We start from the raw sequence: 56,976 nt of genomic DNA on the forward strand, positions 1-56,976 counted from the left end.
CATCCAAACCTTAGGCATAAATCCATGTAGAAAGTAATGGTATAATAAATGAGCTGCCACCAATAATTATCCAAATGTTTTCCCACCACTACAAAGTTTAAAATTCAAAATTCAAATTCAAAATTGAAATTTAAATGAAATTCAAAATTTAAAATAAATATTTTCAGAAAATAATGAGTTATTATTAATTTGAAAATTTCAATGTAAAAAGCAGTGGGACATCGAATGAGTTGTCTGCCACCAACAAATGGTTCACTTAAATTTTAATTTATTTTAATTCGATTTTTAGAGTAAATTATATATTTATTTATTTTTATTTTTTTGTAAATAATTATATATTTATTTAATTTAAACTGTTTAGCCTTTATTTTGCAATTTAAGATCCCATTGAATGTGTTGAGCAATTACAGTGTGTCATTTCAGTTCAAGAATCAGAAAAACCATTTATAGTGGCGACGACAATTACGTTTTAGGTGGCAATGATAATAAATGACATTTATAACTATTAAAATTGTTTGATTTATGTCTTTACATATTCATTAGATCTGTACATTAAATTTTCATATATGTTATCTTTACCTACTTAAATGCCATTTAAAATGACGTTTCACTTACCCGTAACTATTAGCATGTAGGTCAACAGATTGGACTTTAGCGTAAAATGTAAAAGTCCTTTTTTAAAATGACGTTTCGTGCAGTTTTTATAACTTCGAACAGATTGTAATTATACCCGATTAGCCCCTTTTTTTTGGGTCTTTTGATTTTTCGAAAAATATAGAAAAAAACTTTAAATATTTTTTAAAATGAGGGTTAACAATTTGCATGTAAAAAATAGAAGAAATTTAATACAGTTGTCTCCCACTAAAAGATGTTAAATTCTTTTCCCACCTATATCAACTTCAAATCTCGAAATTTCAAAAAAAAAAAAAAAGAATATTAATGAACCTGTCTGCCACTAATTAATGCTGAACTCTTTTCTTTGGGTCTTTTGGTTTTCGATAAATATAAAAAAAGCATTAAATGATTTTTAAAATGAGGGTTAACAATTCCCATGTAGAAAATAATAGAAATTTAATACATTTGTCTCTCATTAAAAGATGTTAAATTCTGTTCCCACCTATATCAACTTCAAATTTCGAAATTTCAAAAAAAAGTGGGATATTAATGCATATGTCTGCCACTAATTAATGCTGAACTCTTTTCTTGGGATCTTTTGGTTTTTTTATAAATATGCAAAAAAGCATTAAATATTTTTTAAAATGAGAGTTAATAATTCTCATGTAGAAAATAATAGAAATTTAATACAGCTGTCTCTCACCAAAAGATGTTAAACTCTTTCCCCACCTATACAATTTTGAATTTTGGATTCTAAAAAAGAAGCGGGATATTAATGCACCTGTCTACCACTAATTAATGCTGATTTTTGCACTAACTATTTAGAATTATAAAAACATTATTAATGTTTTTGTTATTAATAATAAAAATGTATTAAATTGAAAAAAGAATACAAACCAAAAGAGCACTAACAGTACTTCTCTGCCTGAATCGCAAAATGACATGCATACTTTAAGACTCTTCGTGAATCGCAATAATAACGCCAAGAATATTATAAGTCAATTTTTTTTTGGTAGGCTATTATAAGTCAAATTAAACTTTTTATTAACGTAGACATTTACTTAGTTTTTATTATACGTCAAATGAAAGCTAGATAAAATCATCGGACATTATAAAGCCAAGAATGATTGCGAAATATGATTTATCATTTACGTAGACATTTAATTTCAATAATTTATTCACATTTAATTTTGCTAGAGAAATAAAAAGAAAATAAGAAGGATATACAAAGGATACATAATAAAAGTCATACATAAAATAAAAAATAAAAAAATAAATAAGAAAAGAAAAGAATATATAATAATATATCTTTTTCGCTATTATGGAGCCATAATTGTGTGATGCATTCAAATAAAAGAAAAAGAAAAAGAAAAAAAGGGAAGCTTCAAAATTGAAAAATCAAAAGAGGGTAACTCATATCTTCTTCAGTCTTTCACAGCTTACAACAGCAAGTTTAGCTCTTCTCTGAAGATCTGCAAACTCCACATGCGCTTTCAAATAGTATGATAGTTGAAAGTGAACCCACCGTAAGGACGACAATTGTTCACTTGTTTCCTTATGCGTCCAAGCTCGTTTGCTGAACAAATGATCATCAAATATACTTCCACGACCAACTCGCTCTAACAAAAGATAAACAAAATACCGATCCATCTCAAGTTCAAGATTGATTGCAAGAGATGAATTGGAAGAATCGAAAGAAAAATGAGAAAATAAAGAAACCATAACAGATGTAGATCAGATCTAAGAAAAATATCCTATGATTTCACCTTTAAACTGCTTTCACTTTAAAGCCATAACAAATGCAGAACTATCCACGCAAATCTTTGAACGCAAAGCTTCGAACATTATTCAATAAAAAAAGTTCAGATTCACAAATCCAAAAGGAACAAAGAACAATGAGAAAATTTTGTTACGATTTAAAAAAAAAAAAAAAATCTTACCGCTGCATTGAGAAAATGAGATGTGGTGGCAGTATTATGAATCCTTCCATCCTGAAAAATGAATAAATCAGTCAGTATAAAATTTATGAAAATGAATTCATAGGGTTTGTTCCTAAAGAAACAGAAAATTATATCAATAGAACAATCCCTACACACATGAATGAAAAGAAAAATGCAAGCAAGACAAAAAAAAAGAAGCAACACTTCCCTATTTATAGGCAAAGTCGTAATTTATTTATTTAAAAAAAAAATTTAGCTTGTAGAATACATTTCACCATTACCAATGCAGAAAATAGTGGAGGGAACTTAATTGTTAGGTGACTGATTTCAATTTCAATTAATACACTTTCCACCCATTTCAAATTTCAATTTTGAATTTTGAATTGAGAACATCATTAATACAGCTGACTACCACCAAGTATTTTATAATGATTTAAAAGAAACTCTCCCTCCTTTGTAGAATTTTTTTATTTACGAAATAAAAAATATTTCTAAAAAAAGTAACTTTTCAAACTATCTCCAGTGTGAACACAAAGCTGAAAATTAAGGAGGAAGTGACACGTAAGCAAAGTTTTCAAAGTTTGGTTCTCCTTTTTATATATTAAGATTGGTAGTGATATTGGTAATAACACTAATTGGTAGTAATCATATTCTATCTTAATTTTTATAGGCATATGTATGTTTTTGGGATTTCATAAACATTAGATTTGGAAAAAATGCAAAATAAGTTGAACTCAACTAGTCAACTTTCCAAAATTGGATGGGTTGGGTTGTGTATATCAATCCATCAACTCAATATAACAAGCTTATATGTGGGTGAAGTTAAAATGGGTTAGGGGCGGGACAGGATTTACTAGTCACTTTTTTATTATATATATATGGTAAAATTATTTCTACAATCGCTTTACGTACAACAACGACAAGTGTATGGTTATGATTTCTCTCATTTAATGCTTTCATCTTTTGTATGGTTATGATTCCCTGCATTTAATGCTTTCACGTATATATATAACAAGTATTTGATTGCTGCACGTACAACAACTGTAGAAATGTAAACCTCTATATATATAATTGCGCAATATAATTGCGCGTATAACTGCGCTTAATGTTATATGTAATGTTAACAAACTAGTTCTAGAACGGGGTGTTACAGTTATTCTGTCTATTCTTATTTTGTCTATCTTTATATATATACAGGGGTTTACATTTCTGCAGCTGTTGTATGTGCAACAATCAAATATTTGTTATATATATACGTGAAAACATGAAATGTAGGGAATCATAATCATACAAAAGATGAAAGCATTAAATGAAGGAAATCATAACCATACACCTGTTGTTGCTGTACGTAAAGCGCTGCAGAAATGATTTTATCATATATATATATATATATATATATATATATATATATATGTATATATATATGAGTCAGGATCATTTTACACTAGTGTAAGTTACACTCTTAATCTTGTTCGTTGATCCCACTTATATCTGAGGGCTCTAATTTTTTAGTAATGTGAGCCATTGGATACAAGTGGTTAAGATTGAGTGTAAGACTTCTAACTCTTACACCGGTGTAAGAATATCCTGCCTATATATATATATATATATATATATATATATATATATATATAATGTTATTTTTTGACTTTGTTGTTGTATGTGAATAATTATGTGAGACAATCTTTCTTTTAGGGTCATAAGATTTGGCAAAAAAAAGAGATTAATATCAAAAATAAAAGAAATTTAAACTTGTTTTTTAATTTAAATATTAATATTTATATAAATCAAATTAGATGTTTATGAAATTCTAGTTATAGGATGCAATGTTGTGTTCATTTGCAAATATTCACATGCTTGATGCATTATTTTATTATATAATAACACTGTAATTATTAATTAATCTTAAGATATGATTTGTATAGCTGTGTTATGGCTTAAATCATTTTTTTATCTTTAACTTATTGTTTGATTTTTTTTTAGGGCAAATTACACATAACCAGCCTCAACTTAAAGGCCTTTTCAAAATACCACCCTACACTTTTGATTCAAACAATTAACCCCTTATAGTATAACATTGAAGCAATTAAATATATTCAACCATTTTAAGACAATTTTATCCCTCACCCCAATTTATTGCCGCTATTATTCCCTATCTGCCTTTGGCCACCACAAATCATCGATATTGTCATGGGGACGCGGTGACCGTTAGATGATAAAAAATGGGGACAAAAAATGTTTGATTAGAGAATAATATTTTTTATTATTTTTTGTTATTCAAAAATATGGGGACAAAAAATGTCACTAGTTCATAGGATTGTAGGGGCTGCCATGACCACAACACCCTTTGCAAATAGACATGGCAAATCGTGAATAATCAATTAATCAAAAGTCGTAAAAGTCATTTCCTTTGTCTAGTCGGCGACATTGGCAAAAGGCCGCGGTGACCGTTAGATGATAAAAACAGGATGTTGGGAATATGTAACTCTTATTGGTGTTGGGTTGAAGAGAAGGATATTTTCAAGTTTAAATTATTAAATATGTTTATTGTTTGAATGTTATGAAAGGAAGTAAATTTTTTCAATTGAAAGTTTAGGGTGGTTTTTTGAAAAACCACACAAATTGAGGGCGATTTTGTGTAATTTGCCCTTTTTTTTAAACTAGAGAAATATTTAAACGTTAAAGATTAAAAATTAAAAAAAATAAAACATTAGCGTGTGTGAGGTCATTCATAAGCCACAGTGCTTAATCGATTAAATAAAGTTAGAAATGTTTTTTAAAAACCTCAATTTGTTGTTGAGGTATATTAAACACAACCCTAATCGATTAGGAATTTCGAAAAGCTCCTCCCTTCAGATTTTTGCCCAAAATCGCTTTGTGGGTTCAAACATAAACATCAAAGGGTATACCCCTATCATATTGGTATGTTTTGTTCAATTTCCTCCAATTTTTTTTTTTTTTTTTTGGATTCACAAAACCTAGATGATTTGGAAGCGGTTTGGTTGGATTGGGTCATTTTTTTGCATTGATTATTCTGTTTGATGCATGTTTAGGTTAGGTTGTGATCAATGTGCATGGTTTAGGGTGTAGGTTTCATTGATTTTGGGAATTTTTTTTTTTCAATGTATATCATTTCTGATTTTTCAATTTTTTTTTATTATATTTTTTTTTGTTTTTGTTGATTTTTGGTTCATGTGTTATTGTAGGTTTCTTTCCGTTATCATGGCTGCCCGCAGATGTCCTGGTAAGAGCACCGATTGCGAAAGACGAAACAAAGCAATGGCAGGATCGTGGTTCTTCTTCAAGGCCTCAAGAGGCTGACACTGAGTCAGTGGACCTCCTGTTTGGCTATTTATTTGAAGATGATCCACAAGAGCAAGCTGCATTTATGTGGGATTTTGTGAGCAGACCCATTTGTCAACCGAAATCACTTGATGCAAATTTCTTTATGGTGGAGGGATTTAACATAGTAGCGGTGTTGGAGGGGCACATCTGAGGGTGTTAGCTGAGATCATGTGTCCCTATTAAGAGGTTATGGCGAGGGCCTTCTACCATAACCTCAGCTACGTACAAGGGTGAGTTGAGGTCCCGCGTATGCGGTGTGGACATAGGCATGGTGAGGGCCTTCTACCATAACAAATATTTTTTACAAATAAACTGATTCATTTGTAAGAAAAAATATTTAGAAAATATTAAAATTAAAAAATATTTAATAAAAAATTCTGAAAAAAATACTGAAAAACAATTTTTAATTTTTGAATCCTTAATAAGTATTTTAAAATTTTTTGTTAGCAACAAAATGGTGGCAATTTAAAATAAAGTATATATACTTTTTTTTTAAAACAAATAAAGGGTCTACTAATAATGGGTTATATCGTTTACCGAAAATAATAATAATGGATTATACTAATTTTATATTTCTGGAGAAGGAGACACTCTCATATAGCAGTGAAGAGGAGAGAGAAATTAAAATGAGAGAAAAAAAAAATAAGTGAATCTTATCTCTTAAGTATGTCTGCAAACTGTAAAGCACGGACACAGATTTTTTAAAAAATTTGCGTGTCGTGTCCCACACGCACACGTTTTGACACGTGGTCAATATTTTGGGACACGCGGTCAACTCTTCGAGACGTTCCGACATATTTTTCTGACACGCAGTCAATTTTTTTCGACACGCGATCAACGTTCTGACACGTTTTTTGTAGTCTTAATTTTATTTTATTAATTAAATATAAAAAATTTAATTTATAAATTAATTTATTTCTGTTAAGAAATTTGACATGAAAAATTAATAAAGTACGAAAAATTATTTATATTTTATTTATGTTATGAAATTTAAATATTTGATTGGTTTTATAACATATTATAGACTCTTATTTGTATTAAATATAAATTATATTATATATATTAAAAATTTTATTTAATATCAAAACGTGTCCTAACGTATCGAAATATGACATTTTTTAAAATTAAAGTGTCGGCGTGTCGTGTTATGTCGTATCCCGTGTCAGTGTCGGTGTATCATAGTCTGCAAAAGAGTGTCTCCTTCTCTTGTAACATGAAATTAATAGAGTAAAGACATTTTTTGATCCCTAACAAAAAACACGGTCTCCACTTTTGTACCTTACAAAAATAAATTAGTTAGTTAGTCCCTAACAAATTCAAGGTGGACCTATTTTAGTTCTTTTGAGGGACTAATATGGGTATTTTTTTGAATTTATGAGTAACCACGATTTCAACTAAATGGGTTCACTTTGAATTTGTTAGAGACTAACTGACTAATTTATTTTTGTAAAGGACTAAAGTGAGGACCGTGTTTTTTGTTAGGGACTAAAAATGATATTTACTCAAATTAATATAACTCATTAATCTTAGTTAAATGGAGCTATTATTTCCGTTTAAGAGATGCAATCACATTGACATTAATTTAATGAGTTTACCTATCTCTTTTCATTTAAAACATTAAAATTTATAATATAGTTTAATCACAGTACAACTTTTTATATCTTTTCCTTTATGTGAAATCTTTTATTATGAAATATATTATAATCTCATTTATTACTAGTTATATTGTGATAAATTAAAAAATATGATAAATTAAATTTTTAAAAAATTATTTTATTTAATATTTTTCATTCAATTTTTGAGTCTTTATAAATATTTTAAAAGTATCCGTTATTAAACTTTAGATATATGGCAAAGGATGTATTTAAATCTTAGTTAAAGTGGAGCTATTACTGCTTACCAAAAACAAAGAGTGGAGCTATTACTTGCATTAAGTACACCAATAAGGGCTCGTTTGGTACGCGGGATTCTTGGGGATTACGGGAAAATTAAATTTTTCTAAATTTTTAATTTTCAGATATTATCGTAAACTGAATGTAAAAATTATATTTCTGAAAATTAAGATTTTCGGACAAATTTTTTTTTCTCCTCTACCAAACGTCCCGAAAGAAAAAAAGTGATTCAATCTCGTGCCACTAAGTTTGTTCATCTGTCTATTTTGATTTAAGCCCTTTTAATATTTATATATTATTATTATTTTGGTAGACATATTTATATATTATTATATTATTGAAATTTTCATACTTGACAGTAACCTTTCAGGTTTTAAAAAAATGCAGTATATTATTTTACCATGAATTATTTTTTGAAATATAACTATGAAATTTCACATTTAGCACTTGTTTTTTATTTATTTATTTTAAAATTGTATATTGTCTTTATTAATTTCAGAACTGAGCAAGTATAAGATATATGAATGAATTATTTTATAACCAAAATGGGAAGGTTTAGAAGAAAAAAATGATCAAATTCGATAACATTAAAAAAATGAATAAAATAGTTGTTAAGAAAAAAAAAATTGTGGTGGAAATTTGAAGAAAGAAAAAAGGAGTGAGGGTGTCTCTTTAAAAAGAAAAATACAAATTGGAAGATAAAATAAGTTGTCCGTTGAACTTTTGAAAAAGATACACGCTACAGTGTAGAACATGAACACCTTTCGTTCCAACGTGTCATCATCGTTACCGTCCATCACGCAAGCTGTTCGATATTTAACATAGGGTTTGAAACTCAGGACACCGCCCCTTTATGTTTGAATAGAACTTAAGAGTTAGGACAGTTTCACTAACTTTATCTCTCTCTCACACTAAAAACTCAAGTTTCTTATCTCTCCCTCTCTCTTCTTCTTCAATTCTGGATTTTGGTGGTTAAATGCGTATTTTCAGATCTTTCTTCGATAGCGATCTCCGTTTGGATCTGCAAATGCTCACCGTTTTGATCGCATAATCCGTTATTTCTCACTATCTACTTCTTAAGCTTTGTCCGGTGAGTAAATCTAGAACGGTTTTATTCGATTTGATTCTCATTTTAATCCTCCGATCTTAAGATCATGTTTCCTTAATGTCGATCCTGTTTGCCGAGGAATTTTAGTAATCTTTATTAGATTTTGAGTTTTTGAACAACTTTTAATTTGAATTGCTTAATGGTTACTTTATTTTATTCACTTTTTTAATTTTAAATTATATTTTGTGATTTTGAAAGCGTCTATTAATCTTCTACGTCGGAGATTTTAGTTGCCGTTTATCATTACTTAATTGAACTATTGTATGAGAGTGAGAATGTAAATGTTGACTTATGGTGTGATCCAAGTAGTACAGCTTCAGAAATAGTGTCGTATGGCGATATCTTGATGATTTGAATATTCTTTTTTATTAAAATTGTGTGGCTTAGGAAAAAATTTGTGATTCCTTTCTTTTTCAACTTTAATTTCTCCTGATTCATTTGTATGTTTGCTGAAGTTTGTTCTTGCGATTTCTTAAGGGAGGGATTATAATGATTTGGAGAACCAATCGTGGAGAGAATTGCAGTCGAGTAGGAATTGGTTTATTCTATTTTACTTAACTGCCGACAAACTATGGAAGGTGACAGGACAATCCCTGCTCCATCAGATGGTGTCGTGGATGTTGTTCAGAAAATTAGAGCACTGCATGGGTAATTCTCGAAGTTCTTCTCTCTAGCTACAAGGCTGCAAAAAGTTCTCTCGAGGACTGGAATCCCTTTTTTTTTTCCTGATTATAGTTTATCTTCAGGCCTAATTCTTGCTCTCTCTGTGGTCTGCCCTCTCTCTTGAACAAATAATGTTCTGTAAACAAAAAAATCTTTTATGGGAATAACCGTAGTATGTCGTTATTTCTTTGAGAAATTGATGAAGACGTGTAGTGAATTTTCTCTTACAATAAAATATGTATTTGTAGGAGGACTACTGGCCCTACAAGGCGCTCTACAAAGGGACAATGGACAGCTGAGGAGGTGATTTTATTAATAATTAAACTTATTTCATCTTTCTGATGTATGGTAATGTTGTTTTGCTTGTTCTACAAAACTTTTGTACTTCATTTATCTTTTTATAGATTGGTAATGTTTTATTTGAACGAAAAAATTCTGGGACGCATGAAACTAAGCATCTTTATAACATTTTCTGTTATTTTTTTCTATATAAAAAATGTTTTTCACTTTCAAATGATTATAGTTATTCTTTTGAATTTTTTATTACCATAAATGATTATACAATACCTTGGCCTTTTTCGTCTTCTTGATATACTTGTGCATGTAGGATTTTTAAGACTTACGGTTTTTCTTTAATTTCTATGATTAAATTTTAATTTTTGATTATATATAAAGATGCATTGTATTATTATGTGATATCATGGATTCTTGTTTTTGCAGGATGAGATTTTGGGGAAGGCTGTTCAGCGTTTTAAAGGAAAGAATTGGAAAAAAATAGGTAATATATATTGTTATCATGGGGTACATATATTGTTCATTATAATTTCATCGTGACCCACTTCCCCTGGCATTCAGTAGGTCTTATTCTTAAGTGCACATTGGCTGTGTTCAATTCTTATTTAAGTTGCATACTTGAAAGCGGAGTTTCTTTAGATGGACCTTAATAGGCATAACATCGCATAGTTAAATTTACAAAGAAAAATATACCTTTCATGGGGGATCCATCTATATCTTTCTTTTTAGGTCCTCTCGGCCAGTTTTGTAGTTCTACTGTATCTCCCATGTGCACATTAACCATCTCAAGCACTTTTTAATTCACGCAACTTCGTTATGCAATATTTTGATTTTGACTTATTCTGATTGACAAATGTGTTTGTAGCTGAGTGTTTCAAGGATAGAACTGATGTACAATGCCTGCATAGGTGGCAGAAAGTCTTAGATCCAGAACTTGTCAAAGGTCCATGGTCTAAAGAGGTAATTTCTACTTTCAATCTCTTGTCTGGGTTCATTTTATTTCTACGTGTTGGTGTTTGTTCTGATGTGATATTGGACTGTATCGATTTTCCGTTTAGATATCTAATATGAACTTGAACTTCCCTACCAAATCTGAATGCAAACAGGAAGATGAAATGATTATTGATTTGGTGAACAAATTTGGGCCTAAAAAGTGGTCTACTATCGCTCAGCATTTACCTGGACGTATTGGTAAGCAATGTCGAGAAAGGTATGGTTGTTGGATATCTACTAGTTTGTGGATGACAAAAGCATCGTTAAAGTATTTTTATTGTCCAAAAACATTAAATTATAGTATAATATTCAGACTATCTTTATCCTTATTGCCTCGTATATAAAACATATTGGAGGATTTGGAAGAATGTAGTTGATTCTCATTAATACAATTTATAAAATCTATTAGGTGGCATAATCATCTTAATCCTTCTATAAACAAGGAAGCATGGACGCAGGAAGAGGAGTTGGCACTAATACGTGCTCATCAGATTTATGGTAACAGATGGGCAGAATTGACGAAGTTCTTGCCTGGAAGGTAAAATACATACTGAATTTTTTATTTTTTTATTTTTGGTAAAGAAAAAAAGAGGGGAGAAGATTGTAAAGGGGCATGCATCCATGCTTTCATTTCATTTTGGATTTACAGTTTCTTATTTATGTTCGGGGACTGTTTTGTCAGGGATCTGGTACTCTAAAGTATGGGGTCTGTTAGGAGAGAGAAAGACAGAACGAAATATCAACATTTATCAATAAAATGCGTATGTCTTTCTCTTTCCTAGAAGAGCCCTGCAGTAACTGCAGGGGATCCAGATTCTGTCATCAGAATATGCCTGGTTTTCCATCTGCATTTTGGCTTCATTTTTCTCCTGTTTATCAATTAGCTGTTAAAGCTGTGATGTACTTGTGCTTCTGTGGCAACAGGACAGACAATGCTATTAAAAACCACTGGAACAGTTCTGTCAAAAAGAAATTGGATTCTTACTTAGCATCGGGCTTGCTTAACCAGTTACAAACAGTACCACTTGATGGAAATCCAAATCAATCCATTGCTTCAACCTCTTCAAGGTTGCAATGTAGTGGAGAAGATAATGGTCCTAGGGGGACTGAAGGAGAGGAAGTTTCACAATGTAGCCAGGAGACAGCTAATGCTGGTCACTTTCTGTCTGCCACAGAGATGAGCCATGTTGTTTTACAAACTATGGAAGAATACACGCCAAATGAAGAATCTAATGTAGGAAAGGATTATAGTCCTAATCAAGCATCCTGTTCAGAGCCATATTACGTGTCTCTGGATGATGTTACTGCATCCTTCCCTGAAATAGCTCGCCAAGAGGTTTGCTCTTCTCATTTCATTGAGCAGAAATACTCACACGAATATAGAAATTCCTTAAATGAGAATTGCCAGCTTTATTTGCATGACTTACCCGATATTTCCTCACTGGACTTTGTGCAGGAATCGTCACAGTTGCAAAATGATTGTATAGCTCCTAATGAAAGTCATGACATGGTGAATGTTCCATTTCAGACTTCAGCAGGGTTTGGTGTTGCGATGTCCATGGGAACTATGGCTATGGACTCTGTTAAACGTGAGGACATGATAATATCTGATGGGGAATTTTGCAGAATCCTATTTTCAGAGGCAATGAGTGATGACTGCTTTTCCTCTGGAGATTATAATATTGGTGTAAATATGGTTAACTTGTCTGGTTGCGCTTCATTTGTTTGTCAATCTTTACCATCTGTCCCATCAGGACCTTCTTCTACTGGTGGTAGGTTGCTGCATACTGCCGAAGCCAATCAGTTAGTTGGGTCTGATGATCAGCAGTTTGTCTGCAGAGCACATGATAACTTAATTTATGCCAATGAATCATCCAGTTCTCCTTGTATTGATAGGATAGATAGTGCAGAAATGCAAGAGCCATCAGGTGTTGTGAAGGATACTTCAAAATTGGTCCCAGTAAACAGTTTTGATGATGGATCAGATAATATGCAAAGTTGCTATCCAATGGATGAAGGGCCGAATGTGCATAGAGAACAGGAGGACACAGGAGGTCTATGTTATGAACCTCCCTGTTTTCCAAGCTTGGATATTCCTTTCTTTAGCTGTGATCTTATACAATCTGGAGGTGATATGCAGCAAGAATTTAGTCCCCTAGGTATCCGGCAGTTTAAGATGTCTTCTATGAACTGCCTAACTCCTTTCAGATTGTGGGACTCACCTTCTCGCAATGATAGTCCAGATGCTTTGTTGAATAGTGCTGCTAAAACTTTCAAGGGTACACCTTTCAGATTGTGGGACTCGCCTCACAATGATAGTCCAGATGCTTTGTTAAGAAGTGCTGCTAAAACTTTCAAGGGTACACCATCCATAGTAAAGAAACGACACCGAGACCTTTTATCTCCGCTATCAGATAGAAGAACTTACAAGAAACTTGAGATTGACATGACATCAACCTTGATAACAAATTTTTCCCGTTTGGATGTCATGTTTGATGAAAATGATACTCAGGGAGCAGATTTGCTTTCTCCATCTTCAATACAAAAAAAAAATTCTGGTACCTCTGTTGAAGATGATAAAGAAAATTGTGTACAAGCTTTTAAAGTGGAACAAGCAGAGGAGAAAAAAAAATCTGCAATTTTGAATGACAAGAAGTCAGAAAATGATACAGGTGACAGTAATTCTCAGGATAAGGTTAAGCAGCAACCTCTTGATGTTGATACTAAGATGAAGAATGATGTTAATGCTGTGGCTGAGATTGTAAGTATTATTCTTTTGTAATCAGCAGCTGTTACCTGAAATTTGTAAATATTTATTTATCTCTAGTCATTTTATTTGTCAGGTGCTGCAACGTTCTGGAGTTTTGGTTGAACATGATATGAATGACCTGTTACTGTATTCTCATGATCAAGTTGGTTTTAAACCGGACAGAACTCTAAGTGCTAGAACTCATAAAAATCCATGCTCAAGGGTCAATTCTCCTTCTGATCGAGTAAAGGAGCAGGAAAGACTTTCAGTTGCTGTTACTTGTGTTCAATCCATCTGTTCATCAGACCCAGGGGAGAAGTCGGGTGATCATCCCAGAAACGATGGTGGATTTGAAACATGTAGCATGTAATATTCTTGAAGTTAATTATATTGTTATTGTATTTGGCAATATTGCGACTGATTCCATTTTACCATATTAATATTTTTTTAATTATTTTTGGTATTTTTTATCAATGAAACTGCCATGCCCAGTTATTTAGCTGACTGCTTAATAACTTTGGTACTGAAACTTCGAATGAGGGGTGTGAGGTTTCCCCCATTTAGCCTTATAGATAGTATTGTAAAGCACTTCTCTCATTGTGTGGCACTTGAAAATTCATTAATCTGGTTTTTGTTATTTGCATGGCTATGAGTCGGGTGACAATTGTTCAACTTGCTTTCTTGCTTGCATTTTCAATTTACGCGTATGGGACTTGGGTCATTGTTAAACTTTTTCTGACTGACTGCTTGTTTGATTTCAGATTTGGCGGAACACCTTTTTGGAAAGGCATTGAATCACCTTCAGCATGGAAATCTCCTTGGTTGATCAACACTTTTTTGTCTAGCCCCAGGATTGATACTGAACTTACAATTGAGGTATTGTAGGTTCTGTTGGATAATTACTTTCTTGAAGTAGATTTTAGTTTCTCCACACTAAAAATGGTGAGCATGTTTACAGGATTTTGGGTATTTCCTGAGCCCAGGTAACAAAAGCTATGATGCAATCGGGTTGATGAAACAGGTAAGCGAACAAACTGCTGCTCAATATGCCAATGCTCAGGAGATTTTGGGTAATGAAGTTCCTAAGGCGTTACCAAAGGATGCATCTGGAAACGATAGAGATGGGAACAAAGAAAATAACGATCCTCATAATCAGCGTGGGAACCATTTTCAGTTGGCTTCAAATGCTTTGGTAAAGCTGGATTTACATAATCTACATTTTGTCCTTTTCCCTTCCCCCTTATCTATGCTTCTTTCCCTTTTTCTTGAAAGTTGAAACATATTTGGATCTCTAATATTGCATGACGAAACTTTGCTGGCAAGAGGAACACAATTTTCTTAATCAAACTTCAAGTGGTTTATTATGTTCTCTCTCCTGAAGAGGAATGAGGTTTCTCCATACCGTGCTACTGAACTGCATCGAAGATGATTTAATAAAAAATATACGTGTTTAAAACAAAGCTGCAGCTCAATTCTCTCTCTCTTCCTCTTTCAGTGGTGAATTTTTGCATTTTCTAGTTTTGTCATTAGCTTATATTAGATTAAAGGAATTTATTTGTTTGCAGGTGGAGCGACGCATACTTGACTTTAGCGAATGCGAAACTCCGGGCAAGGGTGATAACGGCAAATCCTCAACTATGAGCGTATCAAGCCCTCCTTCGAATTTGTTGAAGGGTTGTAGATAGATGCTTGTCAGTTGTTATGGCCAATGCATCCGGTTGTTTTGCCATTCAAGTATATTTTATGGAAAAAAATGTTTCTCCCAAGTTATCTCAACCAACTTCAAAATTATATCATTTTGGGAATTGAAAAAATTAATGAAGGATATTTTCTAAATTTTGTTTGTTTATCTGTTATATGAATTTTATTAAAATGTCCTTCATTAATTTCTCTATCTTTCAAAATGACGTGATTTTAGAATTGCTAGATATTATTTTATCTCGTGTGGTGGGAGAAACGATAAATCCATTTATAATTTGTCATTTTTAAAATTAATTTTTATTTTTTAGCTTATAGTGATAAAACATAAATTTGTTATTTTAACTACAAAAAATTCATTTCAGTTCGTGATGATTGTTAATCTGTCACCTCTACATAGTAGGCAAGCCTTCTTGAATGAGCTGAATCATAACACTAATTTCTCTTGACAAACGTCCACAGCACCTACAAATAACTACGATGGGAGAAAAGAAACAGGTATGAAGGTACGGGTAAGAGGAAGGAAAGTTAGTCTGTTAAAGTTCTTCGCTTCTTCCCATAAATATATTCTATGAAAATTGAATTCAAATTTTTTCCTAATCGTCAACTGAGCTAATTATCTTAGTAACAGTTTAATAAGTGTGGGTAGATGTTTTTACCAAAAAAAAGCAATGGTATGTTTTTCTAAATATATTTTTGTACATACTCGTTTAAAAAGGATACAAAAATATCGGAGCATCCGATGCGACTTTCGTTCACTTCTCAAATTCATTTCGCTTCAAACAACTCACTACTACTTATTTTGCCACATTTTACGGTAAAAAATCATCTAGTTATTATATTTGTTTCTTTCCACTAAGTATAATAAAACATAATATGGCTTTACGACATATCTGCCCCCATCACAAATAACCTAAATAAAAACAAAGAGAACTGAACAAAAATGTCATAATGCAAAGAACTCAGACTGGTGCTCGGTGAGCTAAAAAGTTCTCTAATTCTCACATCGAATTAAAGGTTTCATATGTGACAATTATTACACAAAAAAAAGTCCTCCAACTGGGAGGAAGTTGAAAGCTGCAGTCAGTAACATGTTTTAGACGGCTCGGGTTACAGCCTCATGTATTGCATCCGCCAGATGTGAAACTGTTTTTGAACTCAGACCAGCCATGCTAATCCTCCTGCACAATAAACGGTGCAAGTTGAGTCATCTGGAATTCCGGCATACATGCATTATTACACACACGGGTTTTCTAAAATATTAGCCCATGCTGCACACAGTGGTTAACAGCAATAAATAGCAGAAGCAAATTCTTACTGAGTTTGCATTGCCTCACACAATCCTTAAAGAAATGTGCACCATCATAGGTCAAATACAACTCAACTGAAAGGTGTATGCAAAAGAATAGGTGTATGCAAAAGAATTTCATTCAAAATTAAAAAGTCACTAATCTTATTCCAGCAAATCTTTGAATGTAGCCAAAGAACTTCTGTCAACTAACATTTTGGCAAACAATACATACTATTGAATATCTATGGTACAAGAGTTTATTGATAATAATTTATTTTTGATTTTAAAAACCGGACTCAATTAAAAATAAATTCTACGTACGCATACAGCCCTTAATGAAAAATACCACGAGCATGATAGAAAAACACAAACATATGTGAGACTTAGTTCGGAGAAAAAAGGTTTCTAAAGTTTAACCCAACATGTTACATATTGCAATTTCATATTTACTTTACAGCAAAATTTGACAACTAAAGGATAAACAAGATAATGAGGTAAATTGATGCCATGTTCACACTTGTCTGGAACATAGAGATTGCGTATCATATTCATTTGAACTCATTCAATGAAGTCAGAAGTAGAGCATCTTACCCATCAGATGTCATGTATATATGGTACTCTTTAGTCATGAAGGAAACTTGCTCAGGATTCAATCCCGTGAAAGTAAACATCCCAATCTGCTTGATAATGTGACTCCAATCACCGGGCGTGCCTGCTCAATTGAAGGAGGAATAAGTATTATCGCAATAAATGATTTCATATATACAAAATTCTAGAAAGAGAAGAGCAGGAGAAGACAGAACAAGATAGGAAAGAATGAGCAAACAAGAAATAATTTCTTAAATGCTGATGCAACAATAATGATACAGATAATAACCAGCTGTCCTGGCTTAGTCAAATATAAGATTCTGTTTTTATGTATTTTAATGTTTAGCCTACTGTTAGTATCGTCAGGATATCATGATTTGTATACATATACACACACACACTTGTAATTCTCTGTTCAGTGATAAGAAGAAATTCTTTCAATGCACACTTTTTTTTTTTTTTTTGGAAATACTCAATGCAAACCTTTATATAGTTAAAAGAGCTATATAAGCTTATCAGCCTTTTTTTCCATCCCCACCTTCCTTATCACCATGAGTACTACTTCCTCTGTCTCGGATATCCTCATCTCCAATGACCCACCACCCAGCAACTATCAACTCATTTCTCTTAATGCTTCATCTGAAATTTACATCAAGTTAAATGGATCTAACTACCCTTCCTGGCGAATAATTTAACACCCTTTTGATTGGCTATGATTTATAGGGCTATGTTGATAGCACTACCGTAAGTCCACCTAAACACCTCTATGCCTATACCACCACCACTACCAACATGTCATTCAAGCCATAGTTTCATTAGTGCAAGACACTGATGTCAGTTATCTTGGTAATGTTGCAACCTCGAAAGCAGCTTGGGACATTCTCAAGCAAATGTATGCTGGCCGTTCAAGGACCCCAGTCCATGTCCACATAACTGCAAGGCATCAAAACCATTGCAGATTGGGATGTGCATAATAGTGAACATATAGGCGCTAATTACCTTTATTCCAACCCTGTCTTTCACTCATGCATGAAGCACATTGCTTTAGATTATCACTTGGTTATTCAGCTAGTTCAACAAGGTAACCTCACTATTGCTCATATTTCAACAAAATATCAATTAGCTGATGCATTAACTAAGCCATTGGGGCATGCAAGCCTCTCAGACATTAGAGCCAAACTGGGCGTTACCAATGGTAACTCCATCTTGTGGGGGCATAATAGACAGTGGTCATGACTTCGTCAAATTTCAGATTCCATTTTTATGTATTCAAATGCTTAGCCTAATGTTTGGCCTTCTATTCAGTAATGTCTGGATATTCATCTCCTAGAGTTAAGCCTTTTGTTTAGCATGCTGTTTAGTATCACAGGATATCATCATATGTGTGTGTTTATATATATATAGATAGATAGAAAGAGAGAGACCGAGAGCGAGATTCTCTGTTCATTGTTAAGAGAAATTCTTTCAATTCAAACCTTTATAACAGAACCATCTAGAAATACATACTGAAGGAATTGTAAAAGGCTGACCTCTGGCACGTAAAGCATCAAAAAGTTGATGGCGCATATTGATAATACGTTCAGCCATTGCCTTCAACTCAATAGTCCACTCATTGTACAAATCCCTGAAAGGGAAGCAAGAGAGGTAAGAAATTTTAGCAAGGAGGAAAAAATCACCTAGCAAAAGAATATGTAGTAGGATCTCCTCCTTGGCAGTATTAGCTATTAAATATACTGAAGCCACAGCCATTATATATGCTGAAGCAATCACAACCAGCAAAATCATCTCCTCAGATAAATACAATGTTAACTAGAATATCTCTTCAAGAGGTATTAAAAGTGGCAGAAAATTCATTACCACTTGACTATGCTAATTCAAGACTAGCATTTATCCCAAGAAAAGTGGCAGAAAAGAATAATATGATAGTCAACAACAAATCCTTCTTTGCCTTGTTCTACTTAGGAAAGCAGAAGAATCTTGGCTCATTACCGGTCCTTGAGAATGGCAGCCACAATGGATGCACCATGAATGGGAGGACTTGAATACATGGGCCTAATCACAAGTTTCAACTGGCTCTCGACCCTGCTTGCAACGTCAGCTGACTTACAAACCTAGGTGAGTTTTTTTTTTTTTGAAAAAAGAAAAAGAAAAATCCGGGCAACTTATCAGAACACACAAGAAGCTTTTGGTCAAACTTTTTTGTAAATATATATGAACGTATAAATACAAGTATCTGAACTAAAAGCGTACAAAGATTCAAAAAGTAATCAAGGAAAAAATCAGATTCAATGGGACGCAATGTGCAGGAAACACTAAACCCTACTAATAAAAGACTTCAAGTTGTCTCCATTTAATGTTTTTAAGTTCTTACAATGCTTAAGGCGCCAACACGTTCTCCATAAAGACCCATGTTCTTTGCATAACTCTGGGCTACCAGCAATTCACCCCCATCAGCAACAAACATACGAACAGGCTGTGCATCCGCATCTAGACTTCCACTAGCAAAACCCTATTAAACAAAAATAGATATAGTTTAAAAAAGAGTTTTTAATCAAAGAATAGTCATTTGAGACATCGCAGAGATAAAATTTTGCCTGGAACTATGCCAAGAAATGGGAAGCCAAGCACTATTTTGTATTTTCCCACCCAGGCAAAACTTCAGCATTCAAAGTAATTTCAAGTGGTTGGATTTGTGATCCTAAAGTAAACAGTGGTAGATTATGTCCATACAAAAATTTCACAATGGTAAAAAGCAGGTAGCAAGAAGTTGGTTGCATGCAAACAAGCTTGCCTGATAAGCACTGTCAAAGAAAGGCAACAAAGCTTTTGATCTTATCAGCTGCCTAATCTGCTCCCATTGCTCAAGGGTTGGATCAACACCAGTAGGGTTGTGCGCGCATGCATGTAGCAAAACAACAGATCCAGATGGGGCTGAACCAAGATCTTCTAGAAGTCCTATAGGGAACAAGGGGAAAAAATTGTTGGTGGCAGACGCACACAAATACAAAATGAGGGAAATGTTAGAATTTGGTATCTACACAGATGCAAGAGACAACCATACTTGTGTATCTACAAAAAAAACTTTTATTTTCTATTCTTGCTTTCTTGCTCTTTTTTCTTTTTCTCTTGATCTACATTCATACAAACTATCAAAGACTATTTATAAGCTATAAAACTGACAAACATAACTCCACACATAACACCCTCATTACTTTATAACTGACTCATTAATATTCTAACTGACATAACTGACTCATTAATATCCACTAACACAAACCTAAGGACATGACTCTTCACCAGAAAACTCTTCACATTTCTATTTTCTATTTTCTATTTTTATCTCATTAGAATTTAACCCAACAAAACTCCCCCTTAAATTTTAATTCTTCTTTTTTGAATTTTCCACCGGTTGATTTTTTTCGCGCTGCTTCCATGTTACACTCCTTTCTTCAATTTTTTTTTTTTTTTTTTGTCCGGCGGTTCCTTCATTGGTGGAAGATAGACAATCTTGAATTTTCCTCTGTCGACCTCATCCTCCAATATACTTCCACATCCATTCTTACACGTATGATCTTCACACAAGTCATCATACTGATCAGTATCTGTATCACTATAACGTCCCATTAGTTTTACAACACCTATGCCAATTTTAATACTTTCAGATTAAACATGTGCTACATTAATAGCACGTTGGGCCTCTTCAACCACAGTAACCCCATCACTCATTGAGGACCGTTGATTCCCATCATCAAGCAAATAACTCAACGCATCATTTTCTGATTCCGCCCCACAATCTTCTTCTGGTTTACACTTGAGCCAAAATGATTCTGCCATAAAAGTAACTCTAGGCTCCTCATCGCCGGGTTCCCTATCCACAATCACATCTTCCATTTTTCCGCTCTCAGTTTCTTCATCGCCGGGTTCTTCTTCAACAAGTCCAGCTTCCACGCGCCTCATCGATAGAATCTCAGACAACCGTCCTCCAGGGAAATGGTCTCTTTTCGGTGGAGTCGACATCTTCCACTTCCACCATGAATTCAATGCAGTCTCCGACTTCTGACTTCCAACCCGAACCGCGCCTATGTCGGTCTCCGACATCAACCTCATCACGCTGGGGTCGAGCTCTTCTCCAAAACATGAACTCGGTGATTTAGCCGGGATCTCCCCCATCCCGGTTATCAACATGAGACTCGGATTCGCAGTCTCCTCCAAGCCGGTCTCCATCAAGCATCTCGGATTCCACGCTTCTCGTTCCTTTGCTGACTTCTCAAGCTCCTTCGACATCTCGTCTTCTTCCTTATCCTCTCTATCCGTCTTCTGAATTGACTCGCCGCTCTCAGCGTCTTCGATCACGGCTCCCATAGCCGCAGTCATCGTCTTTTTCTTTGATTCATCTCTCTCACGCTCCAACGCGTTGATCTTCTCCGCGGATACATTGCCGTTGGCAACCTCGGACTCCGCCATCTCGGTCTCTTCTTCATCCGCAAGATTCTCCTCATCTTCATCATCATCATTGATGATTTCATCTTCTTCTTCATCAATCAGATCAAACCGTCCAGATAGATATTTCGCTATAAAGGCTATTTGAAAATTATTCCACATGTTATTAAAATTGCGGCAGTCCCATGTACGGAACCATTTGATTGCGCTTCCTCTGAATCTACGCAAAGCTTCATGCCATTTGTCCTCTTCAAAGGTTTTTTCTCTCCTAAAATATTCTTTTAGACAGAGTAAGAAGACCAATGCTTCATCTTTATCTCCATAAAAGAGTGGCACTTCCATCTCGTTCTTTTCCTCCACAGCCCAAGCTCTGATACCAATTTGTTAGAATTTGGTATCTACACAGATGCAAGAGACAACCATACTTGTGTATCTACAAAAAAAACTTTTCTTTTCTATTCTTGCTTTCTTGCTCTTTTTCTTTTTCTCTTGATCTACATTCATACAAACTATCAAAGGCTATTTATAAGCTATAAAACTGACAAACATAACTCCACACATAACACCCTCATTACTTTATAACTGACTCATTAATATTCTAACTCACATAACTGACTCATTAATATCCACTAACACAAACCTAAGGACATGACTCTTCACCAGAAAACTCTTCACATTTCTATTTTCTATTTTCTATTTTTATCTCATTAAAATTTAACCCAACAGGAAATCTGTGTTTGAAGAATGAATGCAACCAAGTAATCAACAATGAAATTGATGAACAAATAAACGATGCAAACTAATAGTAAATGAAAGAATAAAATCCGAGCCTAGTGTTAGACACTGTGTCCTTAAGACAATTTACCCTCTCTATGGTGCCTAAGAGTGTATGACAATTGTCTTCCCGGATAAAACAGATTACCTCTGTTTATGGCACTTTCAAACAAACAGCACCAGCGGACACAACCTTCGCTTGAACTAACGCACAGAATGAATGCAAAAGATTTCAAAAATCTTTTTGGTAAAGTTTCAGTATAGGAGAAAAATCAGAATAGTGACCAGTTTTTTCTGATTTCCTTCCATATTTATAATATAAACCATAACCGGTCATGATGAATGGTGCCTATTGGCGATAAAGAGTCATGCCTGTTCAGCGGTGAAGAGTCATGTCTGTTCATTGGGGAATAGTTATGTCTGTTCGCCAGTGAATGGACACATCTCTTCATATTCAACTTTTTATTCATAACATTTAAATTCTATAAGAATAACAAAAATGCCATTAAATGAAACCTGATGAAGTAATTGAATATTGAAAATGAAGCATATGACCTTCGATACAAATCAGAAAATAAGGAACAAACACTTCACATGTTGATATAATAATTCATAACCTTGAAAATCAAGCCCTCGTGTTGCTGGAGCATAGTAGCGATATGTTTTGACAGATAACCCAGCCAAGTTGAAAACCTTTGGGTGATTGCCCCAAGTTGGTTGAGGCAAGTATATAGTCCGCTGAAAGGACAAGGACAGTAAGAAATGGTAAACTTGGACCATACGATGATATCAATTACAAAGGCCAAAAGAGGGTGAAAAGTTAAAGGACAAAGCAGTTTACTTGGTGATAGTGTCTAGCCAAAAATTCACCCCCAACTCTTAATGAACCAGTGCCAGACAAGCATTGAACAGTAGTGATCCTGTTCTCTTGAATAGCAGGGCTATATCAAAAAATGAAAAAAATAAAGAATTAGGTAAAAAGTAAAAACAGGGGAACATCTTTCCAATATGAAAACACTGATTGAACAAAGCCTGCAGCTAAAAAAGAAAAGTTAATAATAACAATAACATTGTGTTTCTATTATTAACCTGTCAGCACCAAAAATGAGCTTAGCACTCAATTTATTAAAATCGGCGATCCCAACAATTGAAATATATTCCTTGTTGCGCGCCCTGAAAATAATGCAGAACAGAACTTCATAAAAAAATTCAATATGATTTCATTTCATCAAGAATGAAAAGAAAGAAAGTATAGTCAGGTACTAACACGTCATTCACGAGTTGGAGTTCAACTCGCCTCACGACATTCAACACAAGAGGTTTTCCTTCCTGGTACACGCTACAATGTTAATAAAACTCACTACGAATATATATACATAGATTTGAAGACTTAAGTTGCCAGTTGAATGAATGTATTCAGAAATTGTTAGTTACAGGTCATTCATCCACTAGCATTTCCAGAAGCCAAATTAAAGGCAACGATGACTATCAAATAATGTAAGCAAATAGCTCTTACCTCAGTTCGGTAAGCACCAACACCCAAATTGAGCTTAACTGGGCTTGGATCTTTGTTGTAAGCGACAGTCACCTATTTTTCCCACACAAACAAGAGAGATAAGATAACAGACAAATTACAAACAAATCTTGAAAACGTCGTTATCAAATTTGCGTGAGCTAATTTTCAAAGCGGTAACATAACAAGCCATCAGTATCAGGTGCCGTGCTGCGTTAGAATTTTATATGTAATCAGAGTGCACAAGGAAAGGAATCGATAAATTCGAATAATATATACTCTAGTTGAAATTAAATTAATCCTAAAACAAAAATAATTCCGATGATATAGATCGTTGAATTGACTCTAATGAGCAGTTGAGAGCGTGATCTTACTCGGAGAACATAGAGAAAACGCGAAAAATGACAAAAAAGGAAATTCGGAGAATGAAAAGCGCGATCTCATGTGATAACAACATTAAATAAAACAATCAGTGTTGTGAGAAGAAAAGAATACCCCGAGGATAGGATCTTCGGGAGCACGAACAAGGTGAGCGAAGACGGAATCAGTAGCAGCGGTTGGAGAAGCAGAGATGTTGTGAGAATCCATTTGATCGTGATCGTGATCAACGTGAACAAAGTGTCTTGCAAGAGTGTTGAGTCTTCGATCGCTTGGAGAAGAACACGAATAAGTACCGGATTGAAAGGTAGTTTTGAGAGTAACCGGTGGGCGCATGCTGTGTGTGTGTGCTTGGTTTCGTTCCCTATAAAAAGTATTAAAACTATACGGTTAGAAAAGTATTCCCTCTGCTCTATGCACAGTTGTTGCTGTTACAACTTTGTGGTTGGTTACTTCTTTTTATTTTTCTCATGTATATGAAGCTTGAATATTATTATGCTTTGTCATGATTATTATGGTGCATCATGGAGGTCTTTCTCACCGTCACGTGTCACGCATCGTTTAGTCGGTGGGTCACCTTATCGCTTTCTTGGTTCTCGTTCTTCGCTTCAACTTTACTAATACAGGAAGATCATGATAAATACCACCAAAACATAAACGGTTGTTTTATGCAGTTATCGAAATTAACTCCGCGCAATGCGGTAATATATATTGTAATAACAGAGGGGAAAAAAAGGATTCATGAGGTTCTCAATGCCATACGTGATTTTTTTTTTTTTTTTTTTTTTTATAACATACGTGATTTTTTTAAATAATGATAGTATTGACAATCACTTTCTCGGCTTTAAATGGATTGGTCCGTACTGGACGACCCAATATTTTTATCAAGTTAATTTTTTAACTTAGATTTTGCCTCATCATGTCTTATTACTAGTTCGACGCTGGTTCGACACCATCCTGTCAACCTGATATTTATGTAAATTATAGACATTGTAAAATTTAGAAATAAAAAATAAATTAAGAAATATTTGTATAATATGTTTCGAAACAAATTATATAAATATAAATATATTATCATATTATAAAAAATTAATTTAAGTTCTCTTAAAAGATCATCTAAGTTAAGAAATTTATTATTCATTAATGGTTAAAAATTGACATTTGAAAATTGTTGTTAAAATCTCGATTTATCACTACAATTTTACATTTTTATGATTTTTTTTCATTAAAATAATTTTAATAATATTTCAAATGTTTTTACGTTCTTAAGATTTTTTATGATTCTTTTACATTACAAATTTATGTTTTACAATTTTTTAATTATCTTTCAATTTTACTTAAAGATCTCAATTTTAACAACGTTTACTTTTTAGAACCGGAACCAGTCTCAATGATTTCGGGACAAGGATATGGTCCAGTCTTTGATATTCTTAATCACTTGCATACAATTGTGTTTTACCTATAAATTTTATGGGAAATAATACTCTCATGCCACATGAGATATCTCATTTTCCTACACAAATTCGTTTTCCGTGCCAAATAATTTTTCTTTTCTTTTTTAATATAAAATATGGGACCCACATTTAACTTCTCTCTACTTTTTTTCTCTCCTACAATCCTACAACATAAGAAAAGCTAAACCCAAATTTTATTCTCTAAAAAATATAGGGTTGATTTTAACGTAACATGGTTTTGTAATTTATCATTTGATTCCTTATGATTTTTTGTTTTGTTTTATCCCATATGATTTTAAACATATCACTTAGGCTGCGCATGATAATCATTCTATTTCCTGGTACTGTTTCTCAAAAGAAATGATTCTTTTTTATTTCTGTGCCTTGGAACAATTCTGAGAATCAGAATTACGTTTGTTAACATATTTTATTTTTGTTCCAAGAATCAAAATTACATTTGATAACATTTTTTTCTTTCTGTCTTCGTCTTCTTCTTTGAAATTAAAAATCCTATGAAGAATGAATTTAAAATTTGTGAGCTATAAAAAATCATTCTTCTTTCTGTCTATCTTCGTCTTTCTATCTTTATGTTTTCATTAGATTTAAAATCATTCTTCTTTCTGTCTTTGTCTTCTTCTTCTTTCTTTTTCTTTTTATTTTTGTTCTATAATGGATTTAAAATTCGTGAGCTATAAAAAATAAAATTCCTATGAAGATGGACTGCACTTTTCCAGATCCAAGGTCGAGCTCCCTGCATATCCAAGGTCGAGCTATAAAATAATTCACTATATTAAATTATTTTTATTTCAACAGACTGCACTTTTCAACGGACTGCAATATAATAAGATGAATAAATTTGTTTCAGATGTGTAATCCTTCAAGAGCCCTAACCCCAATTTCAAAAATTCTAAAATTTGCAACTTCTGTGTGAAGGGAGGGATTTGTCATCCGAAGATATGGTTGAAAGCAGTGATGGTTCGATGTTGATGTGTGAGCGGGTACGGAGTCGTACGAGTGTAAGAGAAAACTGATTCTCTTTTTGTGCCCGGGAATATAGAAGCAGAAATTTTCTGATTCTTTTTCTTGTTCCCCAGCACAAAAATAAAACTGGTTCATCCCGGGAACAAAAAAATAAACCGGTTTTATCAAACGCAATTCTCATCCATTTTTGTTCCCGAGAACAAAAATTAAAAAAAAAAAAACTCATTCTGGGAAGGTTGTCATTAGGGGTGATAATAAGGCCAGGGGCCTTAGGCCCGGCCCGTTTCGGCTCAGCTCGACTCGTCTTTTTTTATTATTAAGCCCAGACTTATACTCATACAAAAGCCTTTTTATTTAAAAGGCCTCAGGCTTCCATAGCCAAGCCCGGCCTTGAAGCATTGGAGGCTGGCCCGAATACATTAAATTTATTTATTTTTTATATTTTTATATTAATCATTTCAACATCCTTTTCTCGGTTTTCTGTCTCTGCTCTATCTCTTCTCCCCGATCTAAGTCATCGTCCCACCAACAAGTAAATGAAGTCATGTTCATCATCTATTTTTATAAGCCATGCGGATTCCACGGCTTATAATGATGCTTATGGCGGCGACCGTGGAAGAAAATTTAATGTAAAATATGGAAGAAAATTTATTGGTGGGGTTCAAATCTAGTGTAAAAAATCTAGAATATTAAGGAATGTGAAAGAAAATTTAATGTAAAAAATCTAGAATGTGGAAAAAAATTAAGGAAAAGCAATGTAAAATAAAGTAAAGGTGTTGTTGTTATTTTGATTTTTTAATATTAATGTTTTTTTATTATAAAAGAAACAACTATTATTTTCTTACAAAAAAATACATATCAATGCATGATTAATGGGCTAAATACTGCTACAAATTGGAAGGTAAGGTTTTTATTTTTTATAAATAAACATGTCACAGGCTTGAGACAAGCTTTTATTTTTTGTAAACGAACCAAGCCACAGGCTAATATTATATTCGTAACAGGTAACAGGCTAAGGCCAGTCTGACACGTTTAAATACAAGCTTGGCCCGTTAAGATCAAAGCTCGGTTCGGCTCGGCCCGTTAACACCCCTAGTTGTCATGCACACCCTTAGACTCATTATGTTTAAATAATTTATTATTAGATCATTTAATTCTCTGTTGTTTCAAATTTTCACTTAGATCTCTTGTGGTTGTAAAAATAAAATTTTTAAAAAATTAATATTTAAAATAAATTTCCTCATTTATATTTTATATCCTTACCTAATGTATTTAGGATTTAAAAAATAAAAAAATTTAAAAAATTCACTTATTTTTATCAAGAAAATAAATTCAAATCAATTATTATTTTATTTATTTTTTTACATGATATCGTTATAAAATTATCTAAAGAAAGTAAATATTTTATTTTTTATAATACATATTTAATTTATCTTGAATAATATTTTTTAATTTCAAATATTTTTTTAAAATAAAGAAAAAAATTAAGATAATTTATAAATTAATTTCATAATAAATAAGTTGAAATATTTTTTAAACCCTAAATGCATTACATGAGGATATAAAATAAAAGGAGAGAAAATTTATTTTGAATATTTATTTTTTAAACCACAAAGAATTTAAGTAAAAATTTGAAATCATGAGGGATTAAATGTTGAATTATTTTAGTGCAGTGAATCTAAATAATAAGTTTAAAATCTCGGAGTCAAATGATTAATCACAAAATCACAGAGTGGGTGAAAATGAAATTTTTCCAAAATCATAATACTATAAATGTTTTATCGTATTTTACAATAGTATTTATCGTAAAAAATAATTCATTTATTTTTTAATAAAGATAAAAAGTATTATAGTAATAATCCAAAGGATGAGGACTCCTTCCTCTTCTTCAAACTCCGATTCATATTTTTCATATAAAAATCTTTGATCAACGATAGAACAAGATCCCTTTTGAATCGTATTTAAGGAATTCCTTGGTTCAAGCCGAAGCAATGTCACTCGATCATTATTTGTTAATTTATCAATATTTGTTAATTTATCATTAATAAATACACAATCTTAAATGTTAACTTACACAATGAACGGTCCAGCTAAGACTCTTTGTATGATAAACATTAGGGGTGTAAATGGATCAGGCTAACCCAGCCCAGCCTACAACCCGATTTGCATTGAGTCTGGCCTAGCCCGGCCTGAAAATAGAGTAGGCTTAGGCTTATAAAATTTGTTTTTACCAAATAGGCCATAGGCCAATTTTGTCAAGCTTAGCCTAAAGCCTTGTAGGCTGGCCTATTTAATTTATTAAAATAAAATAATAATATTTATTTTATGTGGCAAAGTACCAATACCAACCCTAATTTTTATGTGCACCGCCGCTTCTCACTCTCGGCTTCGTCTTTTCTTTCCCTTGTATTGACGGTGGTTTAAAAATTTTTAGATAGATGACATTCTCTTGTAGACTTTATTTCAACACCCAATAATTGTATTTTTCTTATTTTTTCCATTTCTTTGACTCTATTCCTCTATGATATACATTCTAGAGCTGAGGTATTATATTGACTCTTTCTTATTTGTCATTTTTTTCTTATGAGAAGTACTAGTCATGCATGAATGAAACCTTCTTTGCTCTATACAATTTTTTTCTTTACTTAGTATCAACAGTGAGAGGCCTACAAGGTCTGTAGGTCATGTCAGGCTTTCTTATTTTTAAAAATAAGTCGAGTTTAGCCTAGAAATAAAGCTTTTAATAGGCCAGATAGGCTGAATTTTTTTTACGTAAGCTTAAACCAGAAAAACCAAAGCCAGCCCATTTACACCCCTACTAAACATAACCCGGAAGCACCCTCACTGCATCAATACGTTCGCCGTTGTATTTGTTGCGTGTGCAAGTCTTTTCCGGATTTACTTTGCATAGTGACTCATCCCTGCGTCTATCTCCTAAGCCTTTTGCAAATGCAAATGCATCCACATCTCTACTTTTCATTCTATTTCAGTGTATATATATTTTTTCCTTCAGACATTTGACCGCAATGGAAAAGGAATAAATGGAGTTTGAAATTGGGAAAAGGGCGCTAAATGTATCAAGTAAAATTCTTGCATTAAACTGATAGGATGCACTGGGCATTAAAATATGAACACATCACTAATCCTGATAGATAATTATTAATAAACTAAAAAATTAACGACTAATTAGTGGTGTTACTTATTGACATAGCACACCTAAAGCACCAAATTTATTCAAGTATTACTCAATGTATCGAACAGTATTCATCATCAAAATTGGGGTATTGATTACAGGGGATCTAAAAACGGCCAGAATATCCTGAGATGCAGAAACTCTTCAGCTTTATTCCTTATCCAAATGGCAATAACGAGAACATTACCATTATGTGTTCTGAATGCATCTCATTGCTGGTAAACCAACAAACCACAAAGATATTGGAATTGGTTTGTAAAAGTCCCAAGTTTGATAAGTAACGAATTAAGAAAGAGGCCGATTAACTTGCTCAATGGTCAATTTATTTCGCCGCTTAAGCATCCCATACACTATTAAGTTACTATAATAGAAAACCAAGTTTCAGCTATAAATCATGAATAAAAACGAGCAACGCACCTGAAGAATTATAAACTTTAAGCCCTTTTTTGAAACAATAAATGGCTAAGTTATTTCTTTAAATAAAATTTGAGAAAAAAAATTAGTATATTACATGTAGAAAGCTAACTAGATCCTCCGCCTCAAAACAATACACAGACTCCCCGGGAAAACTCTGCCTTCAACAACTCACTCCAGCTTAATAGCGTCCATCTCATTGATCACCCCTTCAAGCTGCAAACAAGACACAAAATACAGTCTCATATGAGAAATATGAAGAATTCTTCTTAGCAAACCAGAAAAATATTGCACCACAATGCAGACGTAAGCATACCTTGACAATCTGACGCAAAAAGTAATCCCCATACCGTTTGGTAGGCTTTGATTCCACAACATGAATCATATCCTGCAGCAAATGAAAAAGTCATTTAAAAGTTGCAGCAATATCCAAAATAGAAACAGCTATACATTTCAATTCCAAAAACCTAATTTTGGCTTGACACTAGGAAAATTAATATGAAATCATGTCTCATGTCCATGCAGGGAGTCACTAACATCCTTATTCGCTTGTTTTATTCCTAAAATAAGTAAAAGCTATAAAAAAAGTCAATTAAAAAACAAAGGGTAAGACCAGCCAAAAGACTGCAACCGGTCCAACCCTGACTCAGTTTTTGGTGGTCTGAGCCCAGAGAGACTTGATCATTAATTCAACAAATATTTTGAGAGCAGGAAACACTATTATTATCAAGAAGATATTCAACGGAAAAGGGCACTAGTACAAATATGGCCCAGAAATTCCATTAGCATACCCGAGCAATATTTGGAAAAAGATTCCCTTTAAAGAGAAAAAGGATTATTCAAGAGTAAATAGTGAGCAAGCTTACATCATCAATATAGAAATCTAAATCAGCATTGGATGTAACTTTTCCATCACTATCAACAGCATGTGTCTTATGCTTGTATGTCATCAAAATAGTCCTGACAAGCATCAAAATGGAAATACATAAATATACTTGTGTCCAAATTTATATTTTATAAACAAAAAATCTTGATCGAAGAAAATGCTAAAATAATTGGATGTCTTGCAACCTTAAGGTTGGTTCATCCACTTCTATGTAACTTGCAAGTTTTGCAAGGGAGATTGTTGAATACACTTTCAAGAAAGTCCGGACACCAGTTAACAACTGTTGTTGCTTTGCTTCATAAAGGAATAGTTTCAATTGAAGTCTATAGGCATCCTGACAAAACAAATAGAATTTAGTAATTCACATGGACAAAAAGAGGAAATGGAAGGGAACAAAAGGAACATCCAAACAATTATTTCTAACAAATTGTGCAACTCTGCCAGATCAGTTTAAGCCCTTAATCAAGCCATAAATATAGAAGGCTCACAGTGTAAATACTAAATAGATGTCTACGAACAACATTGTGAAAATGAATACCATGAGATGTTTCCACAAATAAATGAACACTTTACTGTAGAAAAACAAAAATATTGCAGAAAACATGTACGTTAGAGATTCAGGCTATCATTAGTCATTAGTATAATTTATGAGGATTCGAGTTCCAAAATGTCAACTTTGCTTCAATAAAGTTCACTGACTGCTGAACCAACTATTGTTTGATAGATCATTTTCTCTTTCTCTTTATGGAGTTTTTTGGGGTACGGGGTTAAGCATTCCTAACAAGATTATATTTCACCCAACAAGATTGTTGAAGGAGAGAAAAGTATACACAAGTTAAATAATAAATGGTAACAGAAAAATAAAGACTTCGAATTTTAAATTTTGGGAGGCTATGCACACGCTCCAAATGCTTTTCGATTGATCCAGAATCCAGATGGAACAACGTATACCTGATTGTAATTTACTAAGGGCTCCTCAAAACTAGGTGCTGAAGGGGTAATGAACTTGGGACATGCATATGAGAAGAGCTCATCATAGATAGCAAATGCCTCATCATCATATCTTTGCATTCTAATCATCTTTTCACCATACTTTTCCCGCAACTGAGAGTTCACAGTTTCATCAACAAGCCTGCTTTGGGGGCAGAGTGAAAGGCAAATTGCCAGCAAGGCATACATTTGTTCATTCTTCTTCAGTATCTGCTCATATTGTGGCGATTTCTGATGATACTGCTTTGTCTTGTAGATGTACAAGAGAATCTTGTTAAATTCACGAATTGCTTCCACATATCTGTAGAAAAGGCTACAAGTTAGGTAGTGTAACAAGAAGATAAATAAGAAGGGAAAATGATAATACAAAACACCATCCTGTATAATAGATTTATTCATCAAGACTTCCAACGAACCATTATTTTAAACCAACAGCATGCGACATTCTATACTTAAAAATAACCTTCATCCAAAATAATACAGGGGAGGATAGCTTGGTCTGGTCTTTTAATCAGACGAAATCTTGCAGGTGCATAGCACTCCAAAGTGATTGAGTATTTGCAAATTTCTAGTTTTACAATAAATTTTAAATCCTCAATTGTACTTCATAAACTAAAAACCCCATAAAGACAAAAGACAGAAATTACATTTCATGCTTGCATTATTGTAAGGCGATCCTGCAATAAATGTTGGAGGTTATGAGGTTGAGAGAGAAGGGTTCAGAGGTGCTTAAAGTATTACACCAAGAGACATCAAGTTTGGAATGCTCAACAGTGTTACCTCCAGCTTAGGAAACCCTAGATATACAAGCTATTGGGCTCCAGCCCATATGGACCCAAATAACCATGCTTTCACCTATTGGGCTTATATGTGAACATACTATTATTGATTATACTATTAATATATCCAACAATCTCCTCCTATGTTCACCATATAGCACAATCCAATAGAGTGATCAATATAATGTTCAAACAAATATGAATCATTCATATCCAGTCCAAGACAATTAACTCGGATCAATCAAAGAGTTTTAATGGTAAAATATTAAACTCAATCGTCATTTTCAATCTAAATAAATAAATCATCATTATTATGAATCTGTTCTGAGACCAACATACCAAAGTAAATATTTAGAGTTTTAGATTCAATCTAAACTCATCCAAATCCCAACATCCAAAAGAAGTCTCAAAATCAGTTCTCAATCAACAATGTTCATAAATTAAAGATAGCAAAATGTAATTCTCAAATAAATGGACTCCATCAAAATGGGCAATAGCGGGTGAACTGTCAAGTCCCCACATACTCTAAATGATATATTCATTCATCAAGAAGGTGATCTTAGTCAAGATCCCTCTCATTAAGCTCTCCTCCATCTCTGCCATCCTCTGTAGAATATCAAGTATGAATTTCATATTATTATGAATTCAATCAGTTGAATAATCTACCAAAGATATCTAGTTCTACTAAAAGGACTTAGCATCATATCATCAGGCAAAGAAGAACATATATTAATGTCATAAAGCATCGCAATATTATGTTCATAAGCATCAAGCCAGTTTCATAAATTATGAACAAGGCCTAAATAGTTTATTTTGCAAAGAGCTATCAACTTAAGTTTATTTGTAAGAGAATAACTATTGTCTAGTTTCAATGAACAAAATCAATAGTCAAGTTACTTACAATAACCTAGTCATGTGATGTCAAGTTTCAATTAAGTACATGACCCATAGGCTTGTTATGCAAACAACTATTTCAATGTTTCAATTTGGAATGTCACAATTACTGATTCCTCAAAGTCAAATAATCTAGCATCAAGTTTGGAATGAGATAATTTAACCAAAAGGATGGTCCAACCAGGTTGGATTGTATCATCAAGTTTGGAATGACACAAGTTTCCCAAGTAGAACCTTTGAATCAGGTTTAAGTTATCTTCATCAAGTTTGGAATGAGACAACTTACCCTTTTCAAATTAATCAGCGACTATGAACATCGATGAAACATATAAACAGTGCTTATCATTTTGGCCAACAAAAGAAAGATTCGATAATTCAAAACACACAATTAAAAGGTAAGTAAATGGTAATTAAGACTTATCTATATAGTCTTTAACCTCATTTCCCCCACTGTTTTGAATAATCGATCTTTAGGCATATCTTTTGTGAGAGCATTAGCCAAGTTATCCTTCGATCTCACATCGATCAAGGTGATAACTCCTTATTTTCTCAGATAATTCAACAACGCATGTCTCAATCTTTTATGTCTTCTCTTTGAATTAAAGAGAGCATTTTTTAACAACTTGGATAGCTGCTTGATTATCACAAAACAGGCTTAAAGAATTAATCTTTAGTCGAGTCAAAGGAATATCCATAATCAGATTCTTCATCCACTTTGCCTCTTCGCCGGCTGAGGCTAGGGCAAAAAGTTCTGATTCCATAGACGACAATGCAATACAAGTCTGTCTTTTGGATTTTCAAGTAATAGCAGCTCCACCCAAAGTGAATGCATATCCACTGATGAACTTACTATTTCTGATTTCTGAACACCATGACGTATCAGAATATCTATCCACAATTGAAGGATAACCAGAGTAGTGTAGAGCATAATCTTTAGTACCTTTAAGATATCGCATCAGCCTATCGAGGGCATCCCAATGCTCTTTACTAGGATTACTAGTGAAATGACTCAGCATGCCAACTGTAAAGGCTATGTCAGGTCTAGTGCAACTTGCAACATATATGAGACTACCAATCAGTCTTGAATATTTTAACTGATCCACACTGGTCCCTTCATGAGGACTCAGTCTTTTATTATAATCACATGGTGTCTCACACAGTTTGCACTCACTGTATCCCCAAGTAGAAAGTAGCTGCTCAATATAATGAGTCTGGCTAAGGGAGATAACTTGCCTATCAAAGCTTACTTTCATACCAAGAATGGTATTTGCAATACCAAGATCTCTCATGTCAAATTCTTTAGCTAAATTAGCTTTTATGTCATTCACTATAGAATGATCAAAACCAAGAATTAACATGTCATCCACTAGTTGTCTTTACATCCATTTCATGCACTACATAGTGTTTAATAGATGTCAAAGCAAGAAGAATTCTTATAGTTGATAGATAACACACAGGTGAGTCGACACCAAAATAGTCTACTTCACTTTGTTGTCTATAGCCTTTAGCTACTAAATGTGCTTTGTATCTGGCTATCGATCCATCACTATTCAGTTTCTTCTTCACTACCAACTTACAACCTATAGCCTTAGCCCCTTTCGGCAAATTGACTAGCTATCAAGTATGATTATGCAGCAGAGAGCTCCTTTCATCATCTATGGCTTCTGCCCACAGTAGAGATTCCCTAGATCTCATTGCTTCCTGATAGAAGAATGGATCATCCTCTAGATGGTAAGTGACAAAGTCCTCGCCAAAGTCTTTGGGAACTCTCTCTCTCGTAGATACTCTAACTGGAACTGATTCAACAGCCAGTTGTGTGGGGTAAGTGTCAGAAGGGCTTGCTTCAGATTCTATAGGAGATTCATAAATCATATCTGTAGATCCGGAAACACTCAAGCCACGATCTTTGATAAACTTATTCTCAAAGAATTCTGCATCTCTGGATTCTATCACCGCATTTGTAGATAGATCCAAAAATCTATTTGCAGCACTGTCTTCTGCACTTCCTAGATATACACAAGTAATGGTTTTAGGTCCCACCTTAGGTCTCTTAGGATCTTGTATTCTTACATAAGTAATACATCCCCAAGTCTTAAGAGGATCATATCTACAAGAGCGCTTATGCCATATCTCATAAGGAGTCATAGACAACTTAGAGTGCGGCAACCTGTTCAGGATGTGATTGGCAGTTAGAACTGCTTCTCCCCATTAAGAGGAAGGCATGCCAGCTGTAAGTAAGAGAGTTTAACATTTCAGTTAATGTCCTATTCTTGCGCTCAACAATCTTAAAGTATTAGCTTCGGGTGTCGGATTTCAGCTGAAAGTAAGGTGTCTATTTGAGCGAGTAAGGTGTCTGTCCAAGTAAATGGTAATTAAGACTTATCTATATAGTCTTTAACCTCATTGCAGCAGAGAGCTCCTTTCATCATCTATGGCTTCTGCCCACAGTAGAGATTCCCTAGATCTCATTGCTTCCTGATAGAAGAATGGATCATCCTCTAGATGGTAAGTGACAAAGTCCTCGCCAAAGTCTTTGGGAACTCTCTCTCTCTCTCTCGTAGATACTCTAACTGGAACTGATTCAACAGCCAGTTGTGTGGCGTAAGTGTCAGAAGGGCTTGCTTCAGATTCTATAGGAGATTCATAAATAATATCTGTAGATCCGGAAACACTCAAGCCATGATCTTTGATAAACTTATTCCCAAAGACTTTGGACTGGATAATACTTTAAGCACCTCTGAACCCTTCTCTCTCAACCTCATAACCTCCAACAATCTTAAAGTATTACACCAAGAGACATCAAGTTTGGAATGCTCAACAGTGTTACTTCCAGCTTAGGAAACCCTAGATATAATACAAGCTATTGGGCTCCAGCCCATATGGACCCAAATAACCATGCTTTCACCTATTGGGCTTATATGTGAACATACTATTATTGATTATACTATTAATATATCCAACAATAAACACTTCCAATCTTTTTTAGGTACATAAACACTACCAATATATATCAGTGAATGGTCATTCAACCAGTAGGTAATGCATACCGGACAAAGCTGCCTCAAATGAAAAATGGTCTCGGTAGTTTTCTTTTCATAAGCAAAGACTTGAGAATAATCACTGCTTTGATTATGAATGGGAAGGGGAATCAATATTGTTTTGAGGCCCACTGAGTTTATCTCCAACGATCAACAAGAAATAGGAACAAGTAACAACATCATGAAGCTAGTATAATTAAAGAATTTCATGTGATCATATGCACACAAGACAAGCAAGCAACAGAAGTAATGATGACAGCACCTTCGAAGCATAAGATTGGCAAAACCATAGTGGTATATGGTGGTAATGTGGCTTCCAATAACACTGGTGTAAACACCTTGTTGACTAATATCAATAGGAAGCAGGCACTTGAGACCAGTATGATAATCGCCCAAAAGACAATGAACCCTAAGCAAGCCAACCATGCTGAAATACCCCAAAACCTTCAACACATTACTCCCTCCATTGTAATCATAGCCATCAGTAGCAGTAAATTGTTCAAGCCCTTCCTTCTCTTGCTCAAGAATTTGAATGATAGCAGACTTCTCAACAAGAGCTTGCAAGAAGTTGAGAACACCATAAACATTCCAAGCCTGAGTGGAGCATCATAACACACTATTTAATATTTAATTGAAATAGAAGTAGTAATGCGAGGCATAAATTCAGTTAGTTGGTTAGTTAGTTACCTGATCAAACTGCTTCAAGAGAGCAATCTCTTGTTCAGTTTTGTTCTTCATCTTGGCTCGGTACTGACAGAAACTCTGAAACTGGTAAACAAACTCATCGACCATATCCCAGAGCCACTGGTTCGGGAGCTGCATGTTAACGACACCATGCAAGACAACCTGGAAGAGGCTACAGTAGTTATCCCAGGAATCGATTCTTTGGCGGAGGGTAGGGGTGAGGCGAGCGTAGAGGTGACGGAACCACATCTCGCGATACAGAAGACAAAAAACGTGGTCGTTGTCGACATAGTGGGCCACCGCGTCCACCGACGGCCACGGCGTGTCCTTGAACAAACGCTCCGATAGGGTTTGGAACGAGCTCTCATACATCTGATGGATCTCGTACACATTTTTCTCACGAATGTGCCGGTACAGGTGCACCACGAACGATTTCACTGAGTCTGGTACGAAATTAGGGTCATACCCTAGTTCTTGGGGTTGCTGCCGCTGATCTTCGTACTCCTGTGTAGCCATGTTTGATCAAACACTCAAACACCAACGCGAATCTGGAACTACACCGAGCTAGAGTTAGGGTTTGCGGCACTCTCAGTGAGAATGAAAAGTTAACACAACTGATGAAGGCCCACACAAGGGTTTTGGGCTTTTATTTTCGTCTATTTTTTTTTTCTCAACATTGGGCACCTTGTGATGCTGCCATTGAGTCTCCACCAATTTTTTTTTTTATATTCAATCAAATTTACTGCTAACCCCAATATAAGCATGATCATATTCAATAACCCAAAACCATTTATTTCTTCTTCTTTTTGCAGATATTTATTGTAGATCTTAACAGATGTCAAACTAAAATGTTTGATACCAAATTTTAATAGTTAATTTTCATTAATTTAATAATTATAATTTATTGAAAAATAATAATTAATTAATAATTATGAACTAATAAATTATAACCATTAAATTCATGAAATTAATAATTAAAATTTGGTGTCAAATTTTTTAGTTTAATACAAAGGATCCTGCCCAATCACCTTTTTACTTATGATATTTTAAAGTTTCAATAACTCAGGTAAAATTTACTGCCATTTTTGTTTTATAGATTTTATCACTGACCACAATAAATATGGTTAAAACATCTATAATAAAAAAAAAATTGGTAAGCATTAACTCAAACGACATAATTAAAGGAATACAAACTCCCCTCCTTTCTAAATTTTTCTTTAATGATATATATATATATATATATGGGAATAACATCTATCCTTTTAAAGGATATAAACTATATATATATATATATATATATATATATATATATATAGGAAAAAACATCTATTCTTTTAAAGGATATAAGGTTTCATCATTTTAGATCCTAACCGTTGATTTCCGTCCATCAACGATTAATTTATTGGGCCAAACTTAATGGACCAAATATATTATTAATTAATTAATAATTTTGATTCAATAAATTATAACCGTTGATGGACGAAAATAAACGGTTAAGATCTAAAATGATATAAGTTTATATCCTTTAAAATGACAGATGTTATTCCCATATATATATATATATATATATATATATATATATATATATATAATTAATAGCGTTCGTCAATTTTGTTTAAGTCTGATGTTCTTTTGCGAAAGAAAATTTAATATTTAACTAATGCCAACACTAGAAAATGTTTATGTTACTTTTTTTTTCTTTACATTTGATAATTAGCACCGTATAAAAAACGATCATTGTTTTATTTTGATATAAAAGAGATTCAGAAAACTGAAAAAAAAAAATTGTATAACCCACACCACTAGAGTAAAAATGTTAATGACGGATAAGAAATGAAAATTTAATCATTTATCCTCTTAGTGGTTAATTAATTGGACTTGTACTCGCTGTTTCAATTTTTACATTAATTATTCAAAAGAGCATTATCAATCAAGAGTAAACTCCAAAATACAAAATACAAAATACAAAAAAAAAAAACAAACAAAGTAGAAGAACGATTTACTGAAGATTGTTTGATGAGATACATTGAAATTGAAATTGCTATAAAATTTAACACAAAATCAATTATAGAAGAATTCAACATTATGAAATGAAGTAGAATAAGAGTAAAGCGAAGCAATTTTTTCCTAATAAAATTCTTTCAAACTCTTTATTTTTCCCAAATTGTATTGAGATGATTTTTATTTATAATATAATTTTATATTGTCTTTTAATTATATAATTTATGTTTTAATTATGAATTTGAGATATATACGTAATTTGACCTCCATTACTTTTAAGTGATTGATTGAAAAATAATAAAATAAATTATTTAAAAATAATTTAATATTTCTTACTTATTATTCACATAATCGAAAAAGCAAAGAATTGAAAATACGAATATTATATCTATTATAAGTTGGGTTTGATGTTTTTAATATTGTAGGAAATAAAATTATTTTTCACACACTTTTAGGCGGGGCCATATGAAGAGAAGAGAGGAGAAAAAATATGAGCTCTATACACTTTTATGTGTATGTAATAAATAATTTTATCTCCTACAACATGATAGACATTAAGTCCTTATAAGTTTAATGTATCCTTCTTGTTGATATTTTCAAGAGTATGAAAAGTAGTCAACAGTCATTTATGATATCAGGTGCTATTTGATGAATATATTTTAGATGCACATCGGAAAATCGCACGAAATTAGGTTCATAAATCAAATTCCACGAATCCTAAGTGATTGTTATTACGACTCTTGATGTCCTAAATTATGTCACTACAGCCAACTTCACATCTTGATTGTTATAATAACGACTCTTGATGTCCTATGTCACCACAACCAACTTCACATCTTGAAGTACTATTTTACTAGTAGCTCTATCCACTAGCAACTCAATCGAACAATCAAAGATAACAAAACCATATCTGGTGATGTAGAAAGCGTAATACTTGATTGTTATCTACGATAAGGTCTGGAACGAGCTCTCATCTATATAGTGGATCTTGTACACAATCTTCTCATATATTTAACTGATCTCATACATATTTTTTCTACTGGGTGTGCCAGTCTCATATAAGATACAGGCATACAGCACGAACTCGAGTCGGGCATAAAATTGGGGTCGTATCCGAGCTCTTGAGGTTGTTGCCACGTATCTCTGCAGTCCTATCTAGTAATGCTTGATCAAAACATCAACAACATTCAAGATTGAACTACGATAGAGAACTGATACTTGGTTACTATTTGTCAGGGGCGGATAGAGGGTATTCGCCGTGGCCCCTCCCTAAATTTTTAAATTTTTTATTATTTAATATATAAATTAATATTTTTTTAATAATTATTGTCCATTAATTGATAGTTAACTCCTTCTTAAAAAATATTTATAATAGTTAATATCTCTTTTTAATCTTAATAATATTTATAATTTTAAAATTCTATTTTCACTTCAATTATAAAAAATTCTGGGTTCGGTCACTTCTATTTGTTGCACTCTAATAAGTAACGAGAGTTAATATTAGGTTAAAACTTGTTGCCGCTTTAGATAACACTATTGATGGACTTTCTTTTTCGACACATTAATTTTTTAAAAAAAACATATATAAAATCTACCTTTTTCTAATTATTATTAAGTTATAAAAAATTACTCCCGTTAAACCTGACGAATATACGAACAAGAAAGGAGCAATTTATCACTACTCAGACTTGCCTTCTTCATTATTAAGCAATAATAATATAATAATATTAGTAGATAAAAAGGTAAAAATAAGACGCGAAAATCTCAACATCGACTTTTAAATGATTGAATAAATAATAACAAAATAAAAGATTGAAAATTAATTTCATACTTTTGACTTGAGGGGAAAAAAAAGTGTAGAACACGAAGTATGAGTATCATATGTATTACAAGTTTAACCTCTAAGCACAAATTCATTTAGGATATTACGTATTATTTTATTAACATATTTTAGATTCATTTCACTTTATTTTATTTATATTACACAAGTATTCATTCTTTAAAAACTAAACATAATAACTTATGCCCTCGAATTTTTATTATCAGGCCCTCCTTTGTTTTACTCTGCTATCTACTATTGGAAATTTAAACTGCAAGAGCCATCATTTGCTATAGTTTTTCAGACTAAAAATTTCATTAAAAGATAGAAGCTTTTTTCAATGCAACGCTTGATTACTTGCCATGCAAAATATCTCCCGATAACAGCTCAGCAGCTAGCTTCCAAACTTGATTTTCGCATCCCATTCAAGTTCCAACATCTGTCTATGTTGACCTTTGCTAACGGCTCAAATTCACGTGCGTTGACAAGGGGGCAAGTCAAAATCACTGTTTCTATTAAGTAGCTCGAAATGAAGCACACAAACCATGTCAAAAGCAGGCCTATATAGAGATGATTAGCAAATGCTTTACTATCCACCTTAGGAAAGTCAAAGCTTGGTCATTCACAATTTAATTATTATCCACAAACTAGACTACCCAGGTTCCCTAATGGAGTAGATGAAATCGAGGTTCAAAGCAGCATAAAATCCACGTCCCTTTAATCAACATTTGTTCTTGTCATACCATACGTGTCAAAACATTTTTTTGTCCAAAATTGAATTCCATACCATCACTGCATTCTTAAAGGCATGAAAGGCTGGAAAGGATGATGTCAATCTGAATTTATCGAGTTCAGAGCCTTTGCCTGTTTGAGTTAGTACGTGTTAAATGAGGTGCCTCCTCATAACTGTCAGGTTCATCTTCGTCGTCAGAGGAAAGAAGGGATGAACCCATCCATGCTTTAAACCCTTCGTTCACACGCCTTTCCACATCTGGTGTGACTTCCAGGGGATTCGCTTCCAGCATTTCCAGCCCTAGATTTCGACCACTAAAGTTTCCCTCATCAAGAATCATGGCTGCCTTTCTCCTCAGGAAGAAGGCAGTGCAAAGATATAGAACAACCAGTCCCCACGATGCAACTTCATAGCACCAAAACAGAGGTGTAGAGCAGTTGCTCCCTAATGTCAAGAGGCTTGAACCAAGAAACAAGGCAAGAAGACCAAATATGATAGCAAAGATAAGATTCAGGATGGATAGACAGCGAACGCCACCTGTAGGTTATCCAGAAGAAAAGAAAAACTTTAATCAATTTTGAGCCCATAAAATGCACAAAAGTTTCAGATGAATGGTTGTCATAATCTGAAAGTGTACAAAAAACACACAAGTGGAAAAATCATTGATTTGAGGAGAAATCATACCCCGTCTTGATGCACAATAATTATTTTCAACCACCTTCAAGCATCCGTGCCTTGTGGGAGCAGAATAAGCTACAGTGATGCCTGCAAGATAATTATCATAAAAAACAAAAACATCAAGCATGACCAAAACGATATTTTCCGAGATTATGGCATAAAGCCTTTAGAATGAATAGAAAGTCCTTTCAACCCAAAAAACAGTATTTCCAGTGAGACAAAGTAAACAATCAAACGGATATTAATGCAACCCGTGATTTTAAAGCATAATTGGATACTACTACATTACCAAAGAAGAAATGGATTATTAAAGAGGTTGTACAGTATTATTAAAATCAAGTTTTGGATTACAGGCACAAATGTAATATATAGAGATTAGAGAGCACTCTGTTAGCAGTTGGAACCATAAACCATTGACCTTAAGAGGCCAAAATCATGAATTCAGGAATTAATGGAAAAAAAAAAGGATTATAAGTTCCAGCAAAAACTTAAGCTATAGAAATTAAATATATTTCAGAACATAGAATCTTATATCCAAGTTATTTAGCAAAATCTGTGAAAAGAGCAGAGAAGCAAACAGTATGGTTTTGCGGGATTCTTAACCCAAGATTTGAGAATGTAGCATTACTCTACTCAGATAGAGCAGACACTGTCCCATCCCAATTCTCATCTTAGAAATAAATCAAGTGATGCAATTTGCCAAGATGCCAGAAAGCAATTTGGAAAAGCACCAAATGATCGACTTCTCCAATAATCCTCTAGAATGTTAGAAATGCATAGCTTCAAAATTATTAAAGAGAATAATCCCACACTCCCATTGCTGATATCAAACATATTGAAAATAACCCACATCTATGGCTATAGATTATTCTCGAATTTCAGAAATCATAAACTAGTTAAGTTAAAGAAGAAATCAAAGTGATTTGCATTCTAAATATCACAACAGGGATAAAATCCACGAGCACTCAAATACTTTACCTATCAATTCAACAAACATGAGCTGCTACGCCCTGATATTCTTTCAAATACTATATTACAGCTATAAAAGTTTTGACATCAAAAATACAAATCCAGAGAAGAGATCACTAAAGAGAAATGTAATCTTTGACTATAACTAGGCACCTTTGTCTACTATTGCATGAAAGTAAATACCAAAATAAGTGAGCATTCTATCATTGAAAATAATCAGACAGAAAAACCTAACCAAAAGCAGCAATGAAATTAAATTTATTACCAGCAATGAGATACACAACAGATACCACGAAAACGATCAACGAGGGAATGAACACAACCATCCAGTAATAATCAGCAATTTCCTGGTCCGTAAGATAGAAAGCGCCAGGATACAGATCCGAATCGGAGCTACCCCTCAACCCTATCTGCATGGATTGAAGCCTCCTATCGACGCAGAACGGCCTTTTCCCATCTCTACCTGGAAACACGATTTTCAAACTGATAACCGTGCACACGATGATTGCGAGCCAGATTACAGCAACAAAAGCCATGGTCAGAGGTCTCTGAAGCTTGCCCCATGCTTTTTCTTCTTCCCTGAGACTCTCGTACTCGCGCTTCGGCATGAACGCTTGGCGTAGCGCGTCGCCGATGATCGCCATTAACGGAAGTAGCAACCAGCCACCAACTCTATGGAATTATGGAATCTAGGGTTTGAAATTTCTTCCGATATTGGTTTTTCAGAAACCCTAACATGCTGCTCCGATGAACTAAATCACTAAAATCTATGGCTTCCAAGAAGTGAAAGTTCGAGAACGATATAGAAACCTGGGAATAGTGACAGTGTTAGAAGCATGTAATTGGGGACTTGGGGTTTGAATCTTGAAAGTTGAAACTAAACGTGAAGGAGATGATAAAGATTATTCGAATCGATGCTCTCATAAATTCTTTACTTAAACTTCCCTTTCTTTCTTAGGTGACCGATTAACGAATATGAAGTTGCTCTCAAAAATTCCCACTCGTATGAGCGGAAGAAGTTATCGGTGGCGGTGCAACTCAAAAAATACTTATTACAAATTTGATTAAAAAATGGAAAATAACTTATCAAGTTTAATGTTTCTACTTTCTACAATCATCTGTCACTATTTCTTAAAAGAAATATTTTTTTTTTTATGCTTTTGAAACAATTTTTAAAAATAAAAATCATATTTAATAATAAGTTGTATTTTTATTATAAGAATAAGAATTGTATTTGATAACATAACAAATAATTGAATAAACAATTGAGATAATATATTATAACAATCAAGTAGTGTTATCACTAATATTACTATTAATCAATTTCATCGTTAGATTGATTATGTTGATCTAACGATTATATTTATTTTTATCTTTGTATGATTATGATTTCTCTTCACGTTAGATATGGGGAATCATAACCATACAAAGAGTGAAAATAAATATAAATTATTAAATATGAGGAATCATAATCATACAAAGATAGAAATAAATATAACTGTTGGATTAACATAATCGATCTAACGATAAAATTGATTAATAATAACATTGGTAGTAACACTAATTTTGATTATTATAATATCCTTCTCCTAAAAAATTATTTCTACTAAACATAAAAAAAAATCGGATCATTACTTTCATTTTCATAAGATGTTGTGGCATGGTGGTGGTTACGACGGTGGTAGTAGTGGTGGTGGAGAAGGTAGTAGTTGCGGTGATGGCATGGTGGTAGTGATAGCAGTGACTGCGACGATTGTAATGGTAATGGTAGTGGCTGCGGCGGCGGTAGTGGTATGATTATGGCAGCGGCGATGGTGGCCGTATCAAGATGATGGTTGTGGTGGTGAAGATGATTGTAGTGGTGGAGAGTGATTGAGAGAGACAAATGTTTTTCATTTTGTGCCTAATAACAAGAAAATATAAAAAAAAAATTGATCTTTTTTCTATTCTCCAACACAGAAATTGAACCGGTTCATTATCGAGAACAAAAAAATAAATCAATTTTGTCAAATACTATTTCTATCCATTTCTACTTCTGAGAACAAAAATTAAAATAAAATTGATTCCGGAAAGATTGTCATACACAACCTAATGTGTTGGGCTCGTGAGTCATGTGAGAAAAAAAAAAGAATGAATAAAATATGACCTTACATATTTTTAGGGGTATATAAGACATAATTTTATCTCTTATAACATAAGAAATATTCCCTAACTTATTTCATGTTCTTTTTCTGTCCTTTTTTATTTAACTCGCACTTTAGTTGTTTTAAATTTGAATGAAATGGTAATAAATATAATTTTAATTATATCTGTAAATTTTATACAAGTATATACATTCTGAACAAAATTGTTCTTCCTTAAATTTGAAAGTATTATATATTAGTTTAAGGGCAATGATTGTCTCCTTTTATAGGAGAGAAGAAATGTTTCTTATTCTCACATCGAATTCTGAGTTAATTTTTTTTTTATCTTTTATTTTTTAAAAAGAACAATGACCCCACACCTTTGTTTGAGTAGGAGATAAGTTACTCTTTCCTACAAAATGAGAAAAGTTTTTCTCTTAGTTTAAAGAATAGAAAAAAATCACATTGGTTGTTCTAATTTAATTAATGATGTCGAGTTTTATGCCGTTGTCTTAAACATTTAATAGAAAAAATTGTATGGCCCCAGTCTTAAAAATTCGAGTTTTACGCAGCTGTCTCCAAAAAAAATACGTTGCAACATATATTGCGGATAATTTTTAATTTTTTTATCATTTTCACGAAGGTGATGTATGTTAAAGAGGCCAGTTATACTTATAATTAAAAAATGTTTACACTTTTATAAGTATAAGGTGTGTTGGAAATTTAGAGAAAATAAAAAAAATAATAGATGAAGAAATCTCTTTGTATTGAATTTTTGCTAAAGGAAAAAAATACAACACTGTCACTCTTGTTTTTTTCCTGTTAGTGCTGCAGCACTTTCTTTTTCTAACTTCGTTCCTTTTTTTCTTTCTTTCTAATACTAATACACATATATAAAGTACATAATATGCAATGCTATTTATATAGCTTCAGCACCGAATGCTAAACCGCTTCACCGTTCTCTTTCTTACATTTTATTTATCTACCGCTTCTAACCGACTCCATCTACTAACAATTTTTATTATTAAATTGTTTGTCGGTTTGGCTATTGGCAACTCATTTAGAATGGCGGTAGAAGGCCTTGTAGTCTTCTAGTATATGGCAGAAGAAAATTTTCGTACGGCGGTGGGTTGATGGCAAAGTCAAGTTGTCTTCTAACAAGGTGATGTATGTTAAAGAGGCCAGTTATCCTTAGAATTGAATCCAATGGTTTCTATCAATTCTATTTTTTTTTCTCTCTTACCGATCTCCATCGACTCTCACCTTTTCGTCACCCCTTAGGTCATTCCCAGTATCTCCTGCCTCGTGAGTAGATCTCGTTGTGCCACCCCTGCATCGACATATCTTCTTGGGTTCATGAGAAAGGTTGCTCTATTTTTTATTGTGTGCAGTTAAAAAATATTAATTTTGTGTGAGAATGCTTGTTTTCAAGCCTAGATTAACTTTGCAAACCACATGTCATAAGGGTTTTGGTTTCTTTTCATTTACTTTCTTTGTTATTCAAAGTTTGTGGACGAAATCCCTGGTCTCGTTCAGGTTGACCCTGTCCCCATGCAGCAGCAGCAGCTTGCCTTTGGTCAGGTGGCGCTCCTGGGAGGTGGTTGTAAGTTTTTTTTTTTTTTCAGGTGATGTTATTTTTTAGAAGAATATTTTGTAGTGAGATCACATGAGAAACAATATATTATTGGAGAATATTTTACAATACATGGGTTGTTTCTTTTTTTAGTTTTTTTTTATAAGTATGTGGATCTCATATATGATTGTGTTTATAGCATGAGAGGAGTTTTCTCCTATTACGTGAGATTAATACAATTCATACTTATACAATGATGCTTTTGTCATAAAAAGAAAAAATTACAGTGATGCACCGATAAACAAAATTTGGGATTTAAATTCTAGAGAGTCGAATAATAAAGAAAATTAAGGAGAAAAAAAACATAGGAAAATAGAAAGAGATAAGGTATTCTTACTACCAAATGTTCCTACTACCAATCTATTATCACTTTTCAGCCATTGAATCCCATTTTTTTAGCAAAAAAACTACTTTTTGATGTACTACCGGTAATACATCGAGTTATTATGAGCCATTAGATTTAAAATTGGTCTAATGATGATTAAATTGATTATAAGGATGATAAACTTATTTGATGATAAATATAACATTCTCCTATTTTAAATATTGAATTATTTGCAAGTTGCTTATAATAACTCTTGTTTTAAGTGCACTTTTATCCAAAAAAAAAAAAAAAAATCATTTTTCATGAAGCTTATGTATTTGAAATGTTTGATAATTATTTACAGGTTGAATTGTAAAATCTCTCGAATTTTTTTTGGGAAACATACACTTGAGAATATGGAAATATGAATATTGTATTGTGTATTGAATAGATACAAAGGTGTACAGTATATAGAAACCCTAATGGACTTAAAGAAGAATCTAAGACCTAATCAAAATCCTAATAAAATAAGGAAACAAATATTTACAGATAATAACGTAATATGTACATATAATATTTTTAACACTTCCCCTTAAGCTCGCACATATGTAATCTATTCACGGACCCCTAAGAGCCTTGGTGAACATTTTTACAAGTTGATAATTGGAAATGACAAATGTTGTCTTGATCTCTCTTAACTGAATATTTTCCCAAACAAAGTGAAGGTCAATTTCTATATGTTTGGTCTTCTCATGAAATACTGAGTTAAAGGATATGTGCAGTGCTGCTTGATTGTCACATATGAGTTTCATGGGCCGTTGTTCACAGAGACGTAATTCCTTAATCAATTTTCTTAACAGATGAGCTTACAAGTTATATTTTCCACTGCCTGATATTTTGCCTCTGCACTTGACTTGACTACCACAATTTGCTTACATTTTTAAGAGATCAAAATTCCTCCAAGGAGAACACAATACCTCGAAGTGGAGCGTTTGTCTAAAGGAGAACTTGCCTTGTCAACGTCTAAATAGCTACACACCTATGTATTCCCTTTTCTGTGAATAATAAACCTCTTCCTGGTGCTCTTTTGATGTATCGAAGAATCCTGACAATTGCATCCCAATGAAAGTCATAAGGAGAGTCAAGGAATCGACTTGCCACATTAACTACAAAAGAGATGTCCGATCTTGTCACAGTAAGATAGTTCAACTTTTCAACTAATATGCGATAATGACAAAACCTGATGGTTGTTCCATGTATACTTCTTCCTGCAAATCATCATGTAAGAAGGCATTTTGTATATCAAGTTGAAGTAGGGACCAGTGATGAATGACAGCAAGTGCATGAAACAAGTGAACATAAGCCATCTTGCCAACATGAGAGAAAATGTCCTCATAGTCAAGACAAAAAACATGAGTGTATCTCTTGGCCATTAAATGGGCTTTGAGGCGGTTAACAGTACCATCAGGACCAACTTTGACTATAATACCCATCAACAATTGACAATTGACTTATCGGGAGGAGCGCGAACAAAAACTCATGTGTCATTGGAGTGAAGTGTTGTCATTTCATCAATCATTGCCTAGCGCTAACCCATATAAGATAATGCTTCACTTGTAGTCGTAGGAATGGCAACAGAAGAAAGACAAGAAACAAAGCTAAAGTGTTGTGAAGAAAATCGGTAATAACTCAAGAAAACATAAAGAGGATGAGGGTTACGAGTGAATCAAATACCTTTATGATAGGCAATAAGAGTAATCTCTGGTGGAGGATTCGGAGGGAAAGAGACAACTGTTGAGGGCGGTGAGTTTGTCAGAGTAAAGTCTGCAGTAGGGTCGGCATCTGCAACTGGTAAAGACAAATCAACAAGAGGAGTGGATATAATATGATCAATCTGTGACACATAAATTTGGGAACTAGAGAAGAGTTTCTGATCCATGAAGGTGACATCTACAGACACAATTTAGCGCTTGAGGTCAGGATAGTAGTAGCGATACCCCTTTTGAAAGCAAATATAGCCAAGGAAGATACACTTGAAGACTTTGGATGTTAATTTGTCTTTTCTCAGAGTAAGGTCATGATCTAAGGAAGTACACCCAAATACATGCAGAGGCAGTGGATAGGGAGGTGCACCTGGAAATAAGACTTTGTGTGGGACTTTATTATAAAGCACAGAATAAGGCATGCGATTGATGATAAAACAAGAGGTGATAATAGCATATGCCCAAAAACGAAGTGAAATATTCATATAAATTAGAATAGTACGTGCAATTTCAACCAGATGTCTATTTTTATGTTCAACCACTCCATTTTGTTGTGGAGTGTGATGACAGGTGGTTTAGTGTAACGTCCAAAAAATCAAAAAAGTCAAAAGACACATACTCTTTCGCGTTATCATTGCGCAAGACTAGAATAGAAGCACCAAATTGAGTATCAATCTCAGCACTATTTTTTTGATAAATAAAAAATAATTTTTCATTAAATAAATCCAAGTACAACAAGAAAAATCATCAATAAAAGTCACAAAATACTATAAACCCAAAACAGACATAGTTCGACTCAGACCCCAAATATCGAAATGAAAAATAGAAAAAGGAGCATCAACGCTTTTATTGACGATATTAGCAAAGGAGGAGCGAGCGTGATTTCCTTGCTGACAAGAATGACAGTTTAAAGACTGAAGATTGGACAAAAAAAAAGGGAACCATATACTGAAGCTTGGATGATGCAGATGACTGTGGATTAGTTCAATAGACTCCATGAAGAGTACACCATTAAAGAATGAGGCGCAGTTAAATAGTAGAGACTTCATGACTCACGGCCCACTCCAGTCGTCTTCCCTGTACCTGGATCCTGCATAGAGATAGATTGGTAAGAGAAGGTAACAATATATAAAAGAGAATGAATCAAGTCAATCAACTGGCTAACAGAGATTGAATTGAAGGGAATGCTAGGTATATAATAAATAGAGGTCAAAGTCAAACAGGGAGTTGGGTTGGCTTGCCCAATACTATGAGCTGAGTCCTTGGAGCCATCAGTAGGGGCAATAGAAGGTAAATTATTAGAATAAATAAGTGAGATAAAAAGATTCTTATTACCACAAATGTGATCAGTAGCACCTGAGTCTATTATCCGGAGTCCAATAGATTATTGAGAAATACATGCAACATGATTACCAGTATCATAGGCAGGAGTTTGGAAAGAAATCTTCTTAAGAAGATCTTCGTAATTCGCACTCGAAATAGTTACCAATCAAGTAGATGGTGGTGTAGCATCGGTTTGAGCAAAGTTGGCAGTTGATTGCTTCAAGTGAGGGTACTTTCCGTAGCAACACTTCTTCAACGTGTCCAAGATTCTGGCAATAGTTTCAACGAGGCCTCTATCCGCGGACCGTGGCCACCCTGTCGACGACCATGTCCGTGATTGTATCCACTGTTCCAATTGAAATCATTGGCACAAGAGATTAGGGTAATTGAATTGGTGTTTGACAGATGAATGAGTGTGGATGCTGCTTTATCTTTAAGGTTCAGGAAGTGCTTGAAAGTCTGTGTCAGGCTAAGAGTCCTAACACTGGTTATATTCTCACGAACACTTTCTAACTCCTCTCGAAGAACGATAAGGGTTACGACCATAAAGAAGTGCTCCACCTGCTTCTTGTACTCATAAGCATCTGTAGCATGAGGTAACATAGCTAAGAATTCATACATCAAAGAACAAATCTTACCAATATAAGCCTCCATTCGAGTATATGGTGATTTGCGCAATTATTGAAAAGAAGTTTTTGTATATTTCATATTGAATAAATTACATGAGTGAGTATTTATACAAGAAAGAATCGCTAAGAATGACTAAGCGATGACTAATCAATCCTATCACAATCCTAATCACAATTAATTCTAATCAATCACAATTAATTCTAATCAATCATAATCAATCCTAATCAATCATAATCAATCCTAATCAATCCTAATCAATAGGAAATAAAAACGGAAACATGTTTGAATTCTAATTTCCTACACTCCCCCTCAAGTTGGGAGGTAAATATTGATCATTCCCAACTTGCCAATCAAGTCTTTGAATGCTGGACGGTGTAGGCCCTTGGTAAGGACATCTGCCGTTTGCTCTTTGGTTGGAACATATATCAAACGCACACTTCCATCATCTAATTTTTCTTTGATGAAGTGACGATCAACTTCCACGTGCTTTGTTCGATCATGATGCACAGGATTTTGAGCAATGCTAACAGCTGCCTTGTTGTCACAATATAGTTTTATTGGTAGGGAATATGAAATCTTCAACTCTTGAAGAAGTCTTCTCAACCAGATTCCTTCACAAACTCCATGAGCTAAAGCTCGAAATTCTGCTTCAGCACTACTTCTTGCAACCACTGTTTGCTTTTTGCTTCTCCAAGTAACAAGATTTCCCCACACATAGGTGCAATAGCCTGAGGTAGATCTCCTGTCTACTGATGAGCCTGCCCAATCTGCATCAGTGTAGATTTCAATTGTCCTTTTATACCCCTTTTTAAAGAATAATCCTCTTCCTGGAGTATTCTTGAGGTATCTAAGCACCCTATAGACTGCACTAAGATGCTTCTCCTTGGGTGAGTGCATGAATTGACTAATCATACTCACCGCAAAGGCAATGTCAGGACGCGTATGAGATAAGTAGATTAGTTTACCAACCAATCGCTGATATTGTTCTTTATCCACCTCATTCCCATCTTCAATACCTAACTTGGTATTAGGTTCCACAGGTGTCTCAGCAGGTTTACACCCTAACATTCCTGTTTCCAACAAAAGATCTAGAACATATTTATTTTGTGTTAGAGTGATGCCTGTTTTGCTCCTAGCAACTTCCATACCAAGGAAATATTTGAGAGTGCCAAGGTCTTTGAGTTCAAATTGAGCTGCTAGAAATTTCTTCAAGGTGTTCAATTCCTCAATATCATCACCTGTAAGAATTATATCATCTACATATACAATAAGAATAGCAATTTTACCATCCTTAGAGTGTTTGTGGAAGAGAGTATGATCAGTCTGTGCTTGAATGAAGCCTCTTCTTTTGACTGCTTGTGTGAATTTGTCGAACCATTCTCTGGGAGACTGTTTCAATCCATATAGAGACTTTTTTAGTTTACACACTGATCCATTTCCCTTTTCAAAACCAGGTGGAGGATCCATATAGACTTCTTCATGTAAGTCACCATTTAGGAATGCATTCTTCACATCTAACTGTTGCAGAGGCCAATCTAGATTGGCAGCAAGAGATAAGAGAACTCGGATGGTATTGACTTTAGCAACCGGAGCAAAAGTCTCATGATAATCTATCCCGTGAGTCTGAGTGAAACCCTTTGCAACCAATCTTGCCTTGTATCTGTTGATGCTATTATCTGCATTGAATTTTATTGTAAACACCCATTTGCATCCTACTGCCTTTTTTCCTTTGGGTAGGGTCACTATCTCCCAAGTTCCATTTCTTTCTAAAGCATTCATTTCTTCAAAGACAGCATCCCTCCATTTTTTATCATTGAGAGCCTCATGTATATTTCTCGGTATCTTTGTACTATCCAACATAGTATTGAAAGCACGAAACCCTGGGGACAACTTTCCATATGAAATATGATTAGAAATAGGATGAGTAGTACAAGATCGAGTACCTTTTCTGAGAGCAATGGGCAAGTGTAGATCATTTTCACCATGACACTCAAGTATTGGGGTGCTGGAACTAGAACATGGTTCATAATCCTGGCAGTGTAGAGGCTCTGGGTTATTCACACTTTGAGGAGGCTTTCGCCTGCTATAAGCTTGTCCCCATTTTGAGGAGGCTTCTGATTGTGAGGATTCTGTAGCTCCCCCTGTTTCCAAAAGTAGAGGTAATACTGTGGCATTAATAGGTTCCCATGACTGATCTTCATCTACTCCTATAGACTCTCCCTGAAGAGAAGTCGAGGGGAAGAAAGGGTCATTCTCAGAAAAAGTGACATCCATAGAGACAAAGACCTTACGAAGAGAGGGTGAATAACACTTATAGCCACGTTGAGTAGGAGAATAACCAATAAAGACACACTGGAGAGACTTAGGATCAAGCTTAGACCGTTGATGGGAGGGAATATGGACAAATACAACACAACCAAATAACTTGAGAGGTAAGGAGGAGACACCTCGGAAGGAAGGGAAGATACGAACAAGACTAGAAAGAGGAGACTGAAATTTCAGAATGCGAGATGGCATTCGATTTATCAGATACGAGGCAGTGAGAACTGCCTCTCCCCAAAGATATTTAGGAACACTCGTGGTAAACATAAGAGCACGAGCAACTTCAAGGAGATGTCGGTTTTTTCTTTCCGCAACTCCATTTTGTTGGGGTGTGTCAGGACACGAGCTTTGGTGAAGGATGCCATGTTGGGAAAGGTATTCTCCAAGAATAGAGTTAAAATACTCTTTGCCATTATCTGTACGAAGAATTTGTATAGCAACTTGGAATTGGGTTTGAACCATGGCATGAAATTTTTTAAACACGGATGCAGCATCGGACTTATCCTTTAGAAGATACACCCAACAAACTCGAGAATGGTCATCAATGAAGGTAATGAACCATCGAGTACCTGAAATATTTTTAACACGGGCTGGACCCCATATGTCGCTATGAATTAAGGAAAATGGGGAAGAGTCATGGTGAACTTTAGAAGGATAATGAGCACGAGTATGCTTGGCAAGTTGACAAATATCACAAGAAAACAAACTTGGACTTTTATTAATAAATAAGTTTGGCAACAACTTCTGAAGATAAATAAAATTTGGATGGCCTAGCCTACGATGCCACAACATAACATCATTACATGAATCAAAAGGAAACATAGAGTTTTTTTCTACGAAAACAGCTTCATGAGTCACATCCTCCTCAAAGTAGTAAAGTCCACCATCCTCTCTAGCACTGCCAATCATCCTCTCCGAGTCCTGTTCCTGAAAAACACAACCATGTGGAAAGAATTTAGCAAAGCAATGCAACTCAGAGGTGAGCTTGCTAATGGAAATGAGATTACAAGTCAGAGAAGGAACATAAAGAACTGATGTCAAAGTAACCAGCTCAGAAAGTTTAATGGTTCCGTGTCCTGCAATCTGGGAAAAACTGCCATCGGCGATCTTGACCCGAGAAGGTTCAGAATATGGAGTGTATGAACAAAACAAGCCAAGATTACCTGTCATATGATCAGAGGCTCCAGAATCAAGGATCCAATGATTTTGACTATCAACATGGAAAGCTGTACCTTGCTGGACCACATGACTAGTGGCCTTAGGAGGTTGAGTCAAAAGTCTCTGAAGTTGTTCAAACTGAGTCTTGCTAAGAAAGACACCATCAGAGTCAGAGGATGCATGAGGCTCATCAACCTTGTCATCAGTAGAGACCTGATATGCACGACCTTTATTTTGTCCTTTGGGCTTCCAATTTGCAGGTTTCCCGTGGATTTCCCAACATTTCTCACGGGTATGACCAATTTTATTGCAGTGGGTGCACAATGGACGACCATCCCGTTTTGATTCTCCGGAGGAACGGTCAATGGTACGGTTGGCAGCTAATGCAGACATATCATCAGACTTATCAAGCGACTCCTTTTCTCCCAGCATAACTCTCCGTCTACTGGCTTCTCGACGAACTTCAGCAAAGGCGTCAGCAAGTGAAGGTAACGGTCGCTGCCCCAATATTCGACCACGAACCTCATCAAGATCTCGGTTGAGTCCGGCAAGGAAATCATACAGTCTTTTCTTCTCCAAGTGTTTTCTAAATTGGGTATTAGCTTCCAATCCCTTAAGATCAGATGCATAATAAAGATCCAATTCCTGCCATAAATTCGTTAGTGCAGTAAAATATTCAGTAACAGTCATACCCCTTTGACGAAAGTCTCTCAACTTATTTCTCAGTTCAAAAACTTGAGAGGTATTCTCCAGATCAGAGTAATTTTGTTGAACAGCATCCCAAATTTCCTTGGCAGTATCAAAGAACAGATAGGTTTGGCCAATCTGTGGTTCCATGGAATTAGTCAGCCAAGCCATGACCAAGGAATTATTAATCTCCCAATCGTCATAATCAGGAGAATTCTCAGTAGGTTTCTTAATTTTTCCCTCAAGATAGCCCATCTTACCCTTTGCCCGGATGACCAACTTAACCGATTGAAACCATTGCAGAAAATTCTTACCGTTCAACCGGTGATTGGTGATCTGCAAACCTAAGTTGTCTCCAGAGGACTGAGAATTTGGGGCAGATGAGGAGGCGGAAGAGTGTTTTGAGGAAGCCATGAATAAAAAGAGAAGGGTTGACCGTTGATGAAAAATCAAGTTTTGTAAACTTTTGATCTGACCTCTGGAACAGGAAGGGAGAAGCCGGGGAGAAGGTCTGTGCAAGTCGCGATGGAAAAATACGTCTGGAAGGCGACGCGTGGAGCTCACGCGCCGGAGACTGGACGCGCGTGTGACGGCGCGTGGTGGCGCGTGCAGCGGCTGACGGCGATGGGTCCAGCGGCGGTCGACTCGTCGGATCCTTCTGAGTCGAATGGTCACCTCACTTTCTTGATCGGAGGTCAGTAAACTAGGTTTCTGTGGTGGACAGATTCAAGGAGGTGTTTAGGAGGTGTTTGACGGTGATGGAAGTGTTTGGATGGTTATTTCAGATTTGAATTAGGGTAGGAACGAACCCGCTCTGATACCATATTGAAAAGAAGTTTTTGTATATTTCATATTGAATAAATTACATGAGTGAGTATTTATACAAGAAAGAATCGCTAAGAATGACTAAGCGATGACTAATCAATCCTATCACAATCCTAATCACAATTAATTCTAATCAATCATAATCAATCCTAATCAATCATAATCAATCCTAATCAATCCTAATTAATAGGAAGTAAAAACGGAAACATGTTTGAATTCTAATTTTCTACAGCAATTCCATTATCTGAGAAATAATAAATTTGTTGAATGTCGTTGGTGTATAGGCTTTTGGCTTCCTCTCATACGTCATAGCAAGTCTCAAAGGGGATAACAATATCTATAATCAATGGATTGTCAAATGATACTCAAGAGTTGAGTATCGATGTCCCAATCAGATTTTTAATTCTTGGAAAT

At 34.2% G+C, this 56,976-nt stretch overlaps 4 protein-coding genes across 8 annotated transcripts; 1 reads left to right on the forward strand and 3 right to left on the reverse strand.

The window, feature by feature from the left end:
• Window positions 1–8,742: 8,742 nt before the first annotated feature.
• LOC133318141 (transcription factor MYB3R-1) lies at window positions 8,743–15,536 on the forward strand. 3 transcript variants are annotated; one of them, XM_061520104.1, is made up of 13 exons: window positions 8,743–8,882; window positions 9,378–9,548; window positions 9,812–9,866; window positions 10,284–10,341; window positions 10,723–10,817; window positions 10,964–11,067; window positions 11,260–11,388; window positions 11,775–12,186; window positions 12,307–13,611; window positions 13,694–13,965; window positions 14,361–14,475; window positions 14,558–14,791; window positions 15,165–15,536. In XM_061520104.1, exons 2-13 carry the CDS (start codon window positions 9,472–9,474, stop codon window positions 15,282–15,284), a joined length of 2,976 nt encoding a protein of 991 aa, XP_061376088.1. In that variant the 5' UTR covers window positions 8,743–8,882; window positions 9,378–9,471; the 3' UTR covers window positions 15,285–15,536. The 3 variants fall into 3 exon arrangements, with proteins under 3 accessions (XP_061376088.1, XP_061376086.1, XP_061376087.1); XM_061520102.1 differs by having other exon boundaries at window positions 11,775–13,611; XM_061520103.1 differs by having other exon boundaries at window positions 11,775–13,611; window positions 14,621–14,791.
• Window positions 15,537–16,120: 584 nt separating this feature from the next.
• LOC133318139 (aspartate aminotransferase 1) lies at window positions 16,121–24,838 on the reverse strand. 3 transcript variants are annotated; one of them, XM_061520100.1, is made up of 13 exons: window positions 24,823–24,838; window positions 24,399–24,645; window positions 23,907–23,978; window positions 23,658–23,719; window positions 23,480–23,563; window positions 23,232–23,331; window positions 23,008–23,128; window positions 19,968–20,131; window positions 19,548–19,685; window positions 19,166–19,287; window positions 18,706–18,800; window positions 17,180–17,300; window positions 16,124–16,478 (listed from the first exon to the last, which is right to left on the reverse strand). In XM_061520100.1, the coding sequence occupies exons 2-13, from the start codon at window positions 24,615–24,617 to the stop codon at window positions 16,394–16,396; spliced, it is 1,383 nt and encodes a 460-aa protein (XP_061376084.1). In that variant the 5' UTR covers window positions 24,618–24,645; window positions 24,823–24,838; the 3' UTR covers window positions 16,124–16,393. The 3 variants fall into 3 exon arrangements, with proteins under 3 accessions (XP_061376085.1, XP_061376084.1, XP_061376083.1); XM_061520101.1 differs by lacking the exon at window positions 24,823–24,838 and having other exon boundaries at window positions 16,121–16,478; window positions 17,180–17,303; window positions 24,399–24,735; XM_061520099.1 differs by lacking the exon at window positions 24,823–24,838 and having other exon boundaries at window positions 16,125–16,478; window positions 24,399–24,735.
• Window positions 24,839–30,368: 5,530 nt separating this feature from the next.
• On the reverse strand, window positions 30,369–38,273 carry LOC133318143 (uncharacterized). Its single transcript, XM_061520106.1, has 7 exons — window positions 37,598–38,273; window positions 37,173–37,504; window positions 32,161–32,500; window positions 31,395–31,543; window positions 31,190–31,283; window positions 30,640–30,711; window positions 30,369–30,539 (listed from the first exon to the last, which is right to left on the reverse strand). The coding sequence occupies exons 1-7, from the start codon at window positions 38,108–38,110 to the stop codon at window positions 30,495–30,497; spliced, it is 1,545 nt and encodes a 514-aa protein (XP_061376090.1). The 5' UTR covers window positions 38,111–38,273; the 3' UTR covers window positions 30,369–30,494.
• A 3,311-nt stretch (window positions 38,274–41,584) lies between these two features.
• Window positions 41,585–44,835, reverse strand: LOC133318144 (uncharacterized). The gene is made up of 3 exons (XM_061520107.1): window positions 44,060–44,835; window positions 42,832–42,912; window positions 41,585–42,684 (listed from the first exon to the last, which is right to left on the reverse strand). Exons 1-3 carry the CDS (start codon window positions 44,436–44,438, stop codon window positions 42,266–42,268), a joined length of 879 nt encoding a protein of 292 aa, XP_061376091.1. The 5' UTR covers window positions 44,439–44,835; the 3' UTR covers window positions 41,585–42,265.
• Between the last annotated feature and the right edge of the window lie 12,141 nt (window positions 44,836–56,976).

This window comes from Gastrolobium bilobum, unplaced genomic scaffold (assembly GCF_033153095.1).
Source record: "Gastrolobium bilobum isolate Gb01-03AN ecotype WA unplaced genomic scaffold, APGP_CSIRO_Gbil_v1 utg92697, whole genome shotgun sequence".
Lineage (NCBI taxonomy): Eukaryota > Viridiplantae > Streptophyta > Magnoliopsida > Fabales > Fabaceae > Gastrolobium > Gastrolobium bilobum.

Excerpts from the sequence above, each read along its gene's own strand:
- LOC133318141 (XM_061520102.1), top strand. The coding sequence starts at position 9,472 with ATGGAAGGTGACAGGACAATCCCTGCTCCATCAGATGGTGTCGTGGAT. Across the intron at positions 9,549-9,811 it reads AAAATTAGAGCACTGCATGG|GAGGACTACTGGCCCTACAA; the intron begins GTAATTCTCGAA and ends ATGTATTTGTAG. Across the intron at positions 9,867-10,283 it reads GACAATGGACAGCTGAGGAG|GATGAGATTTTGGGGAAGGC; the intron begins GTGATTTTATTA and ends TTGTTTTTGCAG.
- LOC133318139 (XM_061520101.1), bottom strand. The coding sequence starts at position 24,617 with ATGCGCCCACCGGTTACTCTCAAAACTACCTTTCAATCCGGTACTTAT. Across the intron at positions 23,720-23,906 it reads TTGGTGCTTACCGAACTGAG|GAAGGAAAACCTCTTGTGTT; the intron begins GTAAGAGCTATT and ends AGCGTGTACCAG. Across the intron at positions 23,129-23,231 it reads TGGCTAGACACTATCACCAA|CGGACTATATACTTGCCTCA; the intron begins GTAAACTGCTTT and ends TTGTCCTTTCAG.
- LOC133318143 (XM_061520106.1), bottom strand. The coding sequence starts at position 38,110 with ATGGCTACACAGGAGTACGAAGATCAGCGGCAGCAACCCCAAGAACTA. Across the intron at positions 37,505-37,597 it reads TCTTGAAGCAGTTTGATCAG|GCTTGGAATGTTTATGGTGT; the intron begins GTAACTAACTAA and ends TGCTCCACTCAG. Across the intron at positions 32,501-37,172 it reads GCCAATCTTATGCTTCGAAG|ATATGTGGAAGCAATTCGTG; the intron begins GTGCTGTCATCA and ends CCTTTTCTACAG.
- LOC133318144 (XM_061520107.1), bottom strand. The coding sequence starts at position 44,438 with ATGGCGATCATCGGCGACGCGCTACGCCAAGCGTTCATGCCGAAGCGC. Across the intron at positions 42,913-44,059 it reads TGTTGTGTATCTCATTGCTG|GCATCACTGTAGCTTATTCT; the intron begins GTAATAAATTTA and ends ATTATCTTGCAG. Across the intron at positions 42,685-42,831 it reads TTATTGTGCATCAAGACGGG|GTGGCGTTCGCTGTCTATCC; the intron begins GTATGATTTCTC and ends GATAACCTACAG.